We start from the raw sequence: 72,089 nt of genomic DNA, 5'->3' as shown, positions 1-72,089 counted from the left end.
TTCTGGCTAATTCATATCCTAAACTAACCCATCTCTATTAATCTGTGTATTACCACAAAGTCATGGCCTACCAACAAAGTTTCAGCATGTCTATCTCTGATGGCTGATGCATGACATCCCTGACTCTGCCCTTCTTCCTCCCAGCATTCAGCTCAGCTTTCCCTGCCTACCTAAGTTCTGCCTTCCTATAGGTCAAAAGCAGTTTCCTTATTCATTAATGCTAATCATAGCACACAGAAGGGATTCCCACATCACCAATCCTCCATGTTCCTATGATCATCACACCCTTTGCTGTGTTACAGTTAATGACTGGTTTCCCCTCTCCAGGAACACTATGAATAATTTCTTTTCTCTTCTCATAGATTCTATTTCAATGGGCATCTTTTATTTTCCTTCCAGACATGTGTATGATGGGCAAATTGTCATTTTTACACAACCTAAAGCACCAGGGAAGAGAATCTCAATGAAGGATTGTCAGCAATGGGTTGGCCTATGAGCATGTCTATGAGGGTTTCATGCTAACTGATGTGAGAAGATACAGCCCACCATGGGTAACACCATTTCCTAGGCAGAAGGTCCTGAACTGTTTAAGAGTGGAGAAGTCAAGCTGAGCATAAACAAGTGAGCATGCGTGCCTTTATTTTGTCTTCTCCTCTGTGGGTGTGACCAGCTGCTTCAAGTGCCTGGTATCTGATTTCCCAACAAGGATGGAGTAAAACCCAGAACTGGGAGTTAAAATACACCTTTTCTCCTCTCTATTGCTTCTTGTAAGAACCTTGTCACAGCAACAGAAATGAAAGCCTAATGCCATCTCACCTTTCCAAGCAGGAACTACTACACACTGCAACAAAGACCAGTTCTTCATTCTTCAGAAGTTAATATAACCATGATTTCTGAATAGTCTTCAGGTCTCCAGACTTGGCCAGAATCCTCCATGTTTCTATCTCTGAGCTCCTTGTGTTACAAAATTCATGACTGGCTTCCACTCCCTGTGAACACTGTTCTATGCACAAGGCAGCTCCAGCTCTCTCCGGCTCATAGATTTTCTATCATTTGGAATTTGTTGTTTTCTTTCTCAGTATGCACAATAATTTTTCATTTGTTTATATTTTTTGTAGTTGGGGAACTGTGCCATAGTGCCCACATGGAAATCAGAAGACAACTTTTTTTTTTTCAAGATGGGGTTTCTCTGTAGCTTTGGAGCCTGTCCTGAAACTCACTCTGTAGACCAGGTTGGCCTCAAACTCACAAAGATCTTGTTTCTCCTGAGAGCTAGAATTAAAGGTGTGTGCCTACCTCCCAGCAGGAAGACAACTTTCAGAAGTCAGTTTTCTCCTTCTACTATTTGGGTCCTTCAAATCTAATTCAGCTTGTCAAGCTGATGACAAGCAACTTGAGCTACCGAGCCATCCCACCAGCAACACTTGCATTTTCTACGATGAACATTTATCAGTCCCCTCTTGAGGATCTATTCTCCACTTTGAGAAATGTCATATTTTTCTCTTTCATCTTGGTCTGTGTGGTCTGAATAGAAACCTCAGTTTTCAAGTATGAGAATTCTAGGGATGAAGATTGTGACCTCACTGTGACTTCGGCCAATCAAGAGAAACAATGGAGTCACTGTGACCTCTGGCTCAGTCAATCAGAGCCAAAGGTGTTAGTTTAGGGAGTCATCTTCAATCAGTCAGCAACAAGAATGTTGACTAAGGAGTCAGTGTGTGACTGCAGCCTTGGCTATTCAGGTCAGAGAAATTGGTTCAGGGATCGAGGATTCTTTGCCATTGACAAAGCTCAGTAAATTATCTTTACTATTTGTTTATTCATTCTATTCATTTTCTTTGTTAAATAAATATTTAAAGTTGACAAAAATGTATATATCGATGATATACATTTTGATGTTTTGATATGTGTAGTCATTGTGGAATGGCTAAATGAACCAATCAGTATATTTATTTATCATATGTTTAATGATGGCACTTAAGATGTGTTTCAGTAGTTTCCTTTACATTTATTTGTTTATTTTGTGTCGTGTGGTGTATTTGTGCTTATATGGAGGTCAGAGGACAACCCACAATAGTCAGTTCACTCCTACCATGCGGGTCCCTGGGATTGAACTCAAGTCATCAAACTTGGCAGCAAGTGACTACCCACTGACCATCTCCCTGGCCCCGTCTCAGTAATTCTTCCTGCCTATCCTAAATTTTCCATCCTTTAAACCAAATCTCAATATGGCATTGTCACATAAGCACCACTCAGTCCCATGCTTCTCTAGACTCTGCAATTTAGAGTCCACACATAAATGAGCTGCCACTATATTGTCTTTCTGTGTCTTGTTGCTTTCACTTTACATCATGTAATTCTTGCTCATGCATGTTGTTGTGGGTGTGTGCATACTAATCACAACTTTGGGGAGTAAAAACTTACTTTAGGCTCATGGTTTCAGAGATTTATCACCCAGCATGGCAGGCTCCATGGCTTCTGGCCCTGTGGTGTGACAGAACACCTTGGCACTGGGAGCATGTGGAAGAGCCCCTTCAACTCATGGTGGACAGAAGCAGAGGCTGAGTCAGGCTCTGGAGGCCAGATACAACTTTCAGAGGCACACTCCCCAGTGACCTGGCTCCTCCAACTAGACTTCACCTAAAGTTTCCACCACTTGCCAAATTAATTCCATCAGTCAGGGACTACATGGACTCAGTAGTTTCCTGGAGACTTCATATTAAACCCTATCAGACTCTCTGTCACCCTGATGTATGTACCTGACATTCTCTTTATACTTTTCTGTTTTGGTGGACACAGATGCTTCCTGGCTATTATGACTGACTAGTGCTTCAGAAACATGGGAATGCAGACACCTCTTCAGTGTGCTGATTTCTGTTAGGGTCTGTGAGAAGTCGTGTATTCAATCAGCAAGAACGTTTATTAAAAATGCCCACTTGTTGGGGTGGCAAATGGTGACCAGGCTCACTTTAAGTCAAGTTATGGAAATTCCAGAGAGAAGAGATTAGTCTGGGGACTGATTGGTGGGTAGCTCTAGTGGTTAGGGACTTTCCAGCGGCAGGGTAGGGAAAGCTATCTTGAGCTAGCAGAAGGCTGTGGGGCACCTCTTGTTTGCCCTTGAGTTGTGGTTTTCCAGAGAACTGCTTGCTCAGCTCCAGCCAGCTGCAGTAACTGAAACTAAGGCCTGGTCTCTGGGAGGGCTACTAGCAGAGCCTGTCATGGCCCTTGTCTGGCTTGCCGGCCCTCTCAAATTCATTGCTTCCTTTATCATGTAGATGTATGTAGTGTCCATATAGTATGTATGTGCAGAGAGTACACTTACGTGTACATGTGCATGTGCTGGGACAATATAACAGGTCTTTCTTTGGACTGCCAGCTCCTGAATAATGATACAGAGACTTCTTAAAGCTTGGCCTTAGCTTAGGCTTGTTCCTACCTAGCTCTTATAAGTTAAATTAACCCATTTATATTAATCTACATTCTGCCATGTGGCTCGTTACCTCTCTTCAGTACCATGTCTAACTTCCTCTTCATCTGACTGGTAAATCTCCTGCACCTCAGGTTCTTTACTCAGATTCTTTCCCAGAGTTCTTATCTGTATCAAGAAGTCCCACCTATCCTCTTTCTATCTAGATATTGGTCATTCAGCTCTTTATTAAACCAATCAGAAGTTGCCTTAGGCAGGTGAGGTAAAACAGAAATATCTTCACACAGTAAAAGATTATCACAACAGGGCAGATGTTGGATTCAGATATTTTCTACCACTCTCCATTTTATTAATTTTCATATTGTTTTATTTATTGATTAATAAATAAATAAGGGGCAGTTGTATGTCATGACATATGTGCATGTAGACAAAGGACAACTTGTAGAACTTAATTCTATTCTTCCACCATGTGGATTCAGTACATCAAGCTTGGGTCATCTGGCGTGGCCATAAATGCCTTTACCACTGTTCTACCTCCCCAGTCATCTTGTCTTTTTGAAACAGGGTCTCTCAGCCAGTGTTTTGGATAGACTGGCTGGTTAGGGAGCCCCCAGGATCCACTGTCTCCATCTATCTCCACCCTGGCATTACAAATGTGGGCCATCATGCCTGGATTATACATGAGTGGTGGAGATCTGAGCATAGGTCTTCAGGTATGTACAAGTACTTTACCCACCAGGACACCTCCTGAGCCTCCTGATTCCTGGTACATTGGAAATGTACCCAAAAGTAAGATTTCTAGACTACATGGTAATTTTATTTTTCTTATAATCTTTCTTTATATTTTATTAATTTTTCGATGATTTCATGTAAATATATTTTAATCACCCCCAAATCCATCCAGATTCATCCCCTTGCCTATTCATACAGCTTTGTGTGCTCATTTTTTAACCCATTGAGTCCAATTTGTACTCTTGAGTGATTGACTTCTGATGAAGAACAAATTGAATAAAACTGAATATATATATATATATATATATATATATATATATATATATATCTTGGCAGAAATATTTATAGGATCATCACCCTATAATGATTCTATGTAATGCAGCAATTTCCTCTGAAGCTCATTAAGACCAAGGAAGTAGTACTTGCTATATTGACACATGCCTTTAATCTTATCAGGAGGCAGAGGCTGGTGAATTTCTGTGAGTTCAAGGCCAGCCTGGATGACACAGTGAGTTCTAGGCCAGCATGACTACATAGTAAACCCTGTCTCAAAAAGCAAGAAAACAAACAAACAAACAAAAAAAAACCAAGCAAACAAAAAACCATCAGGAAATTCTAAAGAAGGTTTTATAAGACTCAGAACATTCTAAATGCAAACTCAAAGAGTAAACAACTCAGGAGGCTCAGGAAGTCCCTGAACCTGATCTTATATACAAGGACTCTCTCACACCGTGGTTATATAAACAGTATTGACTGCTGGGAAAAGAAATCTGTGATGATCTTTTGTTTGTGCTCTAAAAAATAAAGCTTGTCTGGAGATCAGTGATGTGGGATTCTCCTCTGTATGCTGTGAATATGTTTTATTACCATAATTTAATAAAGAAGCTACGTTGTTCTATGGCAAGGCAGAATAGAACTAGGTAGGAAAAATAAACTGAATGCAGGAATAAAGAAGACTGAGTTGGGGAGGTACCAAAGGATAACTTTACTATAAACCACGAGCCTCATGATAAAATATATAATAATAGAAATGGGCTAATTTAAAATTAAGAGCTAGCTAGAAAGATGCCTGAGCCACTGGTCAAGCAGTGTTGTAATTAATATAGTTTTGTGTTATTATTTGGGTCAGGGCGGCCAGGAAAGCAACACACAGTCTCCAATTAAAAATGGTATCCACTGTCTAACAAAACTCCAATAAGACCTAAAAAAAGCTTTTTTTTTTTAAAAAAAAAATGGTGGTTTTTAGACTTACAAAAACAGGAGTCAAGTGCAGCTTCTTGATAGGCTTTGTTTGTGGGCCACAAGCAAAGATGTGGCTCCTTTAAGAAATGGCTTCCTGTGGACTTAACATAGTATAGGGAACCCTGATGGCTCTTTGGCCTGGAGAGGGAGAGAGTAGGGGTATGGGTGGAGGGGAGGGGAGGGAAGGGAAGGGGGAGGAGGGGAGAAGTTGGAAATTTTTTAATAAAAAAATAAGAAAAAAAGACTGACTGTAGGAGAACCTAAATGGGACCAGAGTTATAGATTTTATTAAATATGCTTTAGAATTTAAGAAGGAAGGCATGGGAACTGAGAAGTGCTCAGAAAGAAAGACATACCCAAGTTGAACTATATGCTTCCCAAAGGAGAGTAGAAGAAAATAAAACACATTTCAGTGTGGGTTAGGCTTTTCAAGGAAAAAAATGCAATTAATTTTCTAGCATTGGCTATCATTTTGGTAGCTCGCCAGTTACAACTTAAAAGGTTCCTGAAAGATCTTTTCTTTTCTTTACCTCTGTCTTTTGATAAATGAGGTTATAGAATGGATCCAAAGTGCCTTGGGTAAAATTATAATCTGACAAGATAAACTCAAAATCCACTACAGCTGCTCAAAAAGGTTAGTATGTGTTCACTCCCTGTAATGGGTTTCCTATGAGAGTTAATGAAAATAGAAGGTTTATAACTAAGAAAGGAGGAAGGTTGTATGCAGTGGGATAATGCTCTTGTACCCTATAAACATTTGTCACTTGTATTCGTTTAATAAAATGCTGATTGTCCAGTAGCCAGGCAGGAAGTATGGGTGGGGCAACCAGAATAGGAGAATTCTGGAAAGAGGAAAGGCTCAATCTTCAGTTGTCACCCAGACACAGAGGATACAAGATGATAATTCCTCACTTAAAAGATACCAAGCCACATGGTTAATACAGACAAGAATTATGGGTTAATGTAGGATGTAAGAGTTAATTAATATGAAGCCTGAGCTAATAGACCAACCAGTTTATAATTAAACAAAAATGGCTTCCTGGTTCATACTGGCAATATGAACAGCTCTGGTTCTTTAGAGAGGTCCTGCTTCAGAGCACGTAGGGTTTGTGGGCAGAGTGCTACAGTTGCTTAATGGTGACACAGACCCTCTGCATCCCTGGAGCTGGGGGGCTGAGCATGGCTTGCAGAGTTGGTGGTGGACATACCTCCACCATGTTGGATGGGGCGGAGCCAACAGGCAAAGCTGCAGTGTTAGTCCTAGACATGCCTGCTTAGCATTAAAAAAAAGTGCTTCTGGCCAGAAAATTATTACAGATATGTAATAAAGACAGATTCAGACAAAAATAAATCTCTAAACAGGTCACAGAGTATTTTTTTAAAAAATGTATGTAGGATTAAGAAAAAATGGATATAGGCAGTTATAGAAAGAAATAGTTTCAAAAAATAAAGCAAAATCTTTAAATAGACAGTAAATATAATAGAAAAGAATACAGATAGTCATAGATTAAGGATAATAAAATAAATATTAAAAAGTAATAGAAAAAAATAAGTAAAGATGAATATACACAGTCTGGATTTTATATATATATATATATAAAATTGTGTTTTCTTTGCATTTTTTGACTGCTAATGAGCTAATGCAGAGAGACATTTGATTGTGGGGGATGCTAAGCTAAACCAACATGAAGGTATCTTGACTTTAAAATTTGAGTCTAAAGATATGTTACTTTGGAAAAGAGGTTCTGCTTTTTTTTTCCACAAAAGATGAGAACCTGTGAATTTCTTCCAGGCTAATGTGGTTTGATGAAGCAAGATCCCCAAAAAGTCTCTGTGAACCCTAAAAATACTTCACCCAGCAAATAGCAGAAAACAGTTTGGAGAAAACTATGCCCAAATTCCCAAAACGATTGTTTATAAATGTTTATTTTCATTTAAAAGGATAGGTTAGAACTGATTAATGGTCACACTCAATTTCTAAAAAAATAAGGGGGATATGATATAGAAATGAATACTTTACATTGGTATGGTCTTTGGTTTATCAATACAAATATAATGTCAATTTTGTTTTATGTATATTTCTACTCTTCTTTAAGGTATTATGCATATTAATAGTCATCTATGATAGTCAAACTTGTAGTCATTTAGTTAGGTTTTCTATATATATTTATATATATTATATATATAGAGATTTCAGATGAATAGGTATTCTTGAAATCTTTCAAAGACCTACAGAATATAATATTTAAAATGTTTTAAGAACTTAGACTTTTCTTGACAGTGAGACACATCTGTTTCTGGCAGCACCAGTTACTTCAGAGACGTTGATGGGCATTGAAGAAACTTGTTATGGAATTTCCTTCAGTGTAACAAGGCTAGCCATTTTTCAAGAAAATACTCTTGCCTGGACTGCTTGATGGTATGCTGTATGAACTGGACATGCAGGACTCACAGAAAAGTGACTGCTGAACTTTCCAAAAGATAGGATAGTCCTTCAGGGTTTCTGATTTGCAGAAGAAATTGCCAGACATTCTGCAGGACAAAGAAGAAAGCAACTGACAAATTTTTCCATTACAAGGCAGAACAGATCTTCAAATTTCCTGCTTTACTGAAAAGTCTTCCAGATATTATGGGCTGAAGATGGATGCTCAAATGCTACAGAAGGACTTTGGGTGACTGTCCAGGCAACAAGATGTCTCTGTCATTTTTAGAGTTTTGGAAGTTGCTTACAATCCACTTTCTGTTTACTTAGGTAATATTATATCCTTCTGGGGTCTTTGATGGAGTTGAAGACAGATAGTTATAGTTTTCCTTAGTTATGATAAAAGAGAAAATAGACATGAAACTTTAAACTCACAAAGAAATATTGGAACTGTAATTCTTGCTTGATACCTGTTTTGTCATATGTAATTTTACTATGTTAAAGTTAAAATGTTTCTTTTTATTTAGACAGAAAAGAGGAAATAATGTGGGATCTTCCTTTATATGCTGTGACTATGTTTTATTACTGTTGTTTAATAAACAAGTTACTTTGGCCTATGGTAGAGGGCAGCATGGAGTTAGGTGGAAAAGCTGAATTGATGCAGGGAAAAAGAAAGCAGAGTAAGGGAGATGTCATGTGGTTTCCAAAGGAGAAACTTACTGGTAAATCAGAAATCTTGTGACAAAATATACAATAATAGAAATGGGTTAATTTAAAAAGGTAAGAGCTAGCCAGAAAGATGGCTGAGCCATTGGCCAAGCAGTGTTGGATTTAATAAGTTTTGTGTGATTATTTGGGTCGGGGTGGCCAGGAAACCAACACCCAGTCTTCAATTACCAATCAGAGTAAGGAGCTAGCCAATAGTTACCATTGAGGCCAGGCAGTGGTGGCACAGACCTTTAATCCTAGCACCTGGAAGGAGGAAACAGTAAATGATATGGCTGGATGGACAGAGGAAGTGATAAGGAAGGACAGAGACAGAGCTTGGCCCCTTTTCAGCTGAGAAGTTGGCGAGGTAAGAGGTGGCTGTGACTTGCTCTATTGTCTCTCTGATCTTTCTGCATTTACCCTGATATCTGACTCCAGGCTTTTTTTTTTTTTTTTTTTTTTTTTTTTTTGGTTTTTCGAGACAAGGTTTCTCTGTGGCTTTGGAGCCTGTCCTGGAACTAGCTCTTGTAGACCAGGCTGGTCTCGAACTCACAGAGATCCGCCTGCCTCTGCCTCCCGAGTGCTGGGATTAAAGGCGTGTGCCACTACCGCCCGGCTCCAGGCTTTTATTAAGATCAATTAGAATTCATGCTATAGAGACCAGCCAAACTTCTGGGAAGAGACACTTTCTGACCTGTCAAAGTGTAAATCATGTAGGAAACTACAAGTTACCAGCTATAATGAACTGTCGTGCATTTGAGTCAGCTGTCTTTGAGTCATTTCTGCTCCTGTACGTAACCCGTGAAGGAATTCCAGTGAAACTCATTGGTTCACCTAGTTGGACTTTGTTCTCTCATTGGTTAGCTATCTGGAGTGAGTAGATATTGTTCACTTATCCCCTGAATTCCATCACACAACATACTCAAATGTCTAGGGAATGATGACTGAATGAGAAGAATGTCCTATTCATACAAGTGAAAAATAATTCTTAAATTTTGTCCAAATCATAATATAACAGTTTGAACAAAAATGGTTCCCTCAGGCTCATATATTTGACTGTTGGGCTCCCAGTTGGCAGAACTGTTTACGAAGGGTTAGAAGGAATGGCCTTGTTGAAGAAGGTGTGTCACTATGGGTGGAATCTAAACATTTCAAAAGCCCATGCCAAGCCCAGTCTCTCTCTCTCTCTCTCTCTCTCTCTCTCTCTCTCTCTCTCTCTCCTCTCTCTCTCTCCTCTCTCTCTCGCATCTCTCTCCCTCCTCTGCTCTCCTCTCTCTCTCTCCTCTCCATGCTTGTGAATCAGATATGAGCTCTCAGCTACATGCTCCAATCCATGCCTTCCTGCTCACTGCCATGTTTCTCTCCATGATGATCATACACTAACCTTTAATGTTTCCTTGGTCACAGTGTCTCTTCACAGCAATAGGACAGTAACCAACACAGTGCTTCAGCAATGACACCATCATTCCTGAGCCTTCTAGGTCTGGTCTCTTGCTAATGCTTTCACTTTGGTTTAAGAAGAGAGACCCAACCCTCTGCAGCCATCACCAACCTAGATGGAGAAAACCTCGAAGCAATTCCACTAAAATCAGGAACAAGATAGAGCCGTCTGCTCTCCCCATTCCCTTTCAATATAGTCCTTGGAGCACTAGTCAAAGCAATACGACAAGAGAAGGAAATTAAAGAGATGACAATAGGATAAAAGGTCAAATCATCCTATTTTCAGATGACTGATATCATACCTAAGAGATCCCAAAACTTCCACCAGGAAACCTCTAGAAATGATCAACCATTTCAACAAAATGTCAGGACAAAAAACTCATTACAGAAATTACAGTTGGAATACTTTTCACTTAGGTTTGATTCTTGATACAGCTATTCAAAATAATGCAGCTTGGAGTTTTTACTTTGCCCCAGGACTGATTGCCCACAGATTTAAGAAAAAAAAAAGGAGAGATGGGCCTCATCCAGAGTCCCAACATCACTGATGCATCTGTTCTAGAGACCATGTGTTTCATACGAAAGCACCATGTGCCTTTGAATCTCTGTGATAATTATATCATCACAACTGTAGCAGAACTTTTCAGAGGCATGCCCATCATGATGTCTGATAAGGCTGTGCAAGGGTGTTCCTTCAAGTCAGAATCTGTTATTGGTGGCGCTTATTTCCCTCACTTCCTCCAAGTACCATTGTGAGTTCATTTTCATGGTACAAGGCTGGGTTTAATGTTTCGGCATGTGGGCAGATGTTTACTTATTTTGATCGCTATTTACTTTTTTCATTTGTTTGTGTGGGTGTAGGTCCCATAGTGCAAATGTGTAGGTCAAAGGACAGTTTGCCAAATGGGTTACCTACTTCTGTCATGTGAGTCCCAGAGATCATCAGGCTTGGAGGAAGTACCTTTGCCTTCTGAGCTACCATTCCAACCCTTGGCACAACTTTTATGGTGGGTACGGGGCATTTTTTTACACATGGACAATTACTCTTTAATAAGATGAGCCTGCATTTCTGAGGCCCCCAACCATGCATTAAACCAGTTATTCCACATAAGTTTAGCCCATATTAGACAAGATAAAATCTTTACAAAATTTTTATTTATAATTTATTTTTATGCATATGGGTGATTTGCCAGCATACATGTCTGTATGCCACATGTATCCCTGGTGCTTTAGGAGACTAGAATTGATATTGGACTTATAGGCAGGACCTACATGATCTCTCATGGGCTGGGAATCAAACTTGGGTCATTTGGAAGAGGAGCCAATGCTTTTAACCAATAAGCCATTTCTCCAACCCCAAGATTTACAATCTTTTTTTTTTTAAAAAAAAAAAAGAAAATGAGATCATTTTCAGTGAGCAAAATGTCCTCATTATTTTGAATTGTCACCTCTGTTTTGGAAGCTCAAAAAGAACATTATGACATGAGAAATGGAAAGTCTGACACTGCTCCACAAGGTTCAAGACAAACCCCTGTCGTGTGACAGGACAAACCCCTGGCATGTGACACTTTCCATGGAGTCCCAGCACTCATGGTACTCGCCCCAGACAGAAAGCCCACAACAGACCAAAATAATAATTCTATCAAAGTACAATTTGGTGGACCCATGATTAGTTACTTTCCTCATTGCTATAACAACATGCCTGGCAAAAGCTGTCTGAGGAAGAGCGGGTTTGTTTTGGTTCACAGCTTGGGAGTGTAGTCTGCACTGCAGGGAAGGCAGAGGTGTCGCTGAGACATCTGGTCACCCTGGACCAGGGAGCAGAGGGAGAAGAATGCTGCTGCTCAGCTCACATTTTCCTTGCCCCCTTTTCATCAGGTTGGGACCTTTGTTGATGGGACCATGCCACCCACCTTCCTTTCTCAGTTAAACCTGTCTGAAAACATCCTTGGAGAAATACCAAGTGCATTACGAAATGCAGTCATATTGACAATCCAGATGATCCATCTCAGGTTAGGTACGACTGGGTCTCATTTTACAAAATGTGCAAATCTCAGTCGGGATAGCTCTCTGTCACCCAGTCATTCTATCGCGTCACAGAATTTTATTTTTCTTAAAACACCATGCTTACCAGGCAGTGGTGACACACGCCTTTACTCCCAGAGCTCAGGGAGGCAGAGGCAGGTGGACTTCTGTGAGTTCGAGGCCAGCCTGGTCTACAGAGTGAGGCTCCAGGATAGCCAGGCAGCCAGACAGTGTTGTTATACAAAGAAACCCTATCTCGAAAAGCAAAAACAAACAAACAAACAAATAAATAAAACACAACAAAATCTGATGCTTATGATGCTGGGGAGACAGCTTGGAAGATAAAGCATCAGCCACATAAGACTGAGGAAGAGGAGCTTGGAGCCTCAGCACCCGTAGTAAAGTTGAGCATAGCAGCCGACTTGAGCTCCTAGCATTTGGGAGAAGCAATCTGGGATCCCCAGAGCAAGCTGTCTAGCTGGGCTAGACAAACCAGTGAATTCCAGAGTCAGTGAGAGACCCTGCCTCTGTAAGCGTGGTAAAGAGAGCCTGAGGAAGACACATACAACCTCTGCCTCCACTTGCACACTCAGCATTGCTGAGTAGGAGGAATTCCCATAAACAAAGGAAGAGATTGGGCATTAAAAAACCTTGGAGCCATAGAAAGGTGGGGTGTTTTCACTTATTCCTGTCACAGTGGGCTGCTGTGGGAGATTTTTAACTCAACAAGGGGTATGGTCTAATTTAGATTTATTCTGACTTACCTTTTGTTAATCTTATTATTCAAATTCCATAATTTCATGTATAAAGCATTATATATCTGAGATCAGCATGTTGTATTCAGTATCTCCAACTATTGGGCTTTGTAAGAGGATGCCATCATCCATAAAAACCACACTTGAGAACCACACAACTGAGTTGCAAAAAAATTACAAAAAGTCTGACAGGGTTTTGGTTTTGTTTCTCTTTTTTTTTCTTTTTTAAATTTTACATGTGTGATTATTTTGCCTGCATGTATATTTGCGAACTATGTGCATGCAGTGCCCATAGAGACCAGAAGAGGGAGTCGGATCCCCTGGAACTGGAGTTACAGGCAGTTCTGAGCTGCTGTGTGGGTGCAGGGAATTGAACCTAGGTTCCCTGGAAAAGCAAGTGGTTCTCTTAACCACTGAGTCATCTCTTCAGCCCCAACTTCATAGTTTAAAAAATACTTTGTGTGTGTGTGTGTGTGTGTCTGTGTGTGTGTGTATGTCTGTGTGTGTGTGTGTGTGTGTGTGTGTGTGTGCGTGCGCATGCGCAGATGTGTGCCTGGTTGTGTGCCTGTGCATTGTGTTGTATATGTCTGTGTGGAGGCTAAAGGTCAACTTCCTCTCTCACCATGTTGTTTTTGAGACAGGGTGTCACACTGAACCCAAAACCCACTGACTGATCAAGCTTTTGGTCAACACACTCCTGAGATCTGCTTGTCACTACCCCCATGCATCACCTCATCTGGCTTTTTATTTTATTTTTAACATTAATTTGTTTTTTAGGATTTCATACATGTGTAGTGTATCTCTCTCCACCATCCTCAACTTTTGATCTCTTATTTTTTGACTGGATTTTTTATTTTATTTTCTTTCTTTCTTTTTTTCTTTATTTTTCTCATTTTTTGAGGCAGGCTTTCTCTGTGTAGCTTTTGGAGCCTGTCCTGGAAATCATTCTGTAGATCAAACTGGCCTCAAACTCATAGAGAACCACCTGACTCTGCCTCCTGAGAGCTAGAATTAAAGGCGTGTGCCACCACAGTCCAGTTTGACTGGGTTTTTATGTGGGTGCTGGAGACTGGTTGGAACTGAGGTGCTCATACCTGCACTATAGGTACTTTACCTGCTGAGCAATCTCCCTGCAACATAGCTCCCAGAATATGTTAAGTAGGTTTATGATTTGTGGTAGGCCTTCAACTGTAGTGGACCTTGGCTACCTGCTGTCCATGGACCACAAGTAGAGCAAACGTGGCATCTAGTCAGTAAATGCATTTCATTCCTCTGGGTAGACTTAGGGATGCTCTCTGACCTATTGCTCATAGCACTCTGCAGACACACACTCACTTCCTCTTACACACACACACACACACACACACACACACACACACACTGGTTTCCTCAGGGAAATAATTCCTGGTTCCATCCAGCATATGTTCACTGAAGACCTACCGCATGCACACTGCTGTCAAAGGGCCACACCTGCACTTCTGAGGCACTTTCTACAGAACTCTAATTCCACAAAATAATATTTTAAAAAAGATAATATGTCCCTTTTATGGATATATTTAGGGATGGAGAGAGGGCTCAGTGGTTAAGAGCACTGACTTCCAGAGGACCCAGGTTTAATTCCCAGCATCCAAAGGGCAGCTCACAGTGATTCATAACTCCAGTTCCAGGGGGTCTGATACCCTCTTCTGGCCTCTGTGGGTATGCATATATGTGGTGCACAAACATATACTCAGGCATACACATGTACACATAAAACAAATACTTTTAAAAATTATAACAAGATTTTGTGATTCACAGATGTTGTATGATATTCAGCTGATCGTGTGCCCTAATTCCTTTCTGACTATCTGGAGGCCTTTCTGCAGTGGCAGAACTGAAGTAGCTACAGCAACACCCAAAATATTTATCAGCTCATCCTTTATAAAAAGTTCTGGAGCAGTTAAGAGCACTGACTGCTCTTGCAGAGGACCTGAGTTCATTGACTGCTCAGAACTGTTTCTCCAGTTCCAGGGGATCCAGCATCCTCTTCTGGCTTCTGCAGGCCCTACACATGCGTGGTGCACATACATACACGTAGACAGAGCATTTGCACACATGAAAGAATAATAAATGAATCTTTTTAAGAAATGTATTCATGCCAGGTGTGTAGTGATGAGCTGCGGGCAGGCCAGCTTTTCATCCCGCCTGGCTCTCGGCTGCCTGGCTAGCTTATGCCCTGAAATAACAGCACACAAACTGTATTCATTTAAACACTGCCTGGCCCATTAGTTCTAGCCTCTTACTGGATAACTCTCTCTTGCTTTAACCCATATTTAGTAATGTGTGTAGCACCACGAGGTGGTGTCTTACAGGGAAAGATTCAGCATGTCTGACCTGGTGGCTGGCTTCATGGCAACTCTCTCAGAGGGGCGAGGCATGACATCTGCCTGAGGCATCTACTTCACTTCCTTCTTCCTGTTCTGTCTACTCCACCCACCTAAGGGCTGGCCTATTAAATGGGTCAAGGCAGTTTCTTTATTAACGAATGAAATCAAGGCAAACAGAAGACTCTCCCACATCACCGGTGGTGGTAGCACATGACTTTAACACCAGCACTCGGGAGGCAGGTGGCTCTCTGTGAGTTCGAGGCCAGCCTGAGCTACAGAGTGAGTTCCTGTATAGAGTGAGGGCTATGCAGAGAACCCTGTGGGAAGAAGTATTCCTTTAATTCATTTTTGTTTTTGTTCTGTTTTAAGACAGGTTCTTATGTAGCCCAGGTTAGATCCCAGTTTCCTGTGCAGCTGAAGCTGACCTTGGACACTTACCTCATCCTTCTCTGTGTTCCAGCTGCCAGCTTGCAGGTTTCTACAACCACACCCTTTCCTAAAGAGAATACTAAAGTCCAGTCATGAAGTGAATGCCTTTATAGGTTCTTTTCAGAAATAGCCTTTTAAAGCTGTCCTGAAATCATGTTTAATTTTAAATTAAGTCAAAATTTTAGATTTTAGCTTAATTTTTGAGACTCAGATAGAGTTTATTTTTCAAGTTTTCTCAAGTTATCAAGGGCCAATAAAAGTTTTGTATACTCAAGGCATATAACTTTTAAACATATTTTTAATTTATTCTCTAACAACTTCATTCATATACCCAGTGGGTCTTGATCGTGCTCACCTCCAACCCCACCCCTCCCACTCCCTCCTGTCACTCACACCACGCCCTTCCTTGCTTCGTCTCTTCTTTTTATCTTTTTAAACTCAGAGTCCAGTTAGTGCTGCTTGCTGGGATGCTGGCTGGTTTAAGCTGTACAACTTGACAACTTAATATCCGTATACATTATGAGATGATTGCCACCCTTGAACTAACACATGTGTCATTATTGGAGCATGTGTGTGCTTGTGTGTGCATCACACATGGTGGAGACACATGACTCCCTTAGCACATTTTGAGTATAGAATACTGCATTGTTAACTATACTACCACACTGTGCAATAAACCCACAGAACACATCTGTCTTGACGTTTGACTGACTCCTCTTACCTCCTTCTTTCCCCGACGCTGGGCCCAGGAAAACCCACTTTCTCCATCTTTCTGCTTCTTCATGGTGTGCTCGCGTGGTCCTTGTTTTTCAGTCAGTGGCCGCTTTCACTCGCCACAATGTCCTCCAGATTCAGCCTGGCTATTGCCAGGAGAGCGTCTAAATGCTATTTAACTATGCATCTGTCCAAACGCTTTGACCTCAGCTGTGTGAGATGTCCAGCTGTGGGCCAGTCGGGTGACTTGTTGGGTAACAGTGCTTGCCACCAGGTCTGATGGCCTGATTCCCAAAACCAGCAGGGTGGAAGGAGAAAACTGACCTCCGCAAGTTGTCCTCTGACCTCCACCTGTGTGCCTCCTCCTCTATCCTCCTCATTCTCCTCTTCCTTTCCTTCTCCTCCTTCCTCCTCTTCCTCTTCTGTCCTCCTCCCTCCATTCTCCTCCACCACTTTAGATACCACCTTCCTTCCTCCTCTTCATATTCCTCATTTCCCCTGAGAGCTATCCCATCATATCAATCTGTAAAGAGCTATCTTTGCTTAAGCATTCTAGAACATCCTCGTTTTCAACACAGAAAGGTCTCTGCAGTGTTCTCCTGCAGAGTGAACAAATCATGATCGCCTACCAGGCCTTATCGGTGTATATTTCCAGTGTCACATCCTTCCATGTGCCCACTTGAGCACTTCTATTGCATGGTGCTGAGATATGTTATTTACTGCCCAGCTGATAGAAAGGCTTGTTCTAACACTGATTTAATTCTATCAGATTTCCCCCAAGGCAAACTGTGCAGCTAACACTCCTGCCTTGACAGTAGGAGGGGATTTTTTCCCTCCAGACCCCTGCCAACAGCAGGCATGCTCTCCAAGGAAGGAGTGTCCCCAGTTTGCAGAGGTGACTCCACCCACCCGTGCCTTGGATGAAGGAATGAACAGAAAGACACTGCCTATCCCTGGCCTCCACTAGGCCCAGCAAGGATGGATAATGAGCATGGAGTCTGCACTCCTCAGGGAAAACAAACAGCTCCAGGTCCCTGGTCAGAGGTTGATATCCCTGGGACCTGCCCTCAGCCAGCCTTGACTGTGGATGAGCAAGGAGCTGAGTCTCCGTCTTCATTCTCCTTGGGGCTGTGTGGTTACTCAAGGATAAGGGACAGTCTCTTTAAGGACCTTACTGCAAAGGTAGGAGGAGCAGGTGTTTCTGCTTTGCTTGGTGAGTTGGGAAGGTCCCCGGGCTTCCCTTTCTTGACTCAGTCATCACCTGAGAACTAACTTTACTGAACAGAACTGTGACAAGTGTGTATGTGGTGGGGATCGAGAATTCTCCAAGTGTTTGGGAAGGACTCGCCAGTCGGGCTTCTCATTTTCTGATATAAAAATCAAGAACAATGACTGATGTTGATCTCAAGGAAAACATTACACTCAATAGTTGTAAAGCAATCAGTCGCTCTGTCTCCTTCCTTCCCTCCTCTGCTTTCTTCCTTCCCTCTTTTGTTCTTCCCTACATTCCATTCTTTCTCCCCCTGTTCTCTCCCTTTTTTCTTCCTTCCCACCTTCCTTTTCCTTCCTTCTCAACTTCCCCTGCCTTTATTCTATTTTTTCCATCCTTACTTCTTGTCTGTCTTCTGTTCCTCACTTCCTTCCTTCCTCTAGCCCTTTCCTTCTCTCCATCTCTTACAACACAATCAACTTCTTACACTAAGACAAACCTGAAGTGTATCTACACATGCACATTTCATTATTTTTGGTGGGGAGCAGGGATTGAAACAGGGTCTTAGTATATATTCCAGATTGTTCTAGAACTCATAATACCTCGTCTTTACTCCCCCAAGAATTGGAGTTACAGATGGGTACCATCATGTCCCATTCATTATAATCTGAAAAAATATAAAACTGGAGGCAACTTTACTGTGTAAAGTCATAATAAAATAGCATTTACCAAATTGTTTTTGCTGGGACAGTGCATAGAATTCTTCTAGTATTTTTTATTGCACTTATTTATTTGTGTGTGGGGTGCCTGTATGCTCTATAGTACATGTGTGAAGGTCAGAGGACAACATGAGGGGTCATTTTTTTTTTTCACTTCCATCATGTGGGTCCTGGGAATCAAGCTCATATTTTTTTAACTTGACAGCAAGCACTTTTTCCCACTGAGTCATCTCATAGGCAGAGATTAAATGCACTGGTTCAACCCAACCTCACTGCACCTCCATGAAATGAATGGAGAGTATTGCTCACTTCACTGGGTTGACAGCAAAATCAAGGATTCCCCTGTGTGATCCATTTGATATAGAATTGGCTGCATATTTTCTGCCAGCCTCATAAGGCAGACAATTACCCAGTCAGTTACAGTAACAGGGAAAAATATCCTATGGATAATAATATGAAAGACACAAAACCAGCTTTGAACTCAACTACAATTTTACTCTTAATGCTGGACTCCATAGGGCAGGGGAGACAGCTCAGTGACTAAAGTGCTGGGTGCCCAAGCATGAGCTGATTTTGGATTCTCAAATCTACATAAGAAACATCAGTGATATCAGAGGTAGGAAGCAAGGGGAGGTAGAGTCAGCAGAAGCTGGGAGCTCCCTGGCCAGCCAGGCTCACTGCAAGTGTAATCTCGAGGTTCAGTGAGAGACCCTGTCTCAAAAAGGAAGGTGAAGTGGGACAGAGGAAAACACATAATGTTAGCCTTCCCTACAGCCCTATATGGGAAAGTCTCAGACTCTCCTAACTCTAGTCAAATTCGTTCCTTTTCCCTTCTCACCTCAGCACCAAACTGGAACATCCTTGAATCAATCTTTCTTTCTTTCTGCTTTCTTTTTCTTTCTTTCTTTTTGAGGTGTGTATACAATTACCTGAGGTATTGTTTTTATTAAGTTTATTTTATTTTTTAAAAAGAAAACAAACTATCTTTTAAAAGATAATTTATTTAAGTTTATTTTATGTGGATTGGTGTGAAGATGTCAGATCCCCTGGAACCAGAGTTACAGACAGCTGTGAGCTGCCGTGTGGGTGCTGGGAATTGAACTCAGAACCTCTAGAAGAGCAGTCAGTGCTCTTAACTTCTGACCTATCTCTCCAGCTCCCAAACTATTTTTTTTTCATTTTATATACTAATCCTAGTTCTCACTTTCTCCCCTCCTCCCATTTCTTCTACCTATCCTCCCACCCCCAATCCAACCCTTAGAGAGGGTAAGGCACTGCATGATGGGTCAGTGGGTAAGGGCTTGCTCTATAAGTACAAGGCCCTGAGTTCAATCCCCAGTAGCCAGGCATGGCTGTATGTGCCTGGAAACCCAGTGATGGGAGAGGGATACAGACAGGCAGAGCCTCAGGGCTTGCTGCCAGCTAGCCTAACCAAACGTTCAGTGAGGGACCCTGTCTCAAGGTAATAAGGTGGGGAGAAAGAAGACAGGCTACAACAGCGGTTCTCAACCTGCGGGTCGGGATCCTTTTGAGGTTGAAGGACCCCTTCACAGGATATAGGCAAGACCGTTTGTGTATCAGTATTTACATTATGATTCGTAACAGTAGGAAAATTACAATTATGATGTAGCAATGAAATAATTTTAAGGTTGAGAGTCATGAAAACATGAGCAACTGTATTAAGGGGTTGCAGCATTAGGAAAGCTGAGGTCCACTGCTCTCCTGCTTATGCAAAGGCACACACACACACACACACACACACTAGCACATTTGTGTGCATGCACATTACCCTCATGGGGGGAAATCTATCTTAAAAATGTAACAGAGGAAAATTAAACACAGAGATAACCGACATTTTTTCAATCACCAGTAACAATGGCTAGTTGATTGTGGATCAGAGCTTCATATTCAAGCTTTCTATCTACCAGGCTTGGGCTCCCAGGTCTGAAAAGAAAAAAGCAATTTTGTCAAAATGCACTCTGTGCACTAAGTGGATACCATCTCCATGGCAACCTCCCCAGCATAGGTCACGGCCACCTTTCACATAATGAGTGCCGTAAGCTCATAATTGGCCATTCTTCCTTTCTCCTTGGCAGCTCCAGTCCATTTCTTCATTGCATTCACTGGAATGATGAGTAAATAGTGTGTGTGTGTGTGTGTGTGTGTGTGTGAGAGAGAGAGAGAGAGAGAGAGAGAGAGAGAGAGAGAGAGAGAGAGAGAGAGAGAGAGAGAGAGAGAGAAAGAGAGAAAGAGAGAGAGGGAGAGAGACAGAGACAGAGACAGAGAGACTGAGGTGAGATGGTGCCTTGGCAAATATGCCTTTGGTGGCTATATTTTTAATTCCTCTTCAACTGTCACCCAGACCACTAAAAGTCTCTATCACTTCTTCAGGGAGACCAGGGATGTCTCGGATTGTCTGAAGGATTCTATCTAATTTTACTTATTTGAGCCATATTTTAGTATTTCTGTTTTATTTCCCTAAATGGGCAAGGTGAGAAGGGCTCTCAACGGAAGAGTGTCTGATGACAAAGTTGGAGACACAAAGAGATGTAAGAAGGTTATTCGAATAGCCTTGGATGAGGGGTGCTGCTGGATGCTATGTAGAGGAAGACTTCTCAACCAGGAGGAACAGATGCATAGAACGAATCCTGGAGGCGACATCACCAGCTACTGCTGATGGACTGGATGGGAGGGAAAAGGATGGAGAGGAATGAGACATAACTGCTAGGTGTCAGTCCATAGACACAGGATGATGGCATTTACAGGGCCTTGCCCTGTGGTCAGATGAATATCTTAAATGTCACCATGGAAACTTCATCCAGCAACTGATGGAAACAGAGTCAGAGACCCACCATGGAGCACTGGGCTGAGCTCCCAAAGTCCAGTTGAAGAGTGGGAGGAGTGAGAATATGAGCAAAGAGATCAAGACCATAATGGGGAAACCCACTGAAACAGTTTACCTGAGCTAATGGGAGCTCACCAACTCCAGTCATACAGGGAAGGACAGGGAAGGAACCAGCATAGGACCCAACTAGAACTCTAAATGTGGGTGACAGTTGTATGACTGGGGCAGACTACGGGGCCACTGGTAGTGGCATCAGGACTTATCCTTACTGCTTGCACTGGCTTTTAGGGAACCTATTCTCTTTGGATGGATACCTTGCTCAGCCTAGATATAGTAGGGAGGACCTTGGACCTTCCCCCAAAGCAATGTAGCTGTTGTAGCCTGTCTTCTTTCTCCCCACCTTATTACCTTGAGACAGGGTCCCTCACTGAACGTTTGGTTAGGCTAGCTGGCAGCAAGTCCTGAGGCTCTGCCTGCCTGTGTCCCTCTCCCATCACTGGGTTTCCAGGCACATACAGCCATGCCTGGCTACTGGGGATTGAACTCAGGGCCTTGTACTTACAGAGCAAGCCCTTACCCACTGACCCATCTCGCAGTTTCCTTCACTATAAATTCCACTTCTAGATGTGGAGATGCGCAGCTGGGCACCCCCTGGTCTGAGTCTGGCTTAACTTCGGGCCTGTGTGAAGAGGGCAGGAACAGCATTTACCACCAAGGTGAGTGTGAGAAGCCAGCATGGAGCGAGTGCGAATGTGCGGGACATTATAGAGATGTTTTAAGGAAAGGGGGCATGTCAGTGCCCAGATGTTCAAAAAAGGTACTTCTGTGCCAGGTGGTGGTCACGCACACCTTTAATACCAGCACTCGGGAGGCAGAGGCAGGTAGAGCTCTGGGTTTGCGGCCAGCCTGATCTATAAAGTGAGTTTCAGGTTATCCAGAGTGGTTACACAGAGAAACCTTTGAAAAACAAATAAAATACTTCTGATTTCTGTTATCTGCCAGGCACTGAAGTAAAAGCTAGAGGTGGAATTATGAACAAGATGGATGTTCAAACATTTTGCAAATACAAATTCTTCACCTCTATGAGCCAGGCATCGTGTTACGCAAAACAAAGGGACATGTGTGAAACGAGTGTTACCGTGAGAATGTCTGATGAGCTACACGAGGATGTCACTCTGTGACACCCTTCTGTGCAACCCTCCCCTTCTGATTAAGGATTTCCCTCTGTCTGCCCAAGCATCAGAAGCTGAGGAACAGGTCTATTTCCATTTAAAATTTGAGTCCAAGATCAATTCCTGCTGCAATATCTTGTGCTGTGATTACCTTCTGGATTGGATGGATGGATGGATGGATGGATGGATGGATGGATGGATGGATGGATGAATGGATTTGGGAACTGTCTCCAAGGAGAATATAAATGTCATGATGAGACAGTTAAGTTTCATCTTGCTTACAATAGGAGTATACAAAGAAGGGCTCTGAAGTCACTGACATGTCTTTGGACATATTTGATTATGACCCAGACCTAGAAAAAATATATGTACATATATGTATATGTATATATATGTGTATATATATATATAGTGTGTGTGTGTGTGTATGAATGTGTGTGGTGTAGTGTACACATGTGTATGCAGGTTTGCTTGCCTGTGAGTTTGAATGTAGAGACCAGAGGTAAGGGTATTTTTGTTTCCTTCAGGACATCTTCTTGAGAGTTAAGGGTATTGATCCACTGTTCTCCACTTTCTAATTTTTAAAAATTTCTGGTGTGGTATGTGCATGTAGCATGCACATGGGTGAGTGCTGTATGACCATCAGCATGCATGCAGAGGTCAGAGGAGGGTGCATTTCTTCCTTTTCAATCTCTGCCTCATTCCTTTAAGACATGGCCAGTGAGCCAGAAGCTTGCCATTTCAACCAGGCTGGTTGAACAAAGAACTCCCATGATGCACCCACCTCTGGTCCCCGAAGACTATAGTCACAGGCATATGAATCCATACATGCTCTTTACATGCATGTGATGGACTTGAATGCAGCTCCCCATGCTTTCACAGCACGCTCTCTTGCCCCCTGCACCATTGCTCCAACCCCGCTACCTTATTTTCTCAGACAGGATCTGTCACTGAATGTGGGACTCCTCAGCCAGGCTCTGACTGACCAGCAGCCCCTAGGCTCCTCCTGCCTCTATACCACATTCCCCTATGATCCACACTGGGGTGACAGAGGCAATCTTAAGATCCTTGTGTGATAAGGATCTAAATTTTGGTCTTCTTGTGTGGACAGCAAGCACATGACGCACATAGCTATCTCCCTGGGCCCAGAAATTTCATATATTTTACTCAAAATTGATTTTTCACAAAACCCACACAAGAGACAATTTTTTGATAGTATTTAGTGGAGAATAATCTCCTGGGCAGTAGATAAAGTAGCATGACACATAATGGTCACAGATTGCGGAATGAATATAATTGCTGAATAGGAGATAAACTCAAGTCAGCATTTGTTCAACTACAGCTATACTCAGAAAGTGTGAATAGTAGAAGGGGCAGTTATTGTTATCTTCTGGCCACCAACAATGGGCCTCAGAAGGTGTTTTTGTTTATTTATATGTGAAGGGATGTGGTCGAGGGAGAATGCATGTGCCGTGTTGCTATGGGAACAACTTACAGGAGTTGATGCTCTTCTTCCACTATGTGGCTACTGAGGCTTGAACTTAGGTCTTCAGGCTTAGTGGCGAGCTCCTTTCCTTGCTGAGCCATCGTGGTGGCCTTGAAGGTGATATTTTAATATATATCTGGAGACTGGGAAGGGTCTAAGGAAGCCAACATATGGAATATGTATATGCAAAGAGGGCATGCTGGGTGTGTAGGGAAATTGTGTTAGGGGTGTAGTGTGGAGCTGTGGGCCCGCAAGTAGCTTACTTCTTGTTCACCTAGGTAATATTATATCCTTCTGGAGTCTTTGATGGAGTTGAAAACTAGATAGATAGTTATAGTCTTCCTTAGTTATGATAAAAGATAAAGTAGATATAAATATTGTAACTAATTCTTACTTGATAACTGTTGTTATATGTAATTTTACTATGTTAAAGTTAAAGCCTTTCTTTTTTGTTTAAACAGAAAAAGGGGAAATGATGGAGGATTCTCATTGGCTAATAAACAAACTGCCTTGGCTTTTTGATAGGGCAAGAATTAGATAGGTGGAGTAGACAGAACAGGAAAAAGGAAGTGAGGTAGATGGCTCAGACAATTGCCCTGTCTCTCCTCTCTGGCAGAGACTGCCCTGCCTCTCCTCAGGGAGAGAGATGCGATGAAGCCAGCTGCCAGGTCAGACATGCTGAATCTTTCCTGGTAAGACACCACTCGTGGTGTTACACAGATTATTAGATATGGGTTAGTCAAGATGTGAGTAAGAGGCTGAAATTAATGGGCCAGGCAGTGTTTAAAAGAATACAGTTTCCATGTAATTATTTCGAGGCATAAGCTAATCAGTGGCCGGAGCCGGGTGGCGGGAAGCCGGCCGGCAGCTCCACACTACAGAATGGCACCCACGTGGATAACTAAATCCACAGAAAGCTTGGGAAAGAACAGAGTAAAGCATGGCAAGCCAAGGCAGTTTGTTTATTAGCCAATGAGAATCCTCCATCATAGGGGTTGACGATCATGGGAACCTCTTGAAAGAGTAGCAGGAAGTGTGTGTGGAGATGTATGAGCCAGCACACATCCATCCTTATAAATGGACATGGAAAGAGTGGAGGAGAGAGAATGAAGGGTACAAAGACCCTGAGGTGGTTTGCATATGCTGCATGGAGATCCATGAAGCACAGACCAGAGAAACAGGGAGGAGTCAGGTCCTCTGATGAGGTCATTTCATTCATTCTGCACTTGCTAAGGTGTTTATGGAAGGCCTTGGGTGTGAGAGGATTTGTCTTTCTGGTGACTGTAGAGGACAGAACCTACAAGCTCCAATTCTCGCTTCGTCTTCTCCTCCCTCTGGTACTCCATAGGGTTCCTCCCCGGTCGTTAACTCAGTGCCCTCGAATCCTGGGCCTATGCCACCTTCCTGGGCAGCCCCTCCCTGGGCCAATCAGAGCCTCGCACGTGAGCTGGAGTTCGTGTTGCTGGGCTTCGCACATGTGCCCTCCCTGCGCCCAATGCTCTCAGTGCTCTTCCTGGCCGCCTTCCTGCTCACGTTGCTAGGCAACACACTCATCGTCTTGCTCACCAGCCTGGATCCAGGCCTGCGTGCGCCCATGTACTTCTTCCTACGGCAGCTGGCGCTGGTGGAGATCTGCTTCTCACTGGACGTGGCGCCCCGGCTGCTGGTGACCCTGCTACGGCCTGGACGTGGAATGTCCCCAACAAGTTGTGCCCTGCAGCTGCTCCTCGTGCTGTCCTGTGTCACATCTGAGTGTTTCCTCCTCACGGTCATGGCCTGGGACCGCTTCCTAGCCATTTGCAGGCCACTGCGCTATGGTGCCATCATGAACTTAAGGCTGTGCCACCTGCTGGCCACCACTTGCTGGTTGGCAGGAATCCCCGTGGCTCTGGTCTTCACTATCTGGCTCTTTAACTTTCCCTTCTGTGGGCCACGGGGCATCCGGCACTTCTTCTGTGACATAGCACCTCTGCTGAGCCTGGTGTGTGCAGACACCAGAGTCTTCGAGGCCAACGTGTTTGTGGCCACTGTCCTTGTTATCATGGTTCCCTTCTGTCTTATAGCTACATCCTATGTCATGATTCTGACTGCTGTCCTTCAGATGCCATCAGCCTCTGGACGCCACAAGGCCCTGTCCACCTGTGCCTCCCACCTCATCGTGGTAATTCTGTTTTAAGGCACAACGGGGGTCATCCACTTACGCCCCAAGGCTAGCTACTCTCCTAAGAGCAAGCAAGTGGTGTCTCTGTCATACACCATGGTGACCCCCATGCTCAATCCCCTCATCTACAGCCTGCGGAACAAGGAAGTCAAAGCTGCCTTTGGCCGTGTGTGCTGTGGCCGCCAAGGGTCTAGATTCTAGACTCCATGAATGAATTCTCTCTCTTACCATCTTTCAGATTCAAAAAAATGTTGAGGGCCACTTTCTCAGGGTGGCTTAACATCCTGACTCTTCTCTGGGGAACCCAAGGCTACTTCCAATTTCCTACCCAAGAGAAGACACAACACCAAACCTTTGATCTCTGATCTTGGTTATTTTTTTTTTTTTTTTTTTTTTTTTTGGTTTTTCGAGACAGGGTTTCTCTGCAGCATTTTTAGAGCCTGGCCTGGAGCTAGCTCTTGTAGACCAGGCTGGTCTCGAACTCACAGAGATCCGCCTGCCTCTGCCTCCCGAGTGCTGGGATTAAAGGCGTGCGCCACCACCGCCCGGCTTGATCTTGGTTATTTTAAATAAAGTGGGCAAATGAATCCACTTTAAGCCAACTAGAGTGCATTAGCTAACTCTTCTGAAAGAATGTTGCGTAACAAATCATTGAAAATGTAGTGTCTTAAAGCCTGTAACTTATGCCAGGTGGTGGTGGCACCGCACTTGGGAGGCAGAGGCAGGCAGAGCTCTGAGTTCGAGGCCAATGTGGTGTACAGAGCAAGTGCTAGGACAGGCTCCAAAGCTACACAGAGAAACCATGTCTCAGAAACAAAAGGCCTGTAACTAACTTATTCTCATTCACTTTCAATCAACTGGATATAAGGTAATCTAGGCTGGCCCTACCTTTGTGGTATTTGACATGGACTAATTTTGCTCATGCAAATGGATGTTGATCAATGTTAGGATGGCCTAAATGAAGGAGATTTGATCCATATACTTCTCTTGAGACCAAAGAGCTGATTAAGGCATGGCTTTTCATCACAGTAGCTAAAGTACAAGAGGGGAGACCCAATTGTATGAGGCATTAGCAGGACTTTGGCCACATGACATGCTATTATTTGGATTAGACAACTGATACCCTCAACCTTTATGTGGAGGAGTCTGGAGTCACATGAAACTTGATCTTTACAGAGCGTTGGCTGGAGAACTGGAGACATTAATAAATCTACATCAGAAAGTCAGATCGGGATTTCTCTCTCAGATTTTTTTCTTTATCCATTATCTTGATGAGGGTTTCTATTGCTGTAATAAAACACCATAGCCAAAAGCAACTTGGGGAGGAAATATTTATTTCATCTTAAAACTCATAGGTCACAGTCCATCACTGAAGGAAGTCAGGGCAGGAACTCAAGAAATGAACCTGGAAGAAGGAGCTAAAGCAGAGGCTGTGGAGAGGGTCTGCTTACAAGGACAACTCCATGACTTGCTCAGCTGCTTTCTTATATAACCCAGGAAACAAGCCCAAGGGGACACCACCAACTGTGGACAAGGTCCTACCATATAAATCACTAACCAAGAAGGTGTTCTCCAGACTTCCCTATAGGTCAGTCTCATGGAGACATTTCCCCAGTTGAGAGTCCGTCTTTCCAAATGACTCTGGATTGTGTCAAGTGGATATAAAACTAATAAGCACTTCTATAGGATTGTAGACGATGTAGGTGCTACGATTTGGGCTTTAACAGAGGAGTCTCAGCAATACAGCATACTCACCACTCTTCTACAGGACTAGAGTTCCCTAATATCCATGTGGCTACCCTCTGAAAGCCTTCTTCTGGCCAATTTGGGCACAGCACACACGTATGTACCCTTACATACTATGTGTGTGTGTGTCTGTATGTGTGTGTGTGTGTGTGTGTAAAACAGGAGTCTCTGACTGATAATAGAATCAAAAAAAGAAAAACAAATCTATTGGAGAGACAGCAATGAGGCCCTTATGACTGATGGATTCCTGGATCTCTCATACCCCGAACTTGGGTGTACCCGTGGAAAGTATCCTTCTGTGAACAAATAAATTTACTTCAACTTAAACCCGTTTGGGTTGCGTTTTCTATCTGTTGGTATGACTCCTGATTTCAGCCCTAACCACTCTCCTGGTACTTGAGAGGTAATGGTGGTGATGATGGTGGTGGGGGTGACGATAGAGGTGACTGTGGTAACTGTGGTAACATCACTGTCACGGTATGGGAAACTGGAGGATTTTGTTCCCTGAAACTGTGTAATCTCAGTTAAAAGTGATCTGGGCTGAGTTAAAATAAAGATGTTTGTGCACATGGCACTAGTACAAAGCCCCATCACGACAGCCCTGTGCATATTGACTTTTGGCATCACCATCACACCACCATCATCGAGAGTGCGTATTTTACACCAACTCCCTCCTTATTCCTCTGCAGTAACCCTGGGGATTGGGAATCACAGGGACCAATGAACCCCGAGCCCACTCCTTCCTGTTCACAGAGTATAAAGTCAGCCCTGCAGAAGGTGCGATGGTTTGTGCAGCATCCTGTTGAGAAGATTGAAGTCCATCCTGAACACTTATGATAGTTACTTTTCTATTGCTTATGATAAAGCATCACAGTCAAAGCAAGTTACAGAAGAAAGCTATTTATAATTATGGTTTCAAAGGGCTGAGTTCACAATGGTAGAACACTAACCACTAACGCCTAGAAGCACAAGCAGAAAGCAGAGAAAGTGTGAGTTAGCTGGGTATAACATTGGAAACCCCAAAGCCCACTCCCAGTGATACACCTCCTCCAGAAACACCACACCTAAACTTCCCCAAACAGGGCCACCAACTGGGGACCAAGTATTCAAATGCCCAAGACTATGGGAGACATTCGTCATTCACACCACCACACTACTACAACTTTTAAATAATTGTTTAATCTTCTGCCCCTCTGTACAGAGCGTAGTTGCCTCTACAGAAGAGCCCTGAGAGTGGCCGCTGTACCAGGCCATTACTGGTGACTTCGTGATGGAAATCAGCTAGTACTTACTGAGACTCTGTCCATTCTGTCAGTTTTCATGCCAACATGGTAGATGTTTCTGCTAATTTAAGTTTGAAAAAAATGTCTATACCTCATTCCTGCATAATGGTAATTATAAAAATGACTCTATTGGAACATAATTTCCTTTCTACTGAGCTGAGTGACATCTACAGTCATTACTTTTGTATTCTCAATGATCCTGAAAGGCAATTTATTTGGGTTGTTGAAAATCATCTTAATCTGTCTAGGTGTATGGCTTCTGAAATACAGGTCAAAAGTTGGTTTTCAAATCTGCTGAGAACAACTCTATGTAATGTTCTTCTGTCCTCATTCAGAAGATGACCAACTGTGGACCCACCACGTGACTTGCTCAGAGAAGGAGCCCAGCTCTGTTTGGGTGGAGACAAAAGAGTTAGTAAATATTTTTCAAATACTGTGGTGTTCAGTTTAACTTACAAAGGATGAATCATATTTCATCATAAGAAAAAATAATCTGTCCGGCAATCTTGTCTACTTCCAGTATCCAGGAGGATAACTATATGTTTTTCTTTGGGTTCACCTTCTTATATAGCTTCTCTAGGATTTTTTACGAATTATAGGCTCGATGTCCTTTATTTATGGCTAGAAACCAATTATGAGTGAGTACATCCCATGTTCATGTTTTTGGGCCTGGGTTACCTCACTCAGGATGGTGTTTTCTATTTGCATCCATTTGCATGCAAAATTCAAGATGTCATTGTTTTTTACCGCCGAGTAGTACTCTAATATGTATATATTCCACACTTTCTTCACCCATTCTTCCACTGAAGGGCATCTAGGTTGTTTCCAGGTTCTGGCTATTACAAATAATGCTGCTATAAACATAGTTGAACAAATGCTTTTGTAATATGATTGGGCATCTCTTGGGTAAATTCCCAAGAGTAGGATTGCTGGGTCCTGGAGTAGGTTGATCCCAAATTTCCTGAGAAACCTCCACACTGCTTTCCAAAGTGGTTGCACAAGTTTGCATTCCCACCAGCAATGGATGAGTGTACCCCTTACTCCACATCCTCTCCAGGAAAGGCTATCATTGGTGTTTTTGATTTTAGCCATTCTGACAGGTGTAAGATGGTATCTCAACGTTGTTTTGATTTGCATTTCCCTGATTGCTAAGGAGGGGGGGAGGGGGAATGGGGAGAGAAAAGTGTGAAGTGGAGGATGGGAAGAGCTTGGGGGAATAGGATGGTTGGGATATAGGAAAAGTGGATATGGGAACAAGGAATTATATATCTTAATTAAGGGAGCCATTCTAGGGCTGGCAGAGACTTGACTCTAGAGGGGTTCCCAGGTGTCCAGGAAGATGCCCCCAGCTAGGTCCTTGGGCAGCTGAGGAGAGGGTGCCAGAAATGTACAGATCCTATTGTCATACTCATAAATATCTTGCATATCACCATAGAACCTTCACCTGGCATTGGATGGAGAAAATGACAGAGCCCCACATAGGAGCACCGGACTGAGATCCCAAGGTCCCGATGAGGAGCAAAAGGAGGGAGATCATGAGCAAGGAAGTCAGGACCGTGAGGAGTGCGTTTACCCATTGAGACGGTGGGACAGATCTAACAGGAGACCACCAATTCCAGTTGGAATGGGACTGATGGAACAGGGGACCAAACCAGACTCTCTGAATGTAGCTGATGGTGGAGGAGGACTGAGAAACCAAGGACAACGGCAATGAACATGAACTCTACAGCATGGATGGGCTCACTGTGAGCCTTGTCAGTTTGGTTGCTCACCTTCCTGGATGTAGGGGGAGCTGGGAGGACCTTGGACTTAACATAGTGAAGGGAACCCTGATGGCTCTTTGTCTTGGAGAGGGGTGGAGTGGGGGTATGGATGGAAAAAAAAAAGATTGTCGTTTAGTGACCCACAGTCTACTTTGGGATAGAAATTCGATGCTGCCAACTGTGAAGTGTTCTGATGAATGAGTTGGTTTGTGGTTCATGCACATATAATCTTATTTTTACACTGCGAGAATCATAATTTTGTAAATAACGACTGAACAGAGTTTGTGCATAAGCGATTTGTTTGTAGTCTGGTAAATGGTCCCCTCTGGTTGAAGGACAGGTGCAAATTCTGCCTTCTTTATCTCTTTGCCTCCCCACTTTACAAGTTTGGCCAAAATTCTTGGTGCTGTTCTGCAGCCTGAGCAGCAATGGGACCTCGAAGCTCCTAGTAGGTGTGCCTTTGTTATCATATTGAACTCCTGCTAATTCTATTGTGAGCATGAGATCACAGTGTGTGACATTGCCGTCCTGTTCTTGATCTCCTGTTTCTAAATCTGTAGGCCTTCCTGTCTGTGAACATTTAGAACAGATAACAAAAGCACAAAACTGTAACGTGCAGCCCATCGTCCAGCCTGGAAGCTTTGTGTCTAGACTTACTCTAACTTGTTAGTCCATGCTCCTTTGATATTCTTGGGAGGCATGCTCTTTTCCAAAGGAAAATGGAGGAGGAGTAGATTTGGGGAGAAGGATGTGGTGAGGGGACCTAGGGGGCATAGAAAGAAGGGAAACTGCCCTCTGATGTATTGTTTGGGAGAAAAAAATAAAAGATAAGCCCTCTCCCCCACCCCAAAAAAAGAAAAAAGAATCTGCTGTAGCATGAATAGATTTGTGGAGGTCAGGAGTCAATACCCTGTTTGTCACTACTGTGTATACAGTTAGGGAAAAAGCATGTGGAAGGCTTTGCACTAGCATGCTAGGTTACAAATAAAGACAAAAACTGACACCGTCCCCCCAGGGTTAGTGGATATCATAGAAGAAGCCATGAGATGACGCTGGAGGATGGGGAGGAGGGCTATGAAGTGCCGTCTACAGGACATGGCTTGGCTGTTGCACACATGAACTCATTGCACTGTGGTCACCTGCACAAGGTCAAACTGGCATGGTTAATTCACATGTCAACAGGCAACACAAACTAGACTCTGCGAATTTGAAAAGAAAATGGAGCAGGACCAAAGGTGGGAAGAGAACATGTCGGGGCAGGGGAGTGGTAGGAGAAAGTTGGGGTGGATATGGTCAAGATACATTGGTATGCGTTTATGGAATTGTCAAAGAATAAACAAAAGATATTTAAAATAAAGTCATAAAAAACAGGATGAGTAAACAGTACATTAGAAAAGTATTCTATAAATATATGTGTGGACTTTTCCTTGGTTGCTAAAAACTGTGGATTTTGTATTTAGAAGAAAATAATTAAATGTAAATAACATGCAGACCTTTAGTATGTGAAAATGTTGGGGGGTCAGAAGTTGAAGGGGAGGAAATAGGTGTGGGTATGATGAAAATGCATTGAATATAGAGAGAGAATGTCAAAGGATAGATATTTTAAAGGAAAAATGTTTGCTGAGTCATGGTGGTACACATCTTTAATCCCCACACTTAGGAAGCAGAGTCATGTGGATCACTGTGAGTTCAAGGCCAGCCTGGTCTGCAGAGTGAGTTCCAGGACAGCAAGGGCTACATGGAGAAACCTTGTTTCAAAAAAAAAAAGTTTGCTTCAGTTAGGGTTTGATGATATTTCGAGGGCAATGACTTCAAGTTTTTTTTTTTTTAATTTATTAAAACAAACTGTCTTCTCATTTCACATGCCAAATTCATTTCCCATTCCATCCCCTCCTCCTGCTCCCTCCACCTTCTACCATCTCACCCCCATCCCACCTCCCATTTACCCTTCAGAGAGAGTAAGGCTTCCTATGGGGAATCAGCAAAGTCTAGCACCTTGTTTTGAGGCAGGAACAAGGCTCTCCCCACTATATCTAGGCTGAGCAAGGTATCCCTCCAGAGAGAATGGGTTCCAAAAAGTCAGTAAAGCAGTAAGGATAAACCCTGCCAGTGGCCCCACAGTCTGCCCCCGTCATACAATTGTCACCCATATTCAGAGGGCCAAGTTTGGTGCTATGCTGGTTCCCTGTCAGGCTGGAGTTGGTAGGCTTATATTAGCTCATGTAAGTTGTTTCCGTGGGCATCCCCATCATGGTCTTGACCTCTTTGCTCATATTCTCACTCCTCCCTCTCTTCGGCTGGACTTTGGGAGCTCAGCCAGATGCTCCGCTGTGCTTCTCTGCATCTGCTTCCACCAGTTGCTGGATGTAGGTTCTATAGTGACATTTATGATATTCATCAATCTAACTACAAGGCTAGGCCAGTTCGGGCACCTTCTCCACTATTGTTTAGGGTCTTAGCTGGGGTCATCCTTGTGGATTTCTGGTCATTTCTCTACTGCGAGGCTTCTTACTAGCCCCATAAATGGCTCCCTCAATCAAGATATCTCTTTTTTCTTTTCTTTTTTTATTGATTTTATGGAGCTATACATTTTTCTCTGCTCCCTTCCCTGCCTCTCCCCTCCCCTTCAACCCTCTCTCATGGTTCCCATACTCCCAATTTACTCAAGATATCTTGTTTTTTTTTTTTTTTAACTACTTCCCATGTAGATTAGATCCATCTATGTTTCTCGTAGGGTCCTTATTGTTGTCTAGATTCTCTGGGATTGTGATTTGTAGGCTGGTTTTCTTTGCTTTATGTTTAAAAACCACTTATGAGTGAGTATATATGATAATTGTCTTTCTGGGTCTGGTTTTACCTTACTCAATATGATGTTTGTTAGCTCCATCAATTAGCCTGTAAATTTCAAAATGTTATTTTTTTCTGCTGTGTAGTACTCCATTGTGTAAATTGTCCTTATCCATTCTTCGGTCGAGGGGCATTTATATTGTTTCCAGGTTCTGGCTATGATTAACAATGCTGTTATGAACATAGTTGAGCACATGTCTTTGTGGCACGATTGAGCATCCTTTGGATATATACCCAAAGGTGGTATTGCTGGGTCTTGAGGAAGGTTATTGCCAAATTTTCTTAGAAATTGCCATATTGATATCCAAAGGGGCAGTACCAGTTTGCATTCCCACCAGCAGTGCAGAAGTGTTCTCTTTACCCCTCAACCTCTCCAGCATAAGTTGTCATCAGTGTTTTTGATCTTGGCCATTCTTACAGGTGTAAGATGGAATCTCAGAGTTGTTTTGATTTGCATTTCTCTGATAACTAAGAATGTTGAGCATTTCTTTAAGTGTCTTTCAGCCATTTTAGATTCCTCTGTTGAGAGTTCTGTGTTTAGGTCTGTACTCCATTTTTGATTGGGTTATTTGTTCTTTTGATGACCAATTTCTTGAGTTCTTTTATTTTGGAGATCAGACCTCTGTCTGATGTGGGGTTAGTGAAGATCTTTTCCCATTCTGTGGGCTGTCATTTTGTCTTGTTGACCATGTTCTTTGCTTTACAGAGCTTTTCAGTTTTAGGAGGTCCCATTTATTAATCATTTCTCTCAGTGTCTGTGCTACTGGGGTTATATTTAGGAAGTGGTCTCCTGTGCCAATGCATTCAAGTGTACTTCCACTTTCTCTTCTATAAGGTTCAGTGTGGCTGGCTTTATGTTGAGGTCTTTGATCCCTTTGGACTTTAGTTTTGTGCATGGTGGTAGATATGGGCCTATTTTCATTCTTCTACATGTTGATATCCAGTTATGCCATCATCATTTGATAAATATGCTTTCTTTTTTCCATTTCATATTTTTTGCTTCTTTGTCAAAAATCAGGTGTTCGAAGGTGAGGTGTGTGGATTAATATCCAGGTCCTTAGTTTGGATGCAAGCTGGGTAGGGTAGGAAGAGAGAGGCAGTAGCCAGGGAGAGTAGCCCCAGCTGGAAGACCAGGAAGTGTAGGGTGTTGAGGAGAGGCTGTGCTCCATTTCCTGGGCTGCTGCCGTGGGGTCAGGAACTCACTCACCTCCCGGATGTATCTTCTGGTGCTGAGATCAGGTGTCCTTGCTTGCCAAGGAGCTCACAGACAAAGGGCCTACCTTTGTGCAGGCAGGCTATTGAAATAAAGAAACTCCTGCCTGCCAGTTGCACTCCCTACCTGGTCCCAGAGCCCCATCAGGCTGAGCTGGAAATGTTATGAACCCGAAGAGGGGAGGAAGAAGGGAGGGTTTTTCTGAATGCAAGCTGGGTGGGGTAGGAAGAGCCAGGTCCTCGATTTGGTTCCATTGGTCTTCTTGTTTGTTCTTATGCCACTACCAGCCTGTTTTCAATACTATATCTCTGTAGTAAAGTTTGAAGTCAGAGATTGTGATACTTCCAGAAGTTCTTTTATTGTACAGGATTGTTTTGGCTATCCTGAATTTTTTGCTTTTCCATCTGTAGATTGCTTTTGGTAAGACTGCCATTTTTACTATGTTAATTCTATCTACCCAAGAATATGGGAGATCTTTCCACTTTCTGGTGTCTTCTTCCATTCTTTCTTCAAAGATTTGAAATTCTTGTCATACAAGTCTTTCACTTGTTTGGTTAGAGTTACTCCGAGATATTTTATGCTATTTGTGGCTGTTGTGAAGGGGGATGTTTCTCTGATTTCTTTCTCAGCCCATTTATCATCTGTGTATGGAGGGCTACTGATTTTTTGAGTTAATCTTGTATCCTGCTACATTACTGAAAATGTTTATGAGTTGTAGAAGTTCCTTAGTAGAATTTTTGTGATCGCTTACGTAAACTATCATATTATCAGCAAATAGTGAGTTTGACTTCTTCTTTTCTGATTTTATCCCCTTGACCTCTTTTTGGTGTCTTATTGCTCTAGCTACGACCTCGAGAAAGGATATCTCTTTCCTTGTTCTTTGTTTTTGTCCTTTCCCCATCTTGACCGTCCTGTTACCTCTAGTTCTCCTCCCTCTTCCTCTCCTCCTCCCCTTCTGCCTTCCCTTCTCTACCTCCACCCCCATGCTCCCAATTTTGTCAGGCAGTCTTGTCTATTTCTCCTGTCCTTGAGGACCTATATATTTTCTCTTAGGGTTCTGCTTATTACTTAGCTTCTCTGGGGTAGTGGATTATATGTGTGTATGAATGTTTGCTTGCCTGTGTGCCATTACACCATATATGTGCAGCACCTATACAGGCTAGAAAAGGGCATCAGATTCACTGAAACTGTAGATACAGATGGTTGTAAGCTACCACCATGTGGGTTCTGGAAACTGAACTCTGGCCCTCTAGAATTTTAACCTCTGCATGCTTTAAATCTAAGTCATCTCTCCAGCCCCTTCTAGTTTTTCTGTGACTATTACACTTGACACCATATGTAGATGGATGCTATAAAGTAGTCCCGCACTAGCTCAGAATTGAGTATAATAAAGGGTTCTTTATTTAGGGGTAGACTCACAGATCACAGTAATCTGCATGAGCAGGCAACAGGAAATGAACCCAGCAAGAGAGAGAGAAAGAGAGAGACAGAGACAGAGACAGAGTCAGAGAGAGAGAGAGAGAGACCACACAAGCTTTATGTCAACATTTATAGTACAAAAGATCACACCCAAATGATCTGGTATCTTAAAGACTATTGTCTGAAGGAGTTTCCACAGTATCCATGCCTTCAAGGTCTATCCATGTTGTTGCATGTCAGAATTTCCTCCCTTACTTAAGGTTACACAATATTTCATTCTGTCACCCCTCAAAGGATATCTGATATTTTCCACCTCTGGCTACTGTAAACACAGGCACTGTGGATGTAGGTACAGATAAGCTTTCAATAAGCAGCATTTTCAGCCTCTTGTCTATTACACTTTTTTCTTCTATGGACATCAGACACATCAGCCCCAAGTGCAGGGCCTGAAATTCTGGGAAACACCATCAATGCCCCTCTACCTAAGGTGAAGGTGGCTCAGAAGCTTCCTGCCTCTGTCCATCCTCTTCAGTCTCTGCAGAGCATCAGCGAGAGGCTTTCCTCTGTTCTCCTTTCCCAGTCCACGGGGACCACAGAAGTCTCTGGGGTCCAGAACTCTGGCTTTGCATGTCTAGTCCTTCTCACGGGGCGAGCAGTCCACTCGGCAACTTCAAGAGCTCAAGGCAACAAAAAGAGAACGGGTGTGTGTGTGTGTGTGTGTGTGTGTGTGTGTGTGTGTGTGTGCCAAGAACACTTCTTTTCAAGGCAGATTGAAAGGTTTTGTTCTTGGGCATCTCCTTCTCTAAGCAGAAGGTGAATCTGTAGGTATCAGAGTCTCCACCACAGTCAGAATCAGCAGGAAAGGATCGTTACTTCTCTAGTCTCAACTATCAGGTATGATGACCCAATGCTATTCTTTGTGGGTAAAATCAAGGAACAACAGGAACAAAGACTTTTCTTTTATAGAGCAGTCAAAATATCAGGTCCACATTACTGATGCTGAACACTATAGAGACACTAAACGGCTTAATCCTCAGGAATAGTGAGTAGTCTTATCTAAATATATAGGTATGTGATACATACATATATGAGCAATAAATTGTGGCTATATTGAAGATATAATAGATAATAAAAGTATAGATAATTGATATGAGATACATAGGTGCATAGGATTTCAAATATGTGTGTTGCTAGCTATGAGATAGATGATAGGTAGGTGTATATATATGAGAGAGAGAGAGGGTGGATAGATAGATGATAGGTAAACAGATAAGATGGGTGGGTGCATAGAAAGACAGAACTGACATAGATGAATCAAGTGGTTTTGCATATCAGAATTTTATCAGTGGAGAAATATCCTGTTGTGCTTGTCTCTCACACTTCCCAACCTTTGCTTCTTCATCCTGTGTTTTACCATCCCAAAGAATTCACTCATATTGTATAACATGGATGACCCCAAAGCACGTAACAATTGCTCTTACATTATGGAACATGTGTAAAGTACTAAAGAGACCAAGTTTTCCCATAGACAAACTGTTTCAAATTTTTCAAACACCTTTAGCTAAAGCTCATGTTCTCTGTGCCTCCATCTCTCTGGTCCCTCAGGGTCTGCTCTCTGTGCACCATGTCCTTCTTTGACAAATGTTTGTGGAATTAAAGGCCATAGTTGATCAGTTAAGACTCTACCTTCTCTTGAGGGATGTCCTCGGTTTTGTCTGTAAGAAGGGATGTCAACATCTGTTCATACCTAGAGTTAAATTTGGTCAGGATCCTTATTCCTTTTTACCTAACCTTAAGATGAAACATTTCTCCATGTCTCTAATTCTAATTTCTCAAAATTTTCCAATTTGCCACTGGAAAAAAATTACTAGCTTTAACTCTTGCCTTCACAATATTCATAAGGGCTCCCAATTGCAGAATTCAAGAGGACCATCCAACGTCCTTTCCATCCCTGAAATCCTTGTGTAAAGAATGTCTTTGCTGCTGATTTTCTCACATATTCCATGAGTTATTTGTGACCCTTAAACCTGAAATCCTTGTACAAAGAATGTCTTTACTGTTGATTTTCTCACATATTCCATGAGTTATCTGTGACACTTAAACCCAATTTTTAGTAACTACATTAAATTGTCCACTTTGTACAGCTGCTATTGACTTGGTTCAAGGGCTGGTAAACACTCTTGAGGCAGAGTAATCTCTGAATATTCTATCTCTGGGCTTCAGAGCTCTGGTGGTATCCATCTGTGTATGTACAACTGAGTTTTTCCAAATGTGTTCCTAAGGGTATCTCACTGCATTTGAAGTTATAGGTGCTGTCACAGAAAAGAATTTGCAAAGAAGGTGACTGTGGGTAGGCAAAGAGAGTTCAATGGGAGGCCAAGAATGGAGGAAGAGCTTCAGAATTAGGGCGGAAGACTTCTCAGAGCAAGAGAGAGGGTTCCACCAGGTTGGTGACAGCACGACCTTTAATTTTAAAAATATATCTTGTTGATGACTAATTAGTAAGACTTCTGTTTAAGATGGTAGAAGACATTCAAATAGAAGCCAAACCCAAGTTCCAGAAGCCCCTGGGCAGCTCTGTGGCCTAGAGTTAGTGTTAGCATTGAGATACCCTTGATAGAAACCAATAATACGCATCATTTTCAGGGCTCACATTGGTCTGTATTTTATAGCTGTCCTTGATATAGCTATGATTTAATTTTTCTCCCAATAAATTCTTGAGGATAATTGATTATATACCAAATTTCTTGAAAAAATCTGTATGGTACATTGCTGGATTTGGCGCAGTTTCTGAGCCTATGTAAGGGTCTGTGACTGGACTTGTACCCAACTAATGTCTGCCAAAGCACAGGTCCTATATAATTTCTCTGAAATTGAGACCTGTTGACACCGTGGATCTCAGCTTCATGCTGTCTATAATAAACATCTGTTTATACCAAAATGTTAAATATTTGGAAAAACCTAGAAGCTAAACAGAGAAAGAAAAAGAGACCAAACATGGGGTGGAGGAGATTTGTTGCTCACACGTCGAGAGTTCTCCGCACACCCTAGCTCTAGACGCCTTCTCCGTGCTTTAGGCAGGTTACTAATAGCAGAGCTTAATGCTTCTGCTTCAGATAAGAAATCACATGTTTGTCTTTTGTGTGATGCTGAGGACTGAATCTAGTGATGTATGTACACCAGGCAACTGTAGTTCTGTAGAGGTTTTAAGGGGCTAATATATATCTACCCTCACTCCTTCCCTCCAGCTCACCCTGTCTCCACACAACATACCTCCTATTTTTTTATTTTGTAGCCCACTAAGTTCAATGTTTGGTATCATTCACCAGGGCATAGGCAACCTAACAATGAAAATCCCCACACCCACAAAAGAAAAGGAACTCTTCCTCCCTCTGCTTCCAACAAGGTCCTCAACTAGGGGTGGAAAATTGGGAGCCCATCTCCACTCCTTGCTGGAATTTTTAACTCTGTTGGTCTCCTAAGATGCAGTTGCTGTATGAGGTGCTATGCTGGGATATGGAGGTTGGAAGGCAATTTGGGCTTGCTTTGTGATCTCTGTGATGGGCTTGGAGAAGGGAACAATTTCTAGTAAGGAACTGGGACCCTTGGACCCACAAAAGGAGCCATCTAGATTCTACTAAAAGAGGAAGGATCAGCTCTGTTAAGATAGAGGATTTGTCTGAGGATAAATTATTGGTGAAAATACTGAGGTGTTGAATGTGCCTGGTGTTTACAAAGACATGTGTGGCTGTTTGTGAGGATGTCGACAGAAAGCATACTTCTAAGAACCTGGCTTGGTAAATGTCCAACTGAGGGCAAAGGATGATAAAAATACTGAGGTGATTATTTAGTAAATATATTTACTTATCATAGCAAGGCATGGAATGAAATGTTTATGTACTTATGAGAAATAAAGGAGGGGGAAGGAGAGAAAGAAGAGCACAGACAGACTGACGGAGATATCTATAGAGACAGGGAAAGGGAGGAAGGGAGGAGAAGAGAAGAGAGGAAGGGAAAGAAGAGGAGAGGAAAAAATGAACTAGTTTATTATCTTCACAGGCAGAAAAATTGGAACAAAGGCTGCCAATGATCTATCATCTAGGACTTTGGGAATCAAATCTGGAGGCTGAAATTTTACAACATCGGATTCAATTGATCTGGGAGAGAACGACAGTTGTATTTATTCTGTTTTCCCATGGTGAGGTCATATGATGATGTACAAAGCAGTGGTCATGATGGGAGAAGCATGAATGCTTTGTCCATGAGAAATGCTTGAGGGATACCAGAGAGATGGCTCAGGGAGTAAAGGTACTCACCTCCGAGCCTGATAGCCCGAGTTAGATTTTCAGGATCCACGTGGCAGGAGAAAACTGAGTCTGGTAAGTTGTCCTCCGACTTTCCCACATGAACCTGGTGCATGTGCACATGCACGTATGCATATGTAAGTAAATGCAGTTTTTAAAAACAAAATGTTGGAAGGAAATTGGGGATGTTTCCTTGAAGAAGAAACCAGATTAGAAACTGAAAAAAAAATCTAAAGTGGAGAAAATCTGGTAGATGATGAAGCAGGCTCTGTTGCTTTGTTAAAATGTTCTTCCTGATCTTTTTTATGCATTAGGACCCAATATTGAAATAATGTGCTTCATAAGCACTGTGATTGCTCTAAATTCACCTGAAATCCCTGTCTTTAGGTCTTTTCTTTGGCTGTATGTCCTGTAAGAAGTCAGCTCCTAAAAGACGAGAAGAATTTCCTTGAATTGTTTAGTAAATGTATTTGCTAATAATAGCAATATATAGAAGAAAATACCCATATTTAAGAGAAATAAAAGAGAGATGGGGAAATAGGAGGAGGGGAAGAAGGAGGATAGGAAGAGGAAGAAGAGGAAGAGAAAGAAGAAGAAGAAGAAGAGGAAGAGGAAGAGGAGAAAGAGGAGGAGAAGCAGGAGGAGAAGGAGGCCGGGCGGTGATGGTGCACGCCTTTAATTCCAGCACTTGGGAGGCAGAGGCAGACAGATCTCTGTGAGTTCGAGGCCAGCCTGGTCTACAAGAGCTAGTTCCAGGACAGCCTCCAAAGCCACAGAGAAACCCTATTTTGAAAAGAAGAAGGAGAAAGAGAAGAAGGAGAAGGAGAAGAAGGAGGAGGAGGAGGAGCAGCAGCAGCAGCAGCAGCAGCGGCGGCAGCAGCAGCAAGAATGAGAAGAAGAACAAGAAGACTGCTGCCTGGCGGCCTAACTCATCACAGGAGCTCAATCCCAACAAGCAGAATCTATGCAAGATACTCTAAAGCAAGAAGAACTCTCGAATTCTATAATTTTCTGGATCTCTAATATGTCCTGGATGTTGGAGACTGTTCTGGTCCGGGCTTTGGGGATGGGTAATGTCATCCAGTGGAATTAGTAGAGTAATAGAGTTGAGATGATCTACAGGAGCTTCCATGCTGGGTCATCTTTGGCTGTGATGTACTTACCTTGTGGGACAGAGGCAAAGACTATAACTATGTCATTTAAGACTAAGTCAGGAGTGCTAGAAACATGACTCAGCAGTTAAAAGCATTGGTTGTTCTTCCAGAGGGCTCAGATGCAAGTCCCAGCACCCACATGGAGGCTCTCAAACATCTGTAACTCCATTTCTAGGGGAATTTGATGCCCCCTGTTGCCTGTGTGGGCACTGCATGCATGTGATGCATAGATATACATTCAGGTACTAATCATGCAGATAAAATAAAAATAAATCTTAAAAAAAAATAAGAAGTACCTAAGTCATACTTAACAGTGCTGGATAAATTAGCAAAGTCATCATGACATGTTTCTGTCATAAATAAAAGCTCAATGGATCATAGAGGTTCAGATGGTCACATTCTTTCTATAATTTGGATGAGCAGTGTAGCATTTATCTCAAGAATATGAAGAATCTTTCTGGTAGCCAGTTTCCAGCAGTCATTGATATGATTAAATCCCTAAAGGCTCGAATCACTGAACAACTTTCTAATTACTTTTACTATGAAGGACACATGTTAACAACTGGTTTGTCTCTCTGCAGATGGAAAGGCCCCTGGAGTTGGCCAACATGACCCGGGTTCAGCAGTTCATCTTGCTGGGATTGTCCACTAGACTGGACATAAGGGATGCGCTATTTGCCGTCTTCCTGACTCTCTACCTGCTGACGCTCCTGGAGAACACACTCATCATCTACCTCATCTGCAGTCACAGCGAGCTCCACAAGCCCATGTACTTCTTCCTGGGCAATCTCAGCTGCCTGGAGATGTGTTATGTGTCCGTCACCATGCCCACCCTGCTCCTGGGGCTGTGGACGGGGCCCTACCATATTTCCTTTACACTCTGCATGACCCAACTCTTCTTCTTCATAGTCCTCATCTGCACAGAGTGCACCCTCCTGGCCTCCATGGCCTATGACCGCTATGTGGCCATCTGCCGCCCACTGCACTACCCACTGCTCATGAGGCCCCAGGTCTGCCTGGGCTTAGCTTTGTCTTCATGGCTGGGTGGGCTGGTGGTCTCAGTGGCCAAAACAACATGTATCGCCAGCCTGTCTTACTGTGGCCCTAATGTTCTCAACCAATTTTTCTGTGATGTTTCCCCTCTCCTCAACCTGTCCTGCACCCACGTGGCCCTCACAGAGCTGGTAGACTTCATCTCAGCCATTGTCATCTTCTGTGGGACACTCCTGGTATCCTTGGCTTCTTATTCAGCCATTGGGATGGCCGTTCTCCGGATGCCATCAGCTGCTGCCCAGCGCAAGGCCTTCTCCACCTGCGCCTCCCACCTGGTGGTGGTGGGCATCTTCTACTCAGCAGCTCTCTTCATCTACTGCCGCCCCAGTCGCATCAAGTCCATGGACCTCAACAAGGTGCTGTCCGTCATCTACACGGTGGTCACGCCCCTCTGCAACCCCATCATCTACTGTCTGAGGAATAAGGAGGTCCACACTGTGCTACAAAAGACCTTCCACTGGCCTTGACCATTGTCTTACATCTCTGGACTCCTCTCTCCCCAGACCAAAAATTCCTTGAGGTCTGGGGATGTAGCTCAGTGGTGCACCTCTATCATAGCATGCACAGGCCCTGGGTTTGATCCTAAAAACAATTGAAAAAAGAACTACAAATATTTCTTGGCTCCAAAACTCCATAGACATAAACTACAAAGAAAATAGAATAAAACTTTCTGTTTAATATGTGGTAGTAACACACCAAACACTGCCTAAATCTGAAATATCTCAGGAACGATCAGAAAAGCCCAACAGAAAACAAGACAAATATGGTCTAGTGGCCAGTGATCCACTTCTTAAGTCATAACCCAAGGAATGTAGCTAGAGCATCCCATTATTCTTATTCATAGGAGACCAATAAATTTTAATTGAATGTATCTATTTGTCCTGGAAAATGCAGGTAGCTGGGTGTGCAGAATTCTTGTTGCTTTAACATTTGCAGAGTGTATGCAACCTAAATATTTACTGATGGATGGCTTAGACATATTAAGTGTGAGACAACCAATGCACATTTAAATAAAAAAGAAAACAATTTGTGTCCCAGTGGGTATCAACATTAAATTTTAAAAAATCAAACAAGGGCCTGGAGAGTTGGCTCAGTGGTTAAGGGAGCTTGCTGCTTTTGCAAGAGGATGTGAGTTCAGTTCCCAGCACACACACACAAAGCAGCTCACCATAGCCTGTAACTGTTACTCTGGGGATTCTGTCACGTCCTTTCCGCCTGCACTCATGTGAGCATCCACACAGAGATATGTGAGTGAGTAATAATAAAGTTTAAAACTGTATTAGCATGTATTAATTGTACAAAATGCCTTCATTACGGCATTTTCTTGCATGTATATAATGTACTTGATCGTGTTCACCCTTCATGACCTTCACTTGTCTTCCTCCCACCCCCTGCTGGTCTCTTTCCTCTTCCTAATAAATTTCAGCTTTATGTCTTTTCTATTCATTGGCCTGTATTAACTGTGCACATAGCTGCCTTATGGCAGGAAGATGAAGGACTAACTCCTTTGTCTGAATCGTCCCATTCTTTCCTGGATCTTCAACACCAGTGGTGTTTCTGTAAACAACAGGTTATATACCCGTATAGACAGGTTGTCTGCTCCATGTTGGCACTCTTCTCTATACTCTGTCAATTAACTGAAAGCTGAAGCAGGTTTTCTTTTCGCCCTTACATACTTCACATCCCAAGCATGGTCTTTACATTGAAGAAGAAATCAGCCCGGAGAGATGACTCAGAACTTGAGAGCACACACTGCATGTGCAGAGGGCCCAACTTCAGTTGCCAGCACCTATGTTAGGTGGCTCAGAACTGCCTGGAACTCCAGCTCCAGTGCATCTGTGGCCACTGCAGGCGTCTGCACTCACAAACACAACCACCCACACACACACAGATGCGTACACGCATGCACACACACAGAGAGAGAGAGCACATACACATAATTTTTAAAAAGAAATTGCTCTGAGAGTGGTCTGCAGGCTTTTCTACTTAAATCTCAAAAAGATATCAGTAAAATCCCTTCTTTCCTGCCACTCCTCCAAATTCTCAGGGGCAGGGAAGTCTCTGAGGTCCAGAGCTTCTTTCTAAGGCTGTGCTCCTCCTCCTCATCTTAGTGCAGGCAGTACTCTCAGCCCTTCAGAGCTTCCAGAGCCACGAACAGAATGGGAGGTATGGTTGGAGGGTCTATTTCAGCACCATGAGCAGCTGCTCCTTGGATGTACTGAAAGGCTGTCTGCTTGTCTCTTGGCATGTGCTCTGGGCAGCAGCTGAATAGCAGAGCCTCCCGTCATACGTGTGAGGAAGGACTGGCACCTGCAGCCTGTGGCCACCAGGTGAGAGGCTCCACCATTGTTCGTTGGGGGGTGAAGGCAAGAAGGTTCAGTGAACACAGATATTGACTGTTGGGGGAAGCAAACAAATTTAAGCATCAGAGGAACTGATGAAGCGGTGATAAAGATAATCGCATCTACAAGTTAAATATTAGTAATGAAGCATGGCCCATCTAAGTGGCTTCCTGGGGACCAGTTAGGGTGAGAGAGACATTCTGTCTGATTCAAAACTCTTAACCATGATGCTGTACCACCCAAAAGAGGGCTGGCATGCAGTGGTTACTGTTGGCTAGATTCAGCTCACTCTAGGGAAAGATTGAGCCCTCCTACATCCCAGAATAGATAAGCAAGATTGAGTATGTTGACCAGCTTTCCAGGAGTCATAGCTCTCCCAGTGCTTGTAGAATAAAGTCCAATTGCTTGTCATTATGCCAGCAGTTCCTGATGCATTTTGTTTTGGTGTGTGTCCTTAGTTCCCTGTCTTTTTATTGAATTTGTTCTTTGACAATTTTTACACATATAAAGTGGATGCTGATTAGTGTAACATCCCTGGCCTCTTTAATGGCCCTCCTATCCCTATTAACACTCTTCTCTCCATTGTTCCCTTTCTAGCATTCATGCCTTTTTAAACTATCCATAGGATCCAGTTAGGCATCTCAGTAGGTACAACATTGAAGACAATGACCACCCCTTTTCCAGAATTTATCAGTCACCAATATTTTAGCTAATGACCCTACTTCCTAAATGCCCATGGAGTGAAATGATCTATAGGTCTTTAAAGACTTGTCCTTTCTTATGTGAGAAAGTCTAAATTTTTTAGAACAGATACATTCTGTGTAATACAGAACCCAAGTGGTCTCCACATTGCATTCCTCCTTCGTCTATAGGAGAAAAAACAATTCAAGAATACAGATTAACATTTTTAATTATAATAATTGATTTCATACATGTGTCTGTCTGTGTCTCTGTGTCTAGGCATGGGGTAAACACATGTACACCACTTGCAGAGGCTAGAAGAGGGTGTCATTCACTTGGAGCTAGAGTCATGTGTGTTTGTGACTTGTCTGACATGGGTGCTAGGAATCGAACTCGGGCCCTCTGCAAGAGCAGCAAATGCCCTTGATCTCTGAGCCATCTCTTTAGCTTTAGATTAAAAAAAGATAGAGCATTGAGTTCATGAAAGTACATAGAAAGCATCATAGTTCCATCTCCTCCAGGAAGTAGAATCATCTCTTATCACTGTATCTCCTTACTACGTAGAGGAGCTGCTGGAAGGCAGCACAGGGCTACACATGTATCTCCGGGTGAATCAGCTTTTCCATGTTCTAGTTCTTGGACTCAGGGTGCTGTGGTGACCCTCTGGTGGTACATTTGCAGTAGTTCTAATGCTCATATATGGAAATATAAATACTGCTGGGTCATCAGTCAGATTATATAGCCACAAAAAGATACATGCAAGAGGAGAGTGTGGAGTTGATACTAAAAGATCAAGTCAGATTCTGGCAGAGTGAGGTGTAAAGAATCCCAGTGGAGGGGAAGAAGCACGGGAGGAGAAGGCCATGGCACATACTCTAGAGAATGTAGACAGTTTCCCTCACCCAGTAATCAACCTGGGAAAGTGTGTGTGTGTGTGTGTGTGTGTGTGTGCGTGTGTGTGTGTCTGAAGTGTATGTGCAAGTGTATGCATGTGTGCATGGGCATGTAAATGTATGTGTGTTCATGGGTGTGTTTGTGTGTGCTAGATATGTTTTGTACAAGTCTGAAGCCATGTCAAGTGTCTCTTTCTGTTTCTCTCCACCTTGAGTTTTAAGACGAGTCCTCTAGCTGAATGTGGAGATGACCAATTGGATAGTCTGACTGGGAAGCTCCAGGCTTTCATCCTCTATGTTCCACTCCCAGGGCTAGAGTTACAGGTGCATGCCACCACACCCAGTTTGTACACAGATGACTGGATCAGAACCCAGGGCCCCACGCATGTATGGAAGTCACTTTACAGTCTAAGATATCTCTCCAGCACTAAAGGTGACCTTTGTAAACACTAAAGGCAAATCTACTCAAGGATCCAGAAGCTCACTGGGTCAGTACTCTTGTTTAAGATTACCACTAGAATCCAAACTCAGTTTCTTGAGAAGCTCATTTTCATAAAGAAATAAAGAACAGCTGCTTCAGATCATGCTAGTGTTCAGTTGGAGAAGGGACCGCGATTGGAGAAAAAGATAGATCCATTCAACCACAGTGGATGCTGGCATGAACTTTGATAAAAATATGAATGATAGCTACCACCCATGTGGCTGTGATTGCATGAGGAAAAGTGACAATGTGCCTACTGTAGATTTGAAAACTGTTGAAAAACTTGGCAAAATTCAAACTCATATAATTTGTCATGGAATGCAGATGGGCTTGGGAACGTTTGGTTCAAGAGCTAAGGAAAAATGATTGCATAATAGCCAGGAGATGCTATTAGGAATAGGAGATTTCGTGCCTGGAAAATGTGGACTGCTGGATTCACATCAGAATTTCAAACAGAGTGCGAAGTCATGCACTCAGCTCGCCTTTGTCTCTAGGACCCGGTTAGCTCATGGCCTTTATGCTTGGCCCATGTCTTTAAGATCAAATGTTCCCCAATGTTTCCAAACTTGGATCCTTGAGAACCTGATTCTCTGCAATGAGAATAAAGATTGTAACAAGGCCGGCTTGCCCATATTCATCACAGTTCCTGCTCCTCAGACTCCCAAGAGGATCTGTCTCAAAACCTTTTCTTGGCTATTGTGAGTAGAGCAACCGGGGTGAATGAGTGTCTCTGTAGTAGGATGTGGGAGTCCTTGTGAAACGCTAGGGAGCAGCGTGACTGTGTCTTATGATAAGTATGGTTTTCTTCTCTTGAGGAACCTCCATATTGATTTCATAGTAGCTGCGGCTGCACTGGCTCATACGTTCACCAGTACTGAGTAAGGGTTTCTCTTTCCTCACTGCGTGACACCATTTGTTGCAAAACAAACAAACAAACAAAACAAACAAACAAAACATAATTCTTCTTTTGTTTTTGTTTTGTTTTTGCTTTTATTTTTAAATACAGGGTTTCCTCTGTGTACCAGTTCCTGGCTGTCCTGGAACTTGCACTGTAGACCAGGCTGGCCTCGAACTCAAGAGATCCACCTGCCTCTGCCTCCCAAGTGCTGGGATTAAGGCCATGAACCACCACTGCCCGACTGTAGTAGAAATTTTTAAGAGTCTTAACCATTACTAGTTTGCACATTCACCAAAGCGAATAAGTATTCCTCTTTCCTCACTGTTAAGTCAGCATCTGTTGAAATAAATAAATAAATAAATAAATAAATAAATAAATAAATAAAGTCTTAGCCATTCTGACTGGGATAAGATGAAATTTCAAAGTACTTTATTTAACATTTCCCTGATCACTGAGAATGCTGAGCATTTAAAAAAATATTTCCTGGATATTTGTATTTCTTCTTTTGAGAACTTCATTCATCTAAAGTCCATTTGTTTAATTTTTTGAAATTTGTACTGGTCCCTTGAGAATTTCACAGAATGTTTTAATCCCATTCACCCTTCCTCCAGCTCCTCCCAGATCTACCCTGACTCTCCTACCCACCCAGTCCTGTGTCCCTTTCACTCCCCTCTTTTGTATTTACACCGATTAAGTCTAATTTGTTTTGCCCACACGTTTTTGTGTGCGTGGCCTTCTACTGGCACATGGCCAACTCCCCAGAACCTACACTCTTAACAAAAACTGACTCCCCCTTTCTCAGATGCTATCAGTCGCCAACAGCATCTCTCCTGGGTGAGACTTCGTGCCTAGCTCTCCTGTTCTAGTTGGGAATTCACCCAACTTGGGCTTACGCAGACAGGCCTCAGGTATGCTGTCCCAACCCCCTGAGTTCCCATGTATAGCTGCCCACCATGTCCCAAAGACCCATCTGCTGCCTCTGGCCCATTCTTTTCAAAACATATTGTATAAGTGTATAAAATTCTCAAAGAATAGATACAACTAGAGGCTGACAAGATGTCTCTATGGGTAAAGGCACTTGCCACCAAGGCTGATGACTTAGGTTTACTTCCTAGTAACCACACGGTGGAGGAAAGAGCGGACTCCCGAAAGCTGGCCTCTGACATCAGCTCATGCCCACACATAAACACACCCCGAACAGTAACTAAAACTAGTGGACTACAGAGATAGCTTAGGGATCAAGAGAATGCACTGCTCCAAAAGGGCACTCAAGTTCGGGTTCCAACATCCACACTGGATGGCTCACAACCACCTGTAACTCCAGCTCCAGAGAGTCAGTGCCTCTGGGCTCCTTGGGTACCTGCACTCACAAGACCATATACCCTCACACAAACACATACATATGCACACAATTAAAATTAAAATAAATCTTTAAAAATAAGAGTAAGGCCGGGCAGTGGTGGCATTCGCCTTTAATCACAGCACTCGGGACGCAGAGACAGGTGGGTCTTTGGGGGTTTCAGGACAGTCAGGACTACACAGAGAAAATCTGTCTCAAAAAAAAAAAGAAAAGAAAAGGAAGGAAGGAAGGAAGAAAGAAGAAAAGAAGGAAAGGAAAGAAAAAGAGAGAATAAACCACCACCACAAAAAAAACCCTTTTTATCTCTAATATTCAAATGCAGAGTTTGTGTCAATTTAAGAAGATGTGGTGGGGGGACATCCGTGTTCACGCTAGTTTATTTAAATCAATGTTTGATCATTGGAAACTCTGTACGAAGTAAAGAGAAAAAAGGCAGCAGGGTGGGGGGAGGGGACGGTGCCTTTGAGTACATAGTGGGTCCCCGCTCTAACAGCGTAGAGTAGATCTGATCCGTGTTTTAGGGAAGCTGCTCATTTCTCAAAGATGAGGTGGGAGTGGTGTCTCCATGGAGAGTTTGTGGGAATGCAAAGGGGTACATATGGAAAGAACTAGAATAACAGCCAACTCTCAAAAAGTGAACTTAAAATGCGGTGTTCTTATTGCTGCTCCATGGTGATTATCCCTCAACATGTTTTTCTTTTACTTTATTTATTTATTTTTCTCTCACACAACACATTCCAGCCACACCCTCCACTCCCTCCCCTCTCCCTCAGATCCACCCCTCTTCCTCCATTTCCCTTCAGGAAAGGACTGGCCTCCCAGTAATATCAACCAAACTCTGCATAACAAGATGTGAAAGACTTGGCAAACACCCTCATATTAAGGCTGAGTGAGGCAACGCAGTAGGAGGAAACAGGTCCCATGCACAGGCAAAAGAGTCAGTTAGACTACTGAGAAAACTGTCTGGACACAAGGACTAGAATTAATCTAAGTTTTTCTTTCTCATGTGTGTGAGTGCTCACAGGTACAGATGCATGTGTTTATGTGTGCAGATGTCAGTGAACACATGTACATGTGCATTTAGGGGCCAGTGGAGAATCCCAGACGTCGCTCCTCAGGAGCTGTCTACCTTGTTTTTGGAGACAGAGTCTCTCACTGGCCTAGAACTTGCCAGCAAACCCCAGGGACCTGCCTGTTTCTGACTCCTACCGCTGTGGTTTCAAGCATGAACCACCAAGCCTGGTTTGTTTTTAATTCACAGCTTAATGGTTATTTCAACACTATCCACTAAGTCCATAAAAGAGAACAACTTATGTGTCCATAAATTGATGAGTGAATTTTTAATATTTTTTGAGATCATAATTACATTATTTCCCTTTCATCCTTCAAATCACCTTAGCACCACCCCTACCCTTGCACTCTCTTTCACATTCACAGCTATTTTTCTTTAATTGTTGGAGAGAGAGACAGAGAGAGAGAGAGACTGTATTCTGAAGACTGAAATTAGTCCTTACACTTATCAACGTTTTACTGTATAACTCATCTTCAAGTTAGCCTAGAATCAGTCTAAACCTTGTCCCATTCTTTCATTAGTGTGAAAATGGATCCAAGGGTCCCCCAATCCCACAGGGGTCCTGGGCTCAAATCTGGAGGCTGAAGGTGTTCACATCTTCAGTCTGAAATTAGTCCAGGTGAAAGGGTCAGAGGGAACCATGAACACTGTTTTTCCCACTGATGACATTTTTTAATGTACAAAGCAAGAAGCAGACACCATAGAGAGACTGGAACACATCACCCAAAGAAGAGAATAGTCTAGAAGCTCAATAGATGGAGAATCTGAGAGGGGAGGGAGCAGACTCCTGTGAAGGAGTAAGGGAAAAATTCCCCTCCCCGAGTCATCCCACTGCTCGGTAGCATCTTGATTGAACCACACTTCTCTCACCTGCTTTCATGGCCAGTTGGTTCTCCCTGCTCAGGGGTTACCTCTTCAACCATTCGACTTCAGCAGTCTTCACCTTGCTCTTCCAGTTCCAGGACCACCATAGTTTACCTCGTATGAAATTGCTTCTGTTTTTAATTCACTCACTTATTCATTTTCTGTTTCTTACAAGAAACCAGCATCCCAAGAAACTGAATAATACCTAAGGACCTCAGTAAATGTCAGAGTTAATTTTCTGCATGGTTCTCTGCACCAAGGGGAACTTTTTCACTCTAACCGAGTCTCTGAGGTGGAAGAGTGTTTGGGTTCCTCTGTCTTGAGCATGAAGGTGGGAGACAATGGAATTCACCCAGTGCTGAAGCACGGTCATATTTCATTTCACTCCCTGACTGTGACTTGGAACAAAACATTTGTCACTTTGAGTCTTGTGCATTTCTAATACAACAGAAAAATAATTAGGCTTTATTTTTTATAATTAAGACAATGCTTTTTATTTTAGAGATACAAAAGAGCTAAGAAGAGTAAAGAATAAATGCATTCCACGATTTTCAAACTTTCTGATAAACATTGTGTCAATTGTTATGGGGCATTTGGCTCTGGGAGACACTATACCCAAAGATGTTAGCTGCTTGCAAAGGATCCTGCATGCAACGAAAGAGACAAAAGCAGCATAGATAGCATCACTCCTCACTACAGCATTGTGGTTAACAAAAATCATTGTTAGCATTCTGATATGCATCCATTGGTAAAAACATAAAAATGTGTGTTCACATAGAGAAGAATATTTTCAATAACTCAAATATGTGTTAATATATTCGTATATCCCATGGGTTACAAATAATCTTATGTTTTCTTTTTTGTTTTATTTTTTTAAAGATTATCTATTTTTATTGATTTTATTGGGCTCTACATTTTTCTATGCTCCCCTCACTTTCTCTTCCCTCCCTTTCTATCCTCTCCCATGGTCCCCATGTTCCCAATTTACTCAGGACATCTTGTCTTTTTCTATTTTCCATGTAGATTAGATCCACGTATGTCTTTCTTAGGTCTTCATTGTTTTCTGGGTTCTCTGGGATTGTGAATTGTAGGCTGGTTTTCTTTGCTTTATGTTTAAAAGCCACTCATGAATGAGTACATATAATTGTCTTTCTGGGTCTGGGTTACTTCACTCAACGTGTTTTCTAGATCCATCCACTTGCCTGAAAAAATCTCAAGATGTCATTTTTTTTCTGCTGTGTGGTACTTCATTGTGTAAATGTACCACATTTTCCTTATCCATTCTTCAGTCAGGGGCATATAGGTTGTTTCAAGGTTCTGACTATGACAAACAAAGCTGCTATGAACACACCTGAGTACATGTCCTTGTGGTACGATTGAGCATCCTTTGGATATATACCCAAAAGTGGTATTACTGGGTCTTGAGGAAGGTTGTTTCCTAATTTTCTGAGAAATCACCATACTGACATCCAAAGTGGCTCTACCAGCTTGAATTTCCACCAGCAATGGAAGAGTATTCCATTTACCCCAATCCTCTCCAGCATAAGTTGTCATCAGTGTTTTTGATCTTGGCCATTCTTACAGGTGTAAGATGGAATCTTAGAGTTGTTTCGATTAGCATTTCTCTGATGGCTAAGGATGTTGAACATTTTCTTAAGTGTCTTTCAGCCAATTTAGCTTTCTCTGTTGAGAATAATTAGGCTTTTAATGTAGTCCTGACATTCAGAAAGAACACATGGATTATAGACTTTTTATTATTAGGTTCCATACAATTGTTTGCATCAATAACATTGTGTATGAACTGTAATATTCTCAAGTGGTACAGTGAGGAAATCATGTGTGTCTGTGTATTATAGTTACAAAGACTGGCTGCATTTCACAATTTTCAAACTTTCTGATAAACATTGTGTCAATTGTTATGGTGCTGTCTGATTCAGAGAGATACTAGAGATATTGGTAGCTTGCAAAGGATCCTGCATGCAATGAAAGAGACAAAAGCAGCATAAATGGCATCAACATTGATCTTTGGAAGGAGTGAGTGTTCTTAATCACTGAGCTATCTCTCACCTCCATGTACTTTTGACAGCTGCTCACCACCCTGCAGCTTGCCAAGTAGGCTGGTATGACTGGTCAAAGAGCCCAAGGATCCCCCTGCAGCCATCGCCTTACAACTGAGATTACAAACATGCACGATTAATACCCATGTTCTAACACTGAACTCAGGTCTTAATGCCTATAAGATAAGCAATTTACTGGTTGAGCTATCTCCCAAGCTCCAAACTATAACAATAGAAACTAAAATCTCCCTAAGAGAAGACAGATATTATTAGAAGAAAAAAATATTTAACACTCTTGTACCACTCTTGATTTATAGATACGACTAACTTTCTGTGCGGAGTTTAGAAAGAAAATTTAAAAACCATCTAGAGCCAGGCACTAGCACTCGGGAGGCAGAGACAGGCAGGTCTCTGTGAGTTTGAGGCCAGACTGGTCTACAGAGCAAGTTCCTGGACAGGCTCCAAAGTTACAGAGAAACCCTGTCTCGATAGACAAAATATTTAGACAGATGACATTTCTAGTTCCTTATTTGGTACAGGGTTTGTCATTCATTGCTTCCTTTCCTACAACAAATAAATGTTACTCTTTCTTGGTTTATTTGGAGACATTATTCCTACAAGGTCAAAAGTTTCAGGCTCGCTCCTATCACGTGAATCCCAGAGGTAAGCTGAGTTCATCAGGCTTGGCAGAAAGCAAATTATCCACTGGTCATATTGCAAACCCCTTTTCAAAAATTATGTGTGTTTGTGGAGGGTGGGGGGAGTGGGGGGTGTTCACAGATTTAGGGGATGTGTATGGAGATTTGAATGAAAATTCATTTTGCATAAACTCAGGTAAACCTCATGATACTTGGCTGGTGATGCTTTGGGGGAAAATTTAGGAGGAGTGGCCTTACTGGAGGAAGTGTATCACTGGGGGTGGGCTTGGGGAGAGCAGAGCCTCAGTCCACTTGCAGTTTGTTGTCTGTTTCAAGCTTGCCATTGAGGATGTATGTTCTCTGCTTCCTGCTCCTGCTGCCATGCCTGCCACTTGAGGCCACATCCTCTTACCATGACAAAGTCTCCCCACCCAACCCCTGGAGCCCTGAGCTAGAGTAAGCTCTCTCTTCCCCACCCATCCCCTGGAGCCCTGAGCTAGAATACGCTCTCTCTTTCTTCCTTAACTTGCCCTAACCATGATGTTTCATCATAACAACAATAAAAGTAACCAATCCAAACAGAAACTGTGTTAGAGTTTCTTTCAAAAATTGGCTAACACTCTGCCTTTCTGGACAGTTGCCAGCACCAATAATTTATCCAGGAAATGTGGGCATCCTCCTAAGCTTGTGCCATTGTGCTTGTTTATAAACAATGTCATTTGCTCTCCACAGATGGAGACATCACTTGAGTTGACCAACATGACCAGAGTCCAGCAATTTGTACTTTTAGGCTTTCCCACAAGGCTGGGGATAAGAGATGCCCTGTTTGTCGTCTTCCTGACTCTCTACCTGCTGACGCTCCTGGAGAACACGCTCATCATCTACCTCATCTGCAGTCACAGCGAGCTCCACAAGCCCATGTACTTCTTCCTGGGCAACCTCAGCTGCCTGGAGATGTGCTATGTGTCAGCCACCATGCCCACCCTGCTCCTGGGGCTGTGGAAGGGGCCCTACCATATTTCCTTTGTGACTTGCATGACCCAACTCTTCTTCTTTGTCTCTCTCATCTGCACAGAGTGCACCCTCCTGGCCTCCATGGCCTATGACCGCTATGTGGCCATCTGCCGCCCACTGCATTACCCACTACTCATGAGGCCCCAGGTCTGCCTGGGCTTGGCCTTGTCTTCATGGCTGGGTGGGCTGGTGGTCTCAGCAATAAAGACAAAATGCATTGCAAGCCTGAGCTACTGTGGCCCTAATGTTCTCAACCAATTTTTCTGTGATGTTTCCCCTCTCCTCAACCTGTCCTGCACCCACGTGGCCCTCACAGAGCTGGTAGACTTCATCTCAGCCATTGTCATCTTCTGTGAGACACTCCTGGTATCCTTGGCTTCTTATTCAGCCATTGGGATGGCTGTTCTCCGGATGCCATCAGCTGCTGCCCGGCACAAGGCCTTCTCCACCTGCGCCTCCCACCTGGTGGTGGTGGGCATCTTCTACTCAGCAGCTCTCTTCATCTACTGCCGTCCCAGTCGCATCAAGTCCATGGACCTCAACAAGGTGCTGTCCGTCATCTACACGGTGGTCACGCCCCTCTGCAACCCCATCATCTACTGTCTGAGGAATAAGGAGGTCCACACTGTGCTGAAGAAGACCCTTCACTCGCCTTGATCATCATCTTCTGTATGTGAACCTCTCACACCTTCATTCACATCTCATGGCCCAACCACCTCAAGTAACCTCGAAATGCTAACTAAAACCCAGAGAACATATTTGGAAAATAACCAGGAGAAAATGATCAAAGCTCCTAAGTAATTACACATATTTTGTCACCCTCATTTTTATATGCTTAAATTCATTCACACATGCATATTTCATGGTCCTGTAATTTTTATTGATAATTGGCTCATGAATATTTATTAAGTGAGCCTGTGAGAGTCTACAAGGATAGAAAGGTACTGTACAAAAATTACAAGTTAACTGAGTCATCATTTGCAACGAGAGAATCAAATTAATTCCTATCAATAGTACTTATACATAATAATAGTTTAACTATAAGATAAATATGAGACAGTAAGAAGAGATAAGTCATGTTTTAAATAACTATTTTATTATTTTAAGTATGTATACACTTGTATGTCTATGTGTGGGGCATGTGCATGGGAATGCAGGTTTCCCACAGAACTCATTAGGCATCAGAGTCCCCTGGAGCATAGTTACCAGCAGTTAGTTATGAGCCACTCAGCATGGATGCTGGGTCTTGAACTTGAGTCCTCTACAAGAGCAGTGAATGCTTTTAACAGCTGAGCCATTTATCGAGCCTGTATGTTTTACCGTAAAAATAAGCTTAACTCATATGAATATTTAATTTTAAAAACCAAGTAAAATGTGATACAAAATTCGTTTGTTTGTGTGCATATATTTGTGTGTGTGTCCACATGCACGTACTGAGATGTGTGTGTGACAGTCATAGGACAGCTTCAGATGTGGGTCCTTGCCTTGCATCTTCTCTGAAGCTTTCCTTGCTTTACTTCTTCTAAATCCACAGGGACCAGGCAATCCTCTCAGGTCTAGAGAGCTGGTTTAAACTTGTTCCTTTGCCTTCTCTCACAGTATAGCCAACTGAGAAACTGGGACATTCAGGAGCAGAAACCCAGGTGTGTGTGCATGTGTGCACGCGCGTGTGTGTGTGTGTGTGTGTGTGTGTGTGTGTGTGTGTGTGTTTTCAAGGCCAAAGACAACTTCTCCCAAGATACACTCAAAGGCTCCAATCCTTGATGTCACCACCTTAGGGCCAGCTGTTTCTACTGGCCACCACCAAAGCCTACTCCACCTTCAGCATCAGCCAGAAAGGATCTGCACTTATCTACCTTCAACTGGTAGGTAAGATGATCCAGAGAGATTCTTTGAGGGAGTGAAAACAAGGGTAAGGCTCGGGTGGTCAAGTGTTTGCCTAACGCCAGCAGGCGCCCTGGGCTTGAACCCAGGCAACTATTAGATGAGGGAGGGTGGCACACACTTGACATCTCAGTACGTAGGATATAGAGGCAGGGGGATCAGAAGCTCAGGTCATCCTCCACTAGACAGCAAGTTCAAAGCCAACTTGGGATATATTAGACCTTATCTTAAAAAAACAATACAAGGAAGAGCAGAATGAATATGCTGTTTCTTTAGTCAAGATCATTCTGGCCTCAAACTTGTGGTCCTCCTACTTCAGCCAGCCTGAAAGCGCTAGAAATCCATGTATGTAAAAACAGGTATGCATCCTTTGCTATAGAAAAAGATTGTGTAGAACACATAATTGTTCATTAGGTACCAGCTCCAAATACGTAAACGATAGTGATTTAATGCTCATGACAACTACATATAAAAATGTTTGCAACATGGGTGGAGACAGTGAGACTGACAGCCTGGAGGTGTGAGGGGGCTTCTTAAAGACCATGCACTTACAAGGGAGAGCTAGTTTGTCAGGGTGACTTCAACCTCTTGTTTTCAGCAGAGGTTCAGCTATCACCCTGAAGATGAGAAGCTGGGCAAGCATTGAAGACTATTATGGAATTTCTCCATTTCAAAGAAAAGAAATGACCCTACATTACAGAGAAGACAAAACAGATTGAAATAGATGAAGTGATTCCTGGAGATACATGAATTCAAGGTTTTCAAGCATCTCGGTGCTAAAAGCTCAGCTTCCCTAGTGGAAATGCATCCATAGCTCTTGTGTCCTGCTCTCTCTGTTCAAAGCCTTTCTTCAAAAGCACTTGTGGAATGGAGTAGAATTAATGACTATTGAAGAGTTCTAGCCAATAGCCTTGTTGAGAAAAAAAAAGCTCTGATTTTTATTTAAGACAAAAGATTTACAACCTGTAGCCATTTAACTTACAAAGTCAAGCTTTATAGTAAGGACTTGCAATACATGATGTGTCTCCCTCCTTGTGAAGCAGAGAAATTATATGCACCAGAGTAGATGACTGTCCCATATTTTGAAAACCATACAGTTGACGCTTGAAGAGCATTAGTAACCTTCCCAGGGCACAGGTTTAGGAAGATGCCATGGTTTATAGCCCTCTGGAGAGCAGACAGAATAAGGCTATACACAACAACTGAGCGGTTTGTATTTACAAAACTGAGATGGAATTGGGTGTGTCTTGTTTCCCCCGATGTGCCAAGGCACTGGTAGATATTTGAATGATTTTTGTGGAGTGCAGTGCCATGTTTCGATCTGTTAGAAATGAAGGGTTGCCCAGAAAGAGATTCATAGAAGAGCTGAGCAGCGAGTGGGGTTGCTATGCAAGGGGACAGGATGAAATACAAAGGCAGAGCCGGAGAAGCCATGGGGTGGGGACAAGGGAGAGGGGAGCACAACAGGAATTCTTGGCATGGAAGTTGCTGCCAGATGCTTCAGAGTTTTGACTGGAGGATGAAGACTCTTTTTGCAACAGCAAATATAACCCCTTCACAAACAGTCTGACTATAACTCTTGAGAGCACTGGTATAAGCTTGTGGAAAGACCTACCACTCAGATAAATACCCAAAATAAAGGGCCGCTCATGTTCAGCAGCAGACAAAAGCAATCCCATGTTGCTGTTTTATATGGAGGGGTCCTGTCTAAGACAGAGCCTAGGCAACATAGACCAGAGGTGATGAGACAGGGGAATTTTCTGACAGTCTTCAGGGACTGAAGAAACAGCTTAATGGGAGAGAACCAGCCTAGCATGTGCAAGCCTTGGGTCTGGTACTATGCGCGCGCGCACACACACACACACACACACACACACACACAGAGAGAGAGAGAGAGAGAGAGAGAGACAGACAGACAGACAGACAGACAGACAGACACAGAGAGAGACTTCTACCATGAAGGTTCTGGGAAAGAGTATCATCTTTTTTTGTGAAAATTTGACCAAAAAAATTATCGAGTCCTTAATAGTTTTTACAAGTCAGTATTTAAACCCATAAAGTGGAAATTTGACCAAACCTCATTTCTGAAATGTACTAAGGAATGGCAGAAATAATATAGAATTTTAAAATTTGATTAACTTTATTAAAAGTTACTATTTAAAGCACTGGGCTTGGCATTGCATTCCCATGTGTGCATATAATATACTTCAATAATATTCCTCTCCCTACTACCTCCTTCCCACAACACCTTCTTTTCCTGTCCCATAGTTATAATATTCCTGTTACTTTCTTATTTTATTTTCAATCTTGAGCTCCAAGGAAAATTATCTACCACTTGGCAGTGGTGACACATGTCTTTAATCCCAGCACTCAGGAGGCAAAGACAGGTGGATCTCTGTGAGTTTGAAGCCAGCCTGGTCTACAAGAACTAGTTCCAGAACAGGCTCTAAAGCTACAGAGAAACTCTGTTTCTAAAAAAAATTATTTACTTATGCATAGTAGATAATTTAGTTCTTTTTATTTTTTAATTTAGCACATGAATATAATATCTTGATCATATCTACCCGACCCTCTCCCTGTAACCCACACAACACACCGTCCTCCTAACTTCATGTTCTTCTAAAGTCCAGTTAGCGGTGCTCAGATGTGCATGTGAGTAGAGCCATCTGATAGAGAACAGGGAAGACACAGTGGTCACCTATTAGACCTATGAAATAATTGTCTCTGTTGGCTTTTCTCAAATCTCTAGTATTCAGTTTCATTAGGTCAGTTTTAACACAAAATTTGTCGTCATTGATTCTCCTCCCTACTTCTTTCCTACGGCATCTTTCTTTAGATTTATGAAAGAAAGCATCCAAACTGGCTTCACCTCAGGTGATGCTCTCCAGTGCCAACCTTTCTTCGGCAACCATGACTTCACTTTCCTCTATGGCTGACTAAAAATCTAGCGTCTCTATACACCATAGTTTCTGCATTTGTTCCCTCACTGCTGACACCTACGATGTCAAGACACAGAACTTGAGAACTTACACAGACAGCCCAGTTGTTACCAGCCCTCCTCCCTCCCTCCCCTCTCTCTTATGTTACTTCTCAATCCTGAACTTCCACTATGATGTTGTGATGGTAGAAAAGCATCTTCACAGAGTTCTGTGTTACCTTAAAGAGTTAAAATTCTTCTCAGTGGAAACCAAGATTTTGACCCAAGTAAGGACTTAGGGCAGTGGATCTCAACCTCTTTGGGATTGCATACCCGAAATTTATGATTCATAATTCATGATTCATAACAGTAGCAAAAGTATAGCTGTGAAGTAGCAATGAGGTAATTTTATGGTTGGTGGGATCTCCACCACATGAGGTAGTCACAGGATTAGGAGGGTTGAGAACCACTGGCGTAAGACTTTAATCATTTGTTGTTTGTGCTGCTACCATTTAGAATGATGCTGACCAGGAGATAACAATTAGAAAGGATGGCTGGACAGGGGCTCGAATTATCCAGAGATTTGATCCCATTTCCCTTGTTGGCACATGATATAGAGCAAGCCATTTTTTAATTGGATTTTAATCTTTAATGAAAAATGTTTGTGTGTGTGTGCCTGTGTGTATGTGTGTATGTATGTGTGTATATGTGTGTGTGCATACATGTGTGCCACATGTGTGCTTGTACCATGTCATGCAGGTGGGAGTTAAAAGACAGCTTGCAGAAATCTGTTCTCTCCACCATGTGGGTGCTAAGGATCAAACTCAAGTTACCAGGCTTGGGAGAAAGCACCTTTACTCACTGAGAGATCTCTCGAGCTCTATTTTAGTGTTTTGTTCTATAGTGTCTTTCTTGCAAAAACAAGGGTAAGGATAACGTTTTTACAGTGCTCGTGAAAGAATCAAGAATAAAGAAAAGGGAGAAAGAGATGAGGAGAAGGAGGGAAAGGAAGGGGAAGAGAAGTAGAGGAGAGGAAAAAGAGGGTCAGGAAAAGCAAAAGCAGCAAAAGAGGAAGAGAAGGAGGAGGAGTGAAGAGGAGGAGAAATAGGACTGAGAAGGAGAGAGAGAGAGATCACTCTACTCTAGGCTTTATAAAGTACCTAATGCATGTGTCAGTTACTGAAAGAAAAGAAAACAGCCAAAAAGACTACACTTTTTTCAAAACTGACATAGTATAATATGATTTTTTATCTTTGTAGTATGTCTGTATGTGTTTCTCTCTGTCTCTCTCTGTCTCTCTTTCTCTGTCTCTCTGTCTCTCTGTCTCTCTGTCTCTCTCTCTCTCTCTCTCTCTCTCTCTCTCTGTGTGTGTGTGTGTGTGTGTGTGTGTGTGTGTGTGCAGTCCTAGATGCAGGCATGGATGTGGAGGTCAGAGGACAACCTAGAGTGTCAGTCCTCACTGTCAAAACTGTTAAATCAGCACTTCCTGTTTGTCAGTGTACAAGACAGACTATTTGGCCCTAGGACTTCTGGGAAATCTCTTGTTTCTGCCCCATAGCTAGCATACAAACTACAGACATAAATCACAGTATCTGATTTTATAGCATTTTTGCAGATTCAAATTCATATTCTCTTGCTTAGTCAGCAATCACTTTATCCACAGAGCCATCTTCTAGGTTCATAATTTTTTAAGACATAGTCTCACTACGAAGCTCTGGCTGACCTGGGACTCACTGTATAGACTAGGCAAGCTTCTAACTCTCCCAAGTGCTGTAATTAAACAATCACCACACCTGGCAAGGCCCATAACATTTTTTATTCAAAAGAGTAATTTACTGCCCACTGATTCACTTGCTTGGCTTTAATATATACTCAGGGATACCACGAATTATTCTCCCAACTCTTGGACGCTCTGTATGAAGTCACAGATTCAGTAAGAATGAGATACACACAGTGCCTCATAAATCTTCCATGCCTTTCTCAATAACAACCCCAACAGATGTTAGACTGAAAAACATGTAGGGGATCTCCAAGTGCTCTGAACATCTTTCCAGATTTTCACTGTGTATTACCAGGGATGGAATGTCAACAATTTTCTTTGTCTTTCTCCAGATGGAGAGATTCCCAGAGTTGGCCAACATGACCAGGGTTCAGCAGTTCATCTTGCTGGGATTGTCCACTAGACTGGACATAAGGGATACGCTATTTGCCGTCTTCCTGACTCTCTACCTGCTGACGCTCCTGGAGAACACACTCATAATCTACCTCATCTGCAGTCACAGCGAGCTCCACAAGCCCATGTACTTCTTCCTGGGCAATCTCAGCTGCCTGGAGATGTGCTATGTGTCTGTCACCATGCCCAGCTTGCTCATGGGCCTGTGGAATGGATTCTATCACATTTCCTTCATAGCTTGCATGACTCAACTCTTCTTCTTTATTGTCCTTGTAGGCACAGAGTGTATCCTTCTGGCCTCCATGGCTTATGACCGCTATGTGGCCATCTGCCGCCCATTACACTACCCAATACTCATGAGGCCCCAGGTCTGTCTGGGCTTGGCTATGACTTCATGGCTGGGTGGGTTACTGGTCTCTATGATCAAGACCACATGCATTGCCACCCTGTCCTACTGTGGCCCCAATGTCCTCAACCATTTCTTCTGTGATGTTTCCCCATTGCTCAACCTGTCATGTACCCATGTTGCCCTCACAGAACTGGTGGACTTCATCTCAGCCATTGTCATCCTCTGGGGTTGCTTCCTCATGACTATGGCCTCCTATGTGGCTATTGGTAGGGCAGTTCTGTGCATGCCTTCTATCACTGCCCGCTACAAGGCCTTCTCCACATGTGCCTCCCACCTGGTAGTAGTAGGCATTTTCTACTCAGTCACTATCTTCATCTATGCCCGCCCCAAACGCATAGAAGCCATGGATCTCAACAAGATGCTGTCTGTCATCTACACAGTGGTCACCCCCATGTGCAATCCAGTCATCTACTGTCTAAGGAACAAGGAGGTCCAAGTAGCTTTCTACAGAACCATGCACTGGTCCTGAGGTTGACCAGATGACTAAGTCCTAGGAGAGGGACTTACCTCTATCTAGATATCTTACCAATATCTATTTTTTTATTAAAATACAATTCAGATACCATAAATTTTACCCTTAAACACATACAATGTACTGTTTTCCTCTTAACTTGCTTGCAATTACATAATCACCACCACTGTCAAATCCAGAATATTTTATTTTCCCTGAAGATAAACCTGGGCATACTAGAAATCATTCCTAATGCCCACCAGTCACTACTCCACACCCCAAGAAACCAACAACCTATATCCTATTTCAGTAGATTTGTAGATTTTTGATATTTTATGGTAATAGCTTTATGTCATATATGGTTATTGTGAGTGGCATATTATGAAAACTGTACACATTGCCTCATTAACTAGTACTTTATGTCCATTTGTGCCCAAATTACAACCCATTGTATTGATGCTCACTATTCTATGTGCTCATTCTTCAGTTAATGGACATGTGGGTTGATTCTGCTTTGGGGAAATCCTCTGGAACTGGGGCTACAGAAAGTTGTGAGCCACCATGTGAGTTCTGGGAGGGGCAGTCAGTGTTCTTAACAGCTTATCCATCTCTCCAGACCCTTATGAATACTATTCTAAATATTTAGAAAGACTTCTATTTATTCTCTGACAACTACATTCATGTATACAGTGTATCTTGATCATATACACCAACCCCATCCCCTCAAATCCTTGTGCCCTTCCTCCTTTGTGTGTGCTTCCTTAACCATCTGAGCCCAGTGACTGCTGCCTGGATGAGCATGAGCAGCCTGCCAGGGTCCACATCTTAAAGATGGCTTACTTTTAGTGGCCAATAGCTCCACAGCTAGGTAAGGAGCCTCATGAGCCCCATCCTCACCCATGTTGACTGGATTGTTCTTGTGTCAAGAACCATGGCTTCTGTGAGTTCATGAATACAGTGGCTTTGTCACATCCAGAAGATGGCATTTCCCAGCTTTCCTCACCATCCCCAAGCTCTAACATTCATTCTGTCTGTTATGGTGAACAGGCTTTTGTTGTTGTTGTTGTTGTTTTATATATTTGAATAGGTTTATTTAAGGAGGTTTGTGAGTGTGTGTGTATGTGTGTGTGAATGTGTGAGTGTGTGTATGTGTGTTTGTGATGCATGTGTGCATGCCCACAATGTCCAGAAGAGAGCACTGGATCTCTAGAGCTGCAGCTATAGATGGTCGTGAGCCACCTGATGTGGGTGACTTGTATTTGAAATTGGATCCTCTACAAGAGCAGAATGTGCTCTTAACTGTAAGACATCACTTCAGCCACTACAGTAGTATTTTAAATGAAGTTTTTACTTGGGAAAAACTCAGAGGACATTGGTTTACCTGAAACAACAAATAATATGCACTCAGTTACTATTTATAAAAATTTAAAGAGCTGCCCATTGATGTCGCTAATGTTGGCAGAGACCATTCTGAGGGTGTACACACCAAAGGTGAATGAGAACATTGGTGCGGAAGAATTGTCTGTAAGCTGTCAATCGTATTTTAAATAAATGCTGATTGGCCAGGCAGGAAGTATAGGTGGGAAAACCAGACAGGAAGTAGAAATAATGCAATGAGAACAGGAGAATTCTGGGAAGGAGGAAGTTGATTACCCCCACTCTCCTGCCCAGATCACCGAAGCAGCAGGATGTGATCTGCCCCACTAAAAAAGGTACTGAGCCACATGACAAACATAGATCAGAACGATGGGTTAATATAAGTCATAAGAACTAATAAGTAGCCTGACCTAATGGGCCAATCAGCTTTATAACTTATGGAGATCTCTGTGTGATTTTCTTTGGGGCTTGCCAGCTGTGGGGTACCGGATGGGATAGAAAACCCCAACAAACAAGCAGGACCCTCATGTTACAGAACATTTTCAAAATGAATTTTATTAGCAATGAAAGATATTAATCAAATTGTCAGGATACCTTTTGAGGAACATTTGATCATATGCATGAAAAATTAGAAATTTTATGGATTCTGTGATGACATCAATGTAAGCAGCTTTCTTGCAGAAAATAACAGAGAATAAAGGCATCTAATCAGCTATGAAAAAAATCATAAGTCTATGCTTTTATTGAAAACATTTCTATTCAGAATATTAAGTTCAGAGGTGGAGGCAGGATGATCAGGAGTTCAAGGCCATCCTTAGCTACATAGTGAGTTTGAGGCCAGTTTGGACTTCATAAGTTCCTGTCTCACTACACTACAGCAAGTTCAACTGTGTACAGAATACTCACACAATGGAACACTATATCATACCGGGATACTATGTCATTAAATGAATTATCTAGGTTGTGTGAAATAAATGTCCATCACTGGGCTGGCGAGATGGTTCAGTTGATACAGTATTTGCCCTGGAAGCATGAGAACCTGAATCTTGTTATCTACAGCAAATATAGTGGGTGGCAACAATGTATTGCCCACATGTGGGACCTTGAAAATTGGTGACTTGCAAGTCAACTTAAGAGCCAGTGAGGATAAGAATTTTATTTCACTTTTTCCTCAGTTAATACCATTTAATATTCTCATAAACATAGTTAGAGCACACCCATTTCTCTAGAGTAACTGTTAACCTAAACTACTGTTTAAAATAAAAATTTCCAACATCTTGCAGTATGATGAGCAAGTCATTCCATGAAAGATCATTGTTTTATTTTTATCTCCTCTTTTCCTTCAGAGAGCATTTCTCACTATGTGCTCTGGCTAGCCTGGAACTTGCTATGTAGACCAGGCTGGCCTTGAACTTCCAGAGTCTGCCTCCAGAGAGCTGAGAGAAAAGGCATGAGTCGCCACATCTAGCTTATTTCCTTTTTAAAATAATTTACTTAATGTGCTTATAAAGCTAATGCAAACTTAAAGCAAAATGACAAGCATAAAAAATGTGAGTTTCCCATGGTCCTGCTCGTTGACAGAACATTTCTAGCAACTGCTAGCTACATTATATATCCCTTCAGAGTTCCCCCTAGATGCATATTAGTGTAAATAATCACCAATGTCACTGTCACCACCACTGCTATCTTATAAGACTGAACAGTCGTGTAATTGTCTCTTCACCCAATCACCTACCGGGTTGTCTGCCCTGTATCAGTAACCACAGATCCAGTTCTATCTTTGAATGGTGCACAGCTTTTCACAGTATATATGCTACAAATGCAAATCATCTTCAAGCGGATCTTTGAGATATTTCCAGTCATTTCATTTATTCACATAATGTTTATTCTAAATGTCACAATTTACAGTAACCATTCTTATACATGTATTGTGTTAACTATTTGTACATGCACATATATGTAGCATATGTGTATTAGGACACAAAGAATAAATGATCATCTCTCAAGTTTCCATTTAATAGGCAGGGTGTCCATCTTCTGGTATTTACTGAGCAGTTATGTTTCTTTATCAATATTCCTGTTTAGAACTATTTTAATTTGGTTTTTACTTGGGACTATTCCCTTCCTTCCCTTCTTTCTTTATTTCTTCCTTCCTTCCTTCCTTCCTTCTTTCCTTCCTTCCTTCCTTTCTGTGCCAGCTAGTTTTATGTCAACTTGACATAAACTATAGTCACCTAAGAAGAAGGAACCTCAATTGAGAAAATGCCTCCGTAAGATCATGCTATAGGGAAACCTGCAGGGAATTTTCTTAATTAGTGGTTGATGGGTGAGAACATGGGCCACTGTGGGTGGTTCCATCCCTGGGATGGTGGTCCTGGGTTCTGTAAGAAAGCAGGCTGAGCAAGCCATGAAGAGCAAACCAGTAAGCAGCACTCCTCCATGGCCTCTGCATCAGCTCCTGCCTCCAGGTTCCCGCCCTGCTTGAGCTCCTGTCCTGGCTTCCTTTAATATGAACAGTGCTGGGGAGGTGTGAGGCGAATCAACCTTTGCTCTCTGAGTTACTTTGGTCATAGTGTTCATCACAGCAATAGTAACCCTTTTAATTAGTAAGAATCTTTCTTTTATTTTTTTTTTGGGGGGGGGGTTCCAAGACAAGGCTATTTTGTGTAGCTTTGGAGCCTTTCCAGGAACTAACTCTTGTAGGCCAGGCTGGCCTCAAACTCACAGAGATCCACCTGTCTCTGCCTCCTGAGTGCTGAAATTAAAGGTGAGTGCCACCACCACCCAGCAAGACTCTTTCTTTTTGTCAGTCTTGTGAATTGGGGTATACGCATGCCACCGTGCACATGTAAAGATCAGGTGACAACCTGTGGATGTCAACTCACTTCTTCTATGAAGTGGGACAGGGAGTCAGGTCATCAGGCTTGAGAGCAATTGTCTGCTCACTTGAGCCATCTTACCAGTCCCTATAATATTCCTATTTTTTATGTTGATTTTATGAAGTCTCTTTATATTTATATTCCAGAAACTTCTGCCATGTTTCTCTCTGCCTTTGAATTTTCCTTATGTGTATTTGGCCATGATTTTTTTTTTCAAATCAGGAGAGGAAGGACATCAGCTCTCTGGAGAATCTCAGCACAGACGGAGGGTTTTCTTCAGCACTGCATGGACCTCCCTGTTCCGCAAGCAGTAGATGATTGGGCTGCACAGGGGAGTGGCCACTGTGTAGATGACTGACAGTAGCTTGTTGAGGTCTGTGGATCTGATACGTCTGGGCCTGGAATACATAAAGAGGACCACAGAGTAGAAGATGCCCATCACAAGGAGGTGGGAGGCACAGGTGGAGAGGGCTTTGTGGCTGGCAGCAGCTGAAGGCATTTGGATCAGCACCCTGCTGATGGCCACATAAGAGGCCAGAGCAACTAGCAATGACCCACAGAAGATGACGATGGCTGAGATGAAGTCGACCAGCTCTATGAGAACCACGTGGGTGCAGGACAGGTTGAGAAGAGGAGGTGCATCACAGAAAAAGTGGTTGAGGACATTGGGGCCACAGTAGGACAGACTCGCAATGCATGTGGTCTTGATCACAGAGACCACAAGTCCACCCACCCAGGAGGACAAAGTCAATCCCCAGCAGACCTGAGGCCTCATGAGCAGTGGGTAGTGCAGCGGATGGCAGATGGCTACATAGCGGTCATAGGCCATGGAGGCCAGCAGGGTGCACTTGGTACCAATGAAAGAAATGAATAAAAACAATTGAGCCATGCAGGATGCGAAGGACATGTGGCAGGGGCTGGACCTCAGGCCCATGAGCAAACTGGGCATGGTGACCGACACATAGCACATCTCCAGGCAGCTGAGGTGGCCCAGGAAGAAGTACATGGGCTTGTGGAGTAACTCAAGGTGGCTGCAGATGAGGTAGATGACTAGCATATTCTCTAAGAGGATCAGCAGGTAGAGGGCCAGAAAAATAACAAACAGACCATCCCTGATGTCTTTCCTAGCAGACAAACCCAGCAGGATAAAATCCTGGTCAGTGGACCTATTGGCCAGTTGCAGAGATCTCTCCATCTAAGTAAAGAAAGACATATGTTTATAAAGACCTTAGTCTGTTCTGAAGTATAAAGGCATCTATGGTCAAACTTTCTTGAAACTGAACCAACTTAGCAAGGGGTTGAGCTGCGTCAGGCCAAGCAATAAGGAGAAACTGGAAAACTACAAAACCAGAAATGGAAAATACACAGAGAGAGAGAGAGAGAGAGAGAGAGAGAGAGAGAGAGAGAGAGAGAGAGAGAATTTACTAAGTCTGCAACATTTTTTTGAGACAGGATCTCTCTATAGCTTTGAAGCCTGTCCTGGAACTAGCTCTTATAGCTCAGGCTGGCCTCAAGCTCACAAAGATCTGCCTACCTCTGCCTCCCGAGTGCTAGGTTTAAAGGCGTGTGCCACCACCGCCTGGCAAGTCGGCAATTATACGCAAGACATCCAACCTTTATGAACCTCCACTACTGCATTGATAAAGCAGAGGTGAGGGGCAGAGAGATGACTCTGCAGTTAAGAGTGCTGGCTGCTCTTGCAGAGGACCTGGACTTGATTCCTGGCACCTACATGGCAGCTCTCGTCCATCTGTAACTCCATTTCCAGGTGATCCAATACTTTCTGACCTCTGAGGGCACCCGGCACACATGTGGTACACAGATATACATGCAGGCAAAACAATCATACACATAATAAGAAATAATAAAACCTGAAAGGATGAAGCAGAATGGAATCCATCCTCACAAAACCTTTAGTCCTTATGAACATTTAGTTTTTGTTTGTTTGCTAGTTTTTTACTGCTGAGAATTGAACCCAGGGCCTTGCCCATCTTAGGTAAGTGCTGTAGCTACTGAGCCACAGCCCAGCCCCTTCATGTGGTATTTAAGTACAGCAATAGATGAGAATGTGGTTATAAAGTAAGGAATGATACTTAATTTCTTGCTTTTGATGACCTTAAATGATTGTTTCTGGGTCAGATTTTTTTCTTCAAAGACCTTCCAAGATCTCAGAAGTTGTGTGTACTATTTTAAATAAGAGAAGACATGTAACAGCCTTTTCTGGGTTTATCTCCCTTAAGTGGGCTCATCTCTAAAGGAAATGTGTCAATATTAGAAAAAGGTGCCAGGATAATAATCTTTCCATGACACTTCTCCTCCGTGACTACATGGCTCGAGAAGATGACAACGTTAGGAATGAAGATGACCAGCTCTTTGAGAGCCATGCGAGTGAAGGACAATTTGGGCAGAGGAGTGTATTTAGATGTATTTGTTTTATGTGTATGAGTATTTATCCTGCACATATGCATGCCTGGTGCCCACAGAGGTCAGGATAACGCACCTGGAACTGGAGCTGTGGATGGTTGTGAGCTGCCAGGCAGGTGCTGAAAATAGAGCCTGTGCCCCCTGCAAAAGCAACAAGAGCTCTTAAGCACCAAGCCATCTTTCCAGCTCCTCGCCTCAATTAGAACAATACAGCAAGTAAGACTCATAAAGCCTGGGTGGAGGAAGTTCTCCCAGAATGACAATAGTTGTGTGTGTGTGTGTGTGTGTGTGTGTGTGTTTCTGTTTCTCTTTGAAGATGTATGTGCATGTGTGTGTATGTGGTGGGTAGGTGTGCATGCATGTATGTGCATTTGTGCATATGCACCTGTAAGTGTGCATGCAGAGGTCAGCGTACTGTCTTCCTTGACCACCCTCTGTCTTTTTTCCTTACAACAGAACTTCTCACTGAACTATCAGCTCACAGTTTCCAGTAGGCTGACTGGTTAATGAGCCTTCAGGATTCACCTGCCTCTGCCTTACCTGAAGCCAGACTGCATATTAAAACTCAGGTCTTCAAGCTTGCTTAGCAAACACTGTTACCCAGTGAGTTATCTCCTCCATGCCCAGCAGCCTTTCTAGAGGAAAGAAACTTTGTATATTGAGCATAATTTAGGGTCCACAGAGTATTCTAAATGAGCATCAAGTTCATTTGTACTACCTTAGATGGATGGACATTGATCCAACGATGCCTGCATGCGACTGTGCTGGAGCTCATGAATTGAATGTGTTCAAAGGGATCATGACAGGTCCTGTCCTGTGCTACTAACGCTATGGGATTCTGTGTCCCGTGTGAAGAGTACAGAGTTTCAGCTGATTCAGCAGCAGATATCTAGTCTATGATCTGTACCAAGTGCTTGAAATAAAACAGCAAAAAATGAGCATTTGTTTGCAACCTTTTGAAATTTTTGCATTCTAGGTAAAGAGAGATAAAAACTCAAATAAAAGGTTGAATTACACAACTGTAACTCCTGCACTGACTTTGGAGAGGAGGTGCGTGGGTCTCTGGAGTTCACTGGTCATTTCGCTTGTCCAAACTGGTAACCCACAGGTCAGTGAGAGACCCTGATTCCAAAACTACAGTGGAGAGAGACTTGAGAAGTCAGCCAGTGTTCGACTTTTGACCTCCACATGTACACACACACACATGCACACTGAGATAATTTCATGGATGCTAAAGAAATAGTGGGCCAAGGATGCATATAGCTGTCTAGGTCTGGAGGGGGCTATTTTTAAGAATCAAAGAACAATTCACCGGTCAGGAAAGTAACGTTTAAATTTATTCCTGAATGACAAGAAGGGGGAAAAAACAGTATTGCAATGGTGAGAAAACACTCCACGTGGATCAGAAAAGTCTGTGCCTGGTTAATTTGTTATCTACGCCAAAATAAAAATAAAGAAAAAGCCGACATCTCTCTCTCTCTCTCTCTCTCTCTCTCTCTCTCTCTCTCTCTCTCACACACACACACACACACACACACACACACACATACACTCATACACACACACACACACACACACATACACTCATACACACACACACACATACACTCATACACACACACACACATACACTCACACACACGAGCTCAGGTTTTGATCAGATGAAAATATAAACGCAACGCGGATGTTCCAGTCAGAGCTGAGCACTGAACAGTCATTTATCCTCAGCATTTGGGTCAGTTATGAGTTTCTGTAGTAACTGACACCAACTGCAAAGAAGAAGTTTCTATGGCCGGAGAAGTCACACATAACATCACACACACACACACACACACACACACACACACACACATAAATGGGGAGGCTGGGGGATGGAGAGGAGTCCTATGAAACCCTGTCTGCAGCAGGATAATGAAATCCAGAGCATAGCACAGCTGTGGCTACCTATACAAAATAAAACTGCACACAAAGTGTGACCTGCAAGTAGGAAAGGTCTGATTGAGAAGAACTGGGTAGGCAGGAGTGTGAGGCAGATAAGAGAGCAGCTAGAGCGAGCCTGTTCATACCATTGCATATCTGTACAGAGCTGTCAAAATTTAATGTATTTATGCAAAACAAAAATCTCTAAACTTTTAGAAAACAGTGCAGAATCATGTCTTTACTGTATACATAAAACAACATCAAGAAGAAGAGAAAAGCATTTAAAACATCTGTCTCATCCATGAGCTCATGAACTCACAGAGACTGAGGCAGCAGGCACGGGGCCTGCATGGGTCTGCACCAAGTCTTCTGTGTATGCATCATAGCTTCGGGTTTCTGTTTGAATGGATTCCTGAATGGGTGAATGTAGGGCCCAGGTCTACCCTTGTTCCTGGGGCTCATCTTGAGGACAGTTTCTGGTCAGCTAACTAAGCATCCCGTTTGTTCCTGTGCTCCCTCTGCCCCCCACCTGGTGATTAGCTGTAGGGCATTGTTGACTCCATCATTGGTATGGTGATTTCCCACCTGCCTGGGTGGAAATCCTTGTGCAGCAGCGAGGTATATAAGGATTTCACCAAAGTTAAATAAACGGCATTCGGCTGATCTCCTTTCGAATGACCCAGGTCTCTTTGTGTGTTTTTTTCAATCTCCAGGCCCTTG

General features: G+C 42.8%; 5 protein-coding genes across 5 annotated transcripts; 4 read left to right on the top strand and 1 right to left on the bottom strand.

Moving 5' to 3' along the window:
• The first annotated feature begins 25,085 nt into the window (after positions 1 to 25,085).
• On the top strand, positions 25,086 to 26,054 carry LOC119821781 (olfactory receptor 10A7-like). The gene is given in 1 exon segment (XM_038340901.1): positions 25,086 to 26,054. A coding segment is annotated over 1 exon segment (969 nt).
• A 16,109-nt stretch (positions 26,055 to 42,163) lies between these two features.
• LOC119820406 (olfactory receptor 5-like) lies at positions 42,164 to 43,102 on the top strand. Its single transcript, XM_038338699.1, has one exon. The coding sequence runs from the start codon at positions 42,164 to 42,166 to the stop codon at positions 43,100 to 43,102; it is 939 nt and encodes a 312-aa protein (XP_038194627.1).
• Positions 43,103 to 54,647: 11,545 nt separating this feature from the next.
• On the top strand, positions 54,648 to 55,592 carry LOC119820411 (olfactory receptor 5-like). Its single transcript, XM_038338704.1, has one exon. It carries the CDS (start codon positions 54,654 to 54,656, stop codon positions 55,590 to 55,592), a length of 939 nt encoding a protein of 312 aa, XP_038194632.1. The 5' UTR covers positions 54,648 to 54,653.
• Positions 55,593 to 61,848: 6,256 nt separating this feature from the next.
• On the top strand, positions 61,849 to 62,787 carry LOC119820407 (olfactory receptor 5). The gene has a single exon (XM_038338700.1). It carries the CDS (start codon positions 61,849 to 61,851, stop codon positions 62,785 to 62,787), a length of 939 nt encoding a protein of 312 aa, XP_038194628.1.
• Positions 62,788 to 67,278: 4,491 nt separating this feature from the next.
• Positions 67,279 to 68,220, bottom strand: LOC119820405 (olfactory receptor 5-like). Its single transcript, XM_038338698.1, has one exon. The coding sequence runs from the start codon at positions 68,218 to 68,220 to the stop codon at positions 67,279 to 67,281; it is 942 nt and encodes a 313-aa protein (XP_038194626.1).
• Positions 68,221 to 72,089: the final 3,869 nt, after the last annotated feature.

The sequence above is a fragment of the Arvicola amphibius genome, chromosome 8, assembly GCF_903992535.2.
Source record: "Arvicola amphibius chromosome 8, mArvAmp1.2, whole genome shotgun sequence".
NCBI classification, from domain to species: domain Eukaryota; kingdom Metazoa; phylum Chordata; class Mammalia; order Rodentia; family Cricetidae; genus Arvicola; species Arvicola amphibius.
The sequence above is the reverse complement of the archived record's forward strand: the minus strand, read 5'-3'. Positions and strand labels throughout refer to the sequence as shown.

What these genes read in the sequence shown, in the direction of transcription:
- LOC119820407 (XM_038338700.1), top strand. Translation starts at nt 61,849, where the DNA reads ATGGAGAGATTCCCAGAGTTGGCCAACATGACCAGGGTTCAGCAGTTC.
- LOC119820406 (XM_038338699.1), top strand. Translation starts at nt 42,164, where the DNA reads ATGGAAAGGCCCCTGGAGTTGGCCAACATGACCCGGGTTCAGCAGTTC.
- LOC119820411 (XM_038338704.1), top strand. Translation starts at nt 54,654, where the DNA reads ATGGAGACATCACTTGAGTTGACCAACATGACCAGAGTCCAGCAATTT.
- LOC119820405 (XM_038338698.1), bottom strand. Translation starts at nt 68,220, where the DNA reads ATGGAGAGATCTCTGCAACTGGCCAATAGGTCCACTGACCAGGATTTT.